Source organism: Ostrea edulis, chromosome 9 (assembly GCF_947568905.1).
Source record: "Ostrea edulis chromosome 9, xbOstEdul1.1, whole genome shotgun sequence".
NCBI classification, from domain to species: domain Eukaryota; kingdom Metazoa; phylum Mollusca; class Bivalvia; order Ostreida; family Ostreidae; genus Ostrea; species Ostrea edulis.
In genome coordinates, this window is record NC_079172.1 from 11576816 (window position 1) to 11637763 (window position 60948).

A 60948-nucleotide genomic window follows, 5' to 3' on the forward strand; every position below is an offset into this window, starting at 1 on the left:
CCAACTTACGATATACAATTTCCAAATGATATTTTTAATGGATTTAACTGGGAACGTTTATTATGTTGCCCCCGGTATTACGTTATTTTATCGTGACAAAATGGAAAACGTAATAACGGGGTTCCACTGTATATGGACAATATCAGAATTATACCAACATATGAACAATAAACTATAATGATTTTTGCAGTTTTAAAGCATCACTTCTTTCTCTGAAAGTTTGATCTAAATATTCACTTCATTTGACAATTACTGGTTTGTCTTCATTAATCATCAACCAAGTAAATTTGTCCTCATTTGTTAAATAGATAAAAATTTTGTTGAGCTTGTATATACCATTAAAAAACATTTCTCTCTTCAACATAGAATGGACAATTAGTGAGGAAATGAAATTCATCTACACAATTAAGGTTACATAATTCACATATTCTTTTGTTTCTTTCTAAAGAAATCTTCTGGCCAGAATTGGTTTTTGTAAATTCATCTTCCTCTTTCAATTCGAAGGTCATGTGCACTAATTCGAAATCTACATAGAGTTTTTCTTAATTCTAGGGATTCTAAAAATATATAACTTTCCATAGTAAAGTTTTCTTTATACGAAAAATATGTTGTGAGTTTTCCTGATTTCTGACCCTCTTCAAGTCTTTTTGTCCAGTAAAGTAAAAATTGTTTCCGTACCTGATTCTTCATTTGTTTTTTGAAAAATGAGAATTTGAGATTTTTTAAAATTGGGTACCAAAATGCCCATTTTTTCCCTAAAATAACAAAATAACTAATGTTTTTGTATCAACAATTTATATTTTATGAATTCAGATTGATATTCTCTGTATAAGCACTGTATAACAGGGATGATTCTGGGCAATTCTCAAATCTATGCCAATATAGTAAAATACTTTGGATTATAGAGCAGAACATAGGTAATCTACCCAATTCAGAGATAATTGCAACATTAGTACTTCCTATATACATGTATGTAAAACTTTGATGGCCCCGTGTTTCTTAAGAAAGATTTTTCCTATATATCTTTATGTAAAATTTTTATCCCCTATTGTGGCCCCATCCGACCCCCGGGGGCCATGATTTTAACAAACTTGAATCTGTAATGTCAGCCAGCTTTCAGGTCAATTTCTGCTAAAATGTAACAAGAGGCCCATGGGCCACATCGCTCACCTGAGTCACCTTGGCCCATATCTGAAGACTTTCCATATATATTTGCATGTAAAACCTTAGTCCCTATTATGGCCCAAACTACCCTTTGCGAACTTGAATCTACACTATGTCAGAAAGCTTTCATGTAAATGTCAACTTCTTTGGCCCAATGGTTCTTGAGAAGAAGATTTTTAAAGCTTTTTCCTATATTTGTATGTAAAACTTTGACCCCCCCCCCCCCACTTGTGGCCCCATCCTACCCCCCAAGGGCCATGATTTGAACAAACTTGAATCTGGATTATGTCAGAAAGTTTTCTTGTAAATATCAGCTTTTCTGACTCAGTGGCTATTGAGAAAAAGATTTTAACTATATATTTGTATGTAAAACTTTGATCCCCCTTGTGGCCCCGGCATCCTACCCCCGGGGGCCATGATTTGAACAAATTGAATCTGCACTATGTCAGAAAGTTTTCATGTAAAAATCAGCTTTTCTGACTCAGTGGTTCTTGAGAAGATTTTTCCTATATACAGTGGAACCCCGTTATTACGTTCCCCCTTTATTACGTTAGTCCGCATATTACGTTGGAATTTCAAAGCAGAAAACCATTTCTTAACAAACCTATATAAAATAGACCTCGTTATTACGTTGTCCTAAAATGCCGGGACTCGGTATTACGTTGTAAAAATTCCGACAAAAACGTAATAAACCCCTAATTATTCAATAGTGATTCTCAAAATAATAAGCCATTCACACCTTGACTGCCTGAGGCAGTCACCACCTAAATTTCCTGGTCTGTTTGGGGATTAGAGACGCTTGACTGATCACGCTTCGATAGATCTAGCGACATCAATACAGGTGAATACCCCGTATAGAAGCCAGTGATAAACAATTAAATAATGTTTATTTAGAAATTGTACTCTATGACATTTACTTCATTTTTCATATTTTGATAATCAAAGAAATAATTTCTCAACCGCCTGCGTGTTCAGCTCAGCATAGTGTGATTACCTTCGATATTAAAACTCTATTCACGGAAAGCTTTGGTACCAAACAAGAAAGACAAGATTTATCGTAGCAATGTTACAACCGCTTGGGTAACTGCTTGGACATAGGTGATTAAAGGTGTTCAATTAAAAAAATTGTTCGTTGTTTGGACATGCAGCTTGGGTGTTCGTAAATCTCGTCCATACATACACCAATCTATCGGCCGATTCGTGCACAGCATTTACCTCGGTGAATATTTAAAATCCCTTGATGCGCACGTGATTTTAGTGCCATCATTTAGCGTTATAAATGAAATCTTCGTGCATCATTATATTTTTTTTATGTGGATTGCGCTTAAATTGTTCTCCGTGCATGTTTATCGTTGGTGAGAAGTGTGTAAGTGTTGGGTATCGTGTGCGTTTTGTGTCTATAGATTTGTTGTTTTTTGGGCGGGATTTTTTTTATTGTGTTGTGTATTGTGTAATTAGAGAACTTAATAAAAACGATGTTTTGTTATTTTTTAAATACGAATGTTGAATACGAACCGGAACGAGTTATTGAGAGAAATTTACATGAACGCATTGTTTTAAAGTTGAACAAAATGGCGGTCCAAACGATTGCAGAAAAAGCAACGTTTATCAAAACATCCTTATGTATCCTACACCGAAATAAAGAAAAGGGATAAGAACATGAAGAATTACGGACATTAAAGATAAGATGTAAATAAAACAAAGTATCATAGTCTTTTAAACAAAGAAACAGTAAAGATATATTCACACACCCCTTCACGGAGTACCAACTTACGATATACAATTTCCAAATGATATTTTTAATGGATTTAACTGGGAACGTTTATTACGTTGCCCCCGGTATTACGTTATTTTATCGTGACAAAATGGAAAACGTAATAACGGGGTTCCACTGTATTTGTATGTAAAACTTTGATCCCCTATTGTGGCCCCATCCAACCCCCGGAGCCCATGATTTGAACAAACTTGAATCTGCATTATGTGAGGAAGCTTTCATGTAAATCTCAGCTTTTCTGGCTTAGTGGTTCTTGAGAAGAAGATTTTTAAAGTTTTTCCCTATATATTTGTATGTAAAACTTTGATCCCCCCTTGTGGCCCCATCCTACCCCCGGGGGCCATGATTTGTACAAACTTGAATCTGCACTATGTCAGAAAGTTTTCATGTAAAAATCAGCTTTTCTGACTCAGTGGTTATTGAGAAAAAGATTTTAACTATATATTTGTATGTAAAACTTTGATCCCCTATTGTGGCCCCATCCAAACCCCGGAGCCCATGATTTGAACAAACTTGAATCTGCATTATGTCAGGAAGCTTTCATGTAAATCTCAGCTTTTCTGGCTTAGTGGTTCTTGAGAAGAAGATTTTTAAAGTTTTTCCCTATATATTTGTATGTAAAACTTTGATCCCCCCTTGTGGCCCCATCCTACCACCGGGGGCCATGATTTGAACAAACTTGAATCTGTAATATGTCAGGAAGCTTTCAGGTAAATTTCAGCTCTTCTGGCCCAGTGGTTCTTGAGAAGGAAGATTTTTAAATGACCCCACCCTATTTTTGCATTTTTGTGATTATCTCCCCTTTGAAAGGGACATGGCCCTTCATTTGAACAAACTTGAAAGCCCTTCACCCAAGGATGCTTTTGGCCATGTTTGGTTGAAATTGGCCCAGTTTGGTTGAAATTGGCCCAGTGGTTCTGGAGAAGAAGTCGAAAATGTGTAAAGTTTAACAGACAGACGGACAGACAGACAGACAGATGACAGACAAAAAGCGAACAGAAAAGCTCACTTGAACCTTCGGTTCAGGTGAGCTAAAAAGTTTACAGACAGACGACTGACAACAGCCGACCAGAAAAGCTCACTTGAGCTTTCAGCTTTCATTTGAAGTAGCTTGACAGGTCTAGTGCTCAAAAAAGTAAATGTCAAACCCTGGCCAAATATGAAAAGAAGTTAGAAATGTTTAACACAAGACTCATGATGAAGGATGTAGACCAATTGCAATGTGGCCTAAAATTCCAAAGTATAATCCATACAACACTAACCTCTTTCCCCAGAGATTTGAGAAATTTGCCTTGATCGTTGTACATCCTAACAAGATGATTACCAGTGTCAGCTACAAAGATTTCTCCATTGCCATTTGTGGTAACACCGATTGGATACTTAAGGTGGTTGTCTTTTGTGCCAACTTTGAACAGCAGCTTTGCAGATACTGGAGAGAAATTTCCTTTTTTGCCTACCATAGAAAAAGAGGTCCAGGAATCAATTACCTAAATCAAACTCATTCAGATATCATTTACTGGAGATCTCTTCTTGTACTTAATAAGTTAACTTTCACTATTGGGCAACTAGTAGTCCATAAGTATCACCCATAATAAACACCGTGACCCAAAACTGGTTACATTTGAAAATGAAAGATACATGTACATTAATTCAAGATTTTGTAGGGAATTCTTTGTTATCAGTTACACTCCTCATTTAGCAATACAACATGGTCATGATGGTGTGTAAACCTTTTGTAGTAATATAAAATATACCACAATGAACTATATGCATAAATTTATTTCAATTTCAGCAGATTACCAAAGACAATCCATTTCCCTTTATCTCCCCTTCCATCAGTGTATAAATGGTACATATATGTATAAACAAACCATTATGGATCTCCCCTTCTTACTAGTGTATGAATGGTATAAACAAATTGTTACGGATCCCCCCTTCCTACCAGTGTATAAATGGTATTTAAACAAATCGTTACGGATCTTCTCTTCCTACCAGTGGATAAATGGTATAAACAAACCTTTATGGATCTCCCCTCCCTACCACTGGATAAATGGTATAAACAAACCTTTATGGATCTCCCCTCCCTACCAGTGTATAAATGGTATAAACAATCCGTTACGGATCTCCCCTTCCTACCAGTGTATAAATGGTATAAACAAACCTTTATGGATCTCCCCTCCCTACCACTGGATAAATGGTATAAACAAACCTTTATGGATCTCCCCTCCCTACCAGTGTATAAATGGTATTTAAACAAACCGTTATGGATCTCCCCTTCCTACCAGTGGATAAATGGTATAAACAATCCGTTACAGATCTCCCCTTCCTACCAGTGGATAAATAGTATAAACAATCCGTTACAGATTTCCCCTTCCTACCAGTGGATAAATGGTATAAACAATCCGTTACGGATCTCTCCTTCCTACCAGTGGATAAATGGCATAAACAAACCGTTACGGATCTCCCCTTCCTACCAGTGTATAAATGGTATTTAAACAAATTGTTACGGATCTCCCCTTCCTACCAGTGGATAAATGGTATAAACAAACCTTTATGGATCTCCCCTCCCTACCAGTGTATAAATGGTATAAACAATCCGTTACGGATCTCCCCTTCCTATCAGTGTATAAATGGTATAAACAATCCGTTATGGATCTCCCCTTCCTACCAGTGTATAAATGGTATAAACAATCCGTTACGGATCTCCCCTTCCTATCAGTGTATAAATGGTATAAACAAACCGTTACGGATCTCCCCTTCCTATCAGTGTAACAAATTGTTACGGATCTCCCCTTCCTACCAGTGTATAAATGGTATAAACAAATCGTTACGGGTCTTCTCTTCCTACCAGTGTATAAATGGTATAAACAAACCTTTATGGATCTCCCTTCCCTACCAGTGTTTAAATGGTATAAACAATCCGTTACGGATCTCCCCTTCCTACCTGTGGATAAATGGTATAAACAAACCTTTATGGATCTCCCCTCCCTACCAGTGTATGTGGTATAAACAATCCGTTACGGATCTCCCCTTTCTACCAGTGTATAAATGGTATTTAAACAAACTGTTACGGATCCCCCCTTCCTACCAGTGTATAAATGGTATTTAAACAAATTGTTACGGATCTTCTCTTCCTACCAGTGGATAAATGGTATAAACAAACCGTTACGGATCTCCCCTTCCTACCAGTGGATAAATGGTATAAACAAACCTTTATGGATCTCCCCTCCCTACCAGTGTATAAATGGTATAAACAATCCGTTACAGATCTCCCCTTCCTACTAGTGTATAAATGGTATAAACAATCCGTTACAGATCTCTCCTTCTTACCAGTGGATAAATGGTATAAACAAACTACTACGGATCTCCCCTTCCTATCAGTGTATAAATGGTATAAACAATCCGTTATGGATCTCCCCTTCCTACCAGTGTATAAATGGTATAAACAATCCGTTACAGATCTCCCCTTCCTACTAGTGTATAAATGGTATAAACAATCCGTTACAGATCTCCCCTTCCTATCAGTGTATAAATGGTATAAACAATCCGTTACGGATCTCCCCTTCCTACCAGTGTATAAATGGTATTTAAACAAATTGTTACGGATCTCCCCTTCCTACCAGTGTATAAATGGTATTTAAACAAATTGTTACGGATCTCCCCTTCCTACCTGTGTATAAATGGTATAAACAAACCTTTATGGATCTCCCCTCCCTACCAGTGTATAAATGGTATAAACAATCCGTTACGGATCTCCCCTTCCTACCAGTGTATAAATGGTATAAACAAATCGTTACGGATCTTCTCTTCCTACCAGTGTATAAATGGTATAAACAAATCGATACGGATTTCCCCTTCCTACCAGTGTATAAATGGTATAAACAAATTGTTATGGATCTTCTCTTCCTACCAGTGTATAAATGGTATAAACAAATCGTTACGGATCTCCCCTTCCTATCAGTGTATAAATGGTATAAACAAACCGTTATGGATCTCCCCTTCCTATCAGTGTATAAATGGTATAAACAAATCGTTACGGATCTCCCCTTCCTACCAGTGTATAAATGGTATAAACAAATCGTTACGGATCTTCTCTTCCTACCAGTGTATAAATGGTATAAACAAACCTTTATGGATCTCCCCTCCCTACCAGTGTTTAAATGGTATAAACAATCCATTACGGATCTCCCCTTCCTACCAGTGTATAAATGGTATTTAAACAAATTGTTACGGATCTCCCCTTCCTACCTGTGTATAAATGGTATTTAAACAAATTGTTACGGATCTCCCCTTCCTACCAGTGGATAAATGGTATAAACAAACCTTTATGGATCTCCCCTCCCTACCAGTGTATAAATGGTATAAACAATCCGTTACGGATCTCCCCTTCCTATCAGTGTATAAATGGTATAAACAAACCGTTACGGATCTCCTCCCTGACATGCTGTGTAATGGCACTATCAACATTGTTTTGGGGACATGGAATTGTAACATTCTGAGGTGAAATTCTCTTTGGAATGTCTTGGGACACTGGCAACACATTTCCATCTAATTCATTTTCTTCATCATTTGAGTAAGAATTAGGTGACGCTCCCTTTGGAGAATCTTGGGTTGATGGCAATGGGATGTCCGACACACAACAGTCTAATTTACTGTCTACATCATTTGAGTAAGAATTAGGTGACGCTCCCTTTGGAGAATCTTGGGTTGATGGCAATGGGATGTCCGACACACAACAGTCTAATTTACTGTCTACATCATTTGAGTGAGAATTAGGCGACGCTCCCTGTGGAGAATCTTGGGTTGGTGGCAATGGGATATCCGACACACAACAGTCTAATTTACTGTCTACATCATTTGAGTGAAATTCTTCACCCCCATTTACTTTGTTACCACTCCCTGAATGTGGCACTTTGTTGCTGTTAAGCTGTGACTTTCCTGTGGAGTCTGGGTCTAAAGAATGGCTATTTGAATTCAGAAAGGACGAATCCGCTGGTAATGATGGCAGTAGTAAAGGTACAGCATCATTGTCAGGAGGTGACTTCTCTGTGGAATTTGGTTCATGTAAAGGGACACCTGAGGTCAGTCTTGCTGTTTGTGGTGGACGTTCTGGAGGTGAATGTGGCTCGTCTGTAACATCACAGTTCACATCCTTCTCAGCAGAGAACCTGTCTGAAATAACACCCTGGATCTTGTCGGCTAGCCTACCTTTAATTTCTTCATCACTTTCCCAACCCTCTGCCTTACTCACCGATGAGCTACACTTTAAAACAGGATTTGGTTTGTTCTGATTGACAGCTACCTGGTTATTACTGTTAAAGTCTGGTGGAGTCATCAATTCTTGTTTGATTTCCACTACAACTGGTGCAATAGATTCAACTGGAGTGATAGGTTCTGATTTTATAGTAATATCTGTTGGTAGACATGCATTGGGGGTACTGGGACTAGAAGAATTTTTTCCATTTTCTGTTGGACTAGACTTGCTTCCTGTGTCATGTTGCTTATCTTCACCATTATGCGACATTTGTGATGAATCCTTCACAGAAGCACTTACTTCACAAGATTCCACTTCTTCATCAACATCTGGTTTTTCAGTTTTGTCTCTTTTCAGTACATCTGGATCAAACAATTGTTTCACAATGGCAGTGTCGGCATTTGTTTCTCCATTAACCATTGTTAATGCATTACAGTCAGTGCCTGTACCACGATTCTCTTCTGTTTTACAAATTTCCGGTGTCCTCGGGGAAAGAGAAATAGGCCTGGGTTTGCGAAGACCATCCATACGGGTTTTCACAAGTGAATTGTCAATACAGTTTTCTGTCTTTTGGGAATTTTCGGTTGTGGGAACATTGAGTGATGATTTTGGATTGTCACAAACTTCCCCTTTTGAATAATTTTGCACAATGTCACCAAGATTATCTTCTTTTTTGATGACGGATCGTTTGCGTGGCTGACTGGTGTCGAGTTTAAATTTTGAGTCTCTAATGACTGGTCTTCTCCTAGGTCCCTCCTCTCTGTGATTGTTATTTACCGAACCACCTGTGGAAGAAACTGTTAAAGATCTTGTTCCTTGCTTGCTGATACCACCTTTCTCTAACTGAGAGATGATAAACCTTTGATTTTTTTGGTTGGTGAATGACCGGTTGTCTTTTGACTTCTGACTGCCATAGCTGTTCTTGCTTTTACTAGCTTTTGATTCACTCACTGTTTCTTTTTCAGATTGTACAATGTCTGTTTGGGTAGACTCTGACTTTACAGAAGGTTTCGCTATCTCTTTACTGCATTTGCATGATTTATCTCCCAAAGTCTTCACTTCCAATTCATTTTCATCAGATAAGTCACATGTGACCAATTGTCCAAGTTTAGGCAAATTCTTCCAATCCAGCTGAGTGGATAGTCTTAAGCAGGCGAGATTTTCATCAACATCTCTAGTCTCCAAGCAACTAGCTGCCTTCATCATCCTATAAATAAAATAGATATTATACTTACATTTTCTCAATAAAACGCTTTATCGCTTTAACATTCATCACTTACTACATAAACATGTGAAATTGACAAGACTTTCGGGACGATGTTTTCAAAAACATGGATTGAGACAAAAATACTCCAATTAAAATCTTATTGTGAAATAAAACAGAATGTTTGCAATGTAGTTTACTGGGGAAAATGTGATGGATTTGTAAATACAACATATGCACTGTATACATGCAGGGGCTGACAAATCCCATTGCCCGACGCCCGGGGCAAGTGGATTTTCTTTATCATATTCTTTTTGTTTTTCTTTTCTTTTCTCTTCGTCTGAGTCAGAATTTTTCCTCTTGATATTTTTGCCTGGAATGGCATCGGCGATGTACTTTATTAGTTCAAGCATTTCACAACAGATTCATCAGTGGAGTAAACTTTTCCAACATGTGTTAACACAAGTGTTATGAAATACGCAGGTTTTTTTTAAAAACTTGAGCAACTTGCGTAACTCAAATTCAAATTGTTCAATCAAGTGTGCCCATGTTGTTAAAGTACTTCTTGATCCGAGTATAGTTAACACTTTATTTACCTCTTATTTATTACCTAATTCATACGCTTCAAAAATGTCTGTAGTTTCACGGGATATTGCTCAATTGTATTATCACCTTCTCGGGGGAATTGAAGATGATTGCAAGTTTGATACATATTTGAGTTAAACATAAACATGTTTTCTGTTTGCAATGACTAAAGGGAACTTAGACCGTCTGAATGCAGGGATAAGAGCAATATCTTGGCCTTAAGGTTGATCAATCCTCATGTGATGTCAATAGGTTTTTGCAAAATCTTTATTTAAATTTTGCGCATGATAGAAATACATCTTTCAGAGGAATTTTATTCACCGAATGATATAAAAAATTTAATAAACTTTTGATACTGAAATTTCTTTTCCAAAGATAATAAATTATTCATAATTTTAACAAGATTGCTACACATAGCCATGTCCACCACCGCTGCAAAAAAAAATGGAAGCACAAAAGTCCCATTACTCCTGTAAAATTTGTCGAATCAAAATGGTGGCTCAATATGATTTACTACATATAGTGACTAACAATCCTACAAAATTTGAATGAAATCCGGTGAGCGGTTTCGGAGGAGTTGCGTCCACAAAGTGTTCCTATAGTGTACTATACACATGTACAAATTCAACAAAGTCCCATAACTCCTATAAAATTTGTCGAATCAAAATGGTAGCAAAATATGATCAACTACACATGGTGACTAACAATCCTACAAAATATGAACAAAATCCATGGAGCGGTTTCGGAGGAGTTGCGTCCACAAAGTGTTCCTAAAAGCATGTACAAATTCAACAAAGTCCCATAACTCCTGTCAAAATTGTCGAATCCAAATTCCGGCATAATATGATCAACTACACATGGTGACTAACAATCCTACAAATTATGAACAAAATCCGTTGAGCGGTTTCAGAGGAGTTGCGTCCACAAAGTGTTCCTATAGTGTAGCATGTACAAAATTCAACAAAGTCCCATAACTCCTGTCAAAATTGTCGAATCAAAATGGCAGCAAAATATGATCAACTACACATTGTGACTAACAATCCTATAAAATATGAACAAAATCTGTAGAGCGGTTTCTGAGGAGTTGCGTCCACAATGTCAAGTGGGACGGACATCGGTATTTCTATGTCCCCCTCCGTGTTGCGGTGGGGGACAAAAATGTTGTCAAGGGCAATAACTCCTATGCTAGGATTTCCTCTACTGTATGTTTCTGACACAATGATTTCCCTAATATCCACAATTAATTTTATGTATTCATGAATTAGCAGTTTTCTTATAAAGTATTGACATTTAAAATTTGTCATTTCAACAAGTCCCTATCAATTTTCATTATTCTGTTTAACGAAAATGTGTGATTTTAAATGTTGATATATACTTCTGTTTTAGTATGTCTGATACCTCTGACATCTTTAAAAAGGTGGCAACATACACATTTTCTTTGGTTATTGATTAAATTAAACCATATTGAGTGGAAGTTAATACAGTTTTCCACTTTCAACCATTAAATATTGATAAGTCGCACAAGGATCGATCCACCTTTAACAGCATTGTCAAAATTTCAGGGAAATTGGTTGCTGTATATGCCATTACCCCATTGCATTGATACCCCTATAACACACACTATTAAATGAGATATTAGATCCAAGACAGTATTTCACACTGGATTTTCTTCACGAACACTGAAAACTCTAAACCAGACAATAAACATCATGTAAATAATTTGATCCTTACTTTAAAGCAGTGACAAGGGTTTTCCCATGTTTATTCTGAGTAGCATCAAACTTTCTGGACATTTGAAGTAGCTTTCTGGACTCCTGTAGAAGAACACTCAGAGTGGACATTTCCTCTTCCAGTTCTTCTTTATACGCTTTAATGACTGCAGCTTTCTCTGAGAATGTGCAAATTTGTAATACATGCATTACAATCATTCAAGCACTAATAGTTAATGTATATATATAATATATATTATATAGATAGTATTTATGATATTTTACACATATACACTATACCAAGTTTGATCAGACCCCACCCTGGAGTCAGAACCTTTACCCTGGGGATCATGAAATTTACAATAATGGTAGAAACCTTCCTTCTCTACATCACTATGCATGGAGTATCCCTTCTACATGTGCAGTTGCATGTATTTGTTTAAAAGGATGTACCTACCTCTAGATTTTTTTCCTACACATCTCCATTTAAAACTTTAATCTCCTATTGTGGCTCCATCCCAGCCACAATAATTAATTTAATAGGTTTCTTCATTAAATCTAACATGAGCATTTTTTAGCATGTTCCAAGTATGAACAAGATTGCTACGCGTAACCATGTTTCCCACTGCCGCAAAAAAAGTTGAAGCACAAAAGTCCCTTAACTTCTGTATCAAAATTTGTAGAATCAAAATTGTGGTGGAATACAATCAACTACATATTGTGACTAACAATCCTACAAAATTTGAACAAAATCCATACAGCGGCCTCTGAGGAGTTGTGTCCACAAAGTGTTCATAAAGTGTAGCATGTACAAATTCAACTAAGTCCCATAACTCCTATAAAAATTGCCAAATCAAAATGGTGGCGCAAAATGATTAATTACTTTTGGTGACTAATAAAATTTGAACAAATTCCACTGAGCTGCTTCTGAGGAAATGTGTCCACAAAGTGTTCATAAAGTGTAGAATGTACAAATTCAACAAAGTCCCATAACTCCTGGGTCCTGTAAAAATTGTCGAATCAAAATGAAGGTGCAATATGATAAACTTCATATGGTGACTAACAATCCTACAAAATTTGAATGAAATCCGGTGAGCGGTTTCGGAGGAGTTGCGTCCACAAAGTGTTCCTATAGTGTACTATACACATGTACAAATTCAACAAAGTCCCATAACTCCTATAAAATTTGTCGAATTAAAATGGTAGCAAAATATGATCAACTACACATGGTGACTAACAATCCTACAAAATATGAACAAAATCCATGGAGCGGTTTCAGAGGAGTTGCGTCCACAAAGTGTTCCTATAGTGTAGCATGTACAAATTCAACAAAGTCCCATAACTCCTGTCAAAATTGTCGAATCAAAATGGCAGCAAAATATGATCAACTACACATTGTGACTAACAATCCTATAAAATATGAACAAAATCTGTAGAGCGGTTTCTGAGGAGTTGCGTCCACAAAGTCAAGTGGGACGGACATCGGTATTTCTATGTCCCCCTCCGCGTTGCGGTGGGGGACAAAAATGTCAAGTGGGACGGACACGGGTGTTTCTATGTTCCCTTCCGCGTTGCGGTGGGGGACAAAAAAGAGAGAGAGAGAAAAGGAAGCATACCACCATATTTCATTCTGGTTTAGTGTTATGAACAAAACCTTATCAAGGGATACCTGTATATGCTATATGTATTGCAGACTGAATTTGGTCATCAAAATCATCCACCCAGCTCCGCAAACTCTTAGTGTATTTGTCCAGGTCAGCAAATGCAGAGTCTTTTCTCATCAACAACAGGGTGCTTACAGCCTTGAATCGGCGTATCAGTCCTGCTATCTTGGGAGACAGGCTCTCACAACTGGTCAATGTTGTCTGGAGAACGTCACGTACATTATCTTCCTCCATAATAGTTACGTTGATCAATTTTCTTCTTTGGACTACACAAAGATCAAAGAATTATACTGTTAATTTGCTTTGTATAAAGATTTTGCTGAATGGAATGACGTTTTATTCTGTTCAATACATGGAGAACCACAATCTAATAACTAAATTCGAGTAACCCACATTTATGCTCAGTACTGCAACCAGTTGGTATTTAGTGATTACCCCAGGGCAGTAATTACTCCATTTCAAGGAAAATGAAATGAATTATCTTGATACCTGCCTTATACATGTAGTAATGTCCATACCAACTTCTTAGGCCCAATCCAAATACACAGTACTATTAAATCTTTCCATTTTACCTTTACTATTATTACATGTAGTATTGTTAAGTACATGTATATATTTTTTCCTGTGTGTATTTCCGACTGTTTTGCATTAGGATACACGGTGGTACTTGCATGTAATACATAAGTATTATCATGTTCAAAATGTCTCATGTATGAACATTGCTCATACCAATAGTGAACATTTTGCTCTTTTTTGTTCTTTTCTTTATCATTTTCATAAACATTGCACATTGAAATGTTAACAATCATGTATGCTGTATGCCCAAGAGGGCCATAATTTGGAAAATAAAATCATATAATTTTAAATAATTCTTTAAAAAATTCACTATCAGTGCATTAATAATTTTTGGTAACCCGATCCCGATTTTACTAGCCACGGTCATCGGGCTAGCGCTTAATTTCGAAGACTGCATGCCACTATGAATTAACTAGCTATCATTCACACGACCTTGTAATCGTAAGCATCACAAAAAGACCCTGTTTTGTGGCATTATTTAGAGGAGATTCAAATTTATCTGTAACCCAGGCCAGCATTAAAAATATTTGAGTTTGCATGCCCAAACCCGACTCATGATAATAGGGTATGGGTAGGTAGGTAGGCAAAAATAATGCAAGCAACAGATGTCCCTCCAACAAAACTAAAGATGTCCTGATATTTTAGATTGAAAAGCACTCATCTTTAGAAACTGAATTTTAATATTGTATAGACAAAAACACAACATAACAATGACTAGAACTTAGAAATACTGAGAACTATGTCTGCAAAGAAAACGTCAATGTTCAAATGCATGTTTCTCTATAATTGTCAGATGCTTCTAACAGAGACAAAAATTGAATATACATATGTTTATAACAGTCAGTTCACTTTCTAATTGGATTTCTTTTCAACATTGGTTTGTTATCATCCAGGCAAGCTTGACACACTGGTAGGACAACCCGAAATTGTTTCTTTAACTCCTTGTCTTGCTGGATACCTTGAGCTGTGCAGTAGCAGCAGATATCTGCTTTACCTATACCAGAAGAATAATATCCAAATTCTATGGGTGACTGGCAATTGAGTTGCAGTTTCACAAAGACTTTCCCTTGTAGAATATGACTTGTAGAATATGACTTGTAGAATATGACCTGTATAAAAAGTAAAACAAAACCAAATTAATATCAATACAGAAAACAAATTTTTGTTATAATTTCACACTTGAATTGTTTAATATTTATTCAAGACGATTTTAATTTGTATCATTATGTGCTTGAATATATGACAGATGCTAAAACATAAGAAGATAGTATTTCTGCAGGCTGTTTGGCATGATGGAAGAAATTGCAATAGAACAATGAAGACTAATTCATACTTCTAAAGACTGACCTCATCTGACACTCAGTGAGAAGAATATATAAAACCAAAAGACACTGTAATCCTAACATTTGATGAATAAATAAATACACATTTTCAAGTAGTACATGTATGATCTTTTTTACCTTCAATTTTCACAAGTACATAAAACATGTGTAAAAGCATGGGAAATTTTAAACAAAACTGTACAAATGATCCTGACTTCGTACAATGACAAACTGGCCATTTATATTAAAGTTAAACATACCATCAGTAGTAATGACAGCCCTACAGCTGTAATCATGAGAATTAAGCAGCAACTTCAGAGTTCTCACTTCTCTGGGAGTCAGTTTTACTTTGGAGTAGATGCATCTGGGTTTGGCACAGTCTGTACAATCAACGGTGACATCCAAACATTCTGTCCCACTAGAACTGAGTTTTTGCAACCCTGCCAATAAAATTTTAATACATGTACATATAAGCCATATTCAATGGGAATTAATCATACCTGGCAGTATGAAGAAGTGATAAGAAGACATCATTAGAATTTATTTGCAATACATTTTCAAGAAATATGTTTTTGTTTTGTTTTTAGCTCTTCCTTATGCCTAAGGGCTATTCCAGCAAAAAATGTATGGGGGGGGGGGGGGGGGGTGAGGGACGGCAGCCGATATTTTTTTGGATGGGTGGGGGTGATTTGGGAAAATATATTTGTATGGGTGGTTGTCTTCCAGGTTAAAAAAAAAGATGGGTGCCTGTGAATTATGATAAAAGTGAAAACGTATCATGTTACGTTTCTTTTATTACAAAAGAAGAAGAAAAGCGGAGCCATCCTACATTAAGTACGGAAAAAAGATTGATAAATGGGCAGATAACTCAATGTTACCATAAAACTTTCCCCTCCAAGGCGTTACCCAACGTATTGTACTTGTCCTAAACGACCACCTGTCTAATGCAACCAACGATCATGAGTTGTAAAACTTTTTCGTGTAATTTCACCTTTATGAAATGACTACATTTTTTTTATTACAACGCGATTCCTACTTTCGATTTCAGTAGAGCATGACTATTCTGGGAATTATCGCCCCTAACACTTTCGTTTTAAAATGCACAGGTAATAGCTAGGCGGTGATCTTGTTTAATCGGCACTCTAAATCAATTATTATACCCAAGCTATCACATGCAGCGTCGTGTGAGGTTAATTACCAAAACCCGAGTTGTTGTTTATTTAACAAAATCAAGGATCAGGGAATCATGAGCGTTGTTTCCGAAGGTGTGAATTTCGACAGACTTTGATATTTGCGGGGTAATTCGGATATGAAATCTCCCACCTGGTATACCATTACATGTAACATAGTGGAAAATTTGCCTGATTGCGATATAAATCAAGTAAATATTATGCTTGGGACTGAAATTTTAAATGGAATATTCGCGACTTTCCTGTACGAGATGATTGTAGGTGGAAAAGTCAAAGGAAATAAGTCACAATCTATATGCATACACTTTGTAATTTAGGGAAATGTCTATGTCTTGCACTTAAACCTAACTCGTTGAAAAGTTCTTCTCCGTTGGTTGCTTGCTTGAATTTGTACACCGCTATACAATGCCATTTTATGTATACATATTGTAATTGATGTAATAAGACACATGTCTTTTAAAGACCGAGGTTTTCAACCGGTCGGTTTCCTCAGGTAAGTTAAGTAAGAGGCGGAGCTAATTTAAGGCAGGTGTGAGGCCACAAGCCCGAGGAAACCCTTGCTTGTATATACCGTCCCAAATACACGGGGTGTTATCAGTGTTACCTGCATTACCTGCACGTTTTTGTAAGATTGAAAAATTCATGGTAGTCATAACGCATGGCCTACAAAAACAGTCAGGACATTCTGATTTTCCGACAGTTCCTTCGATAACTGGTCCAGACGAAGAATTTGTTCTTCCTCTGGATCCTAATTCCAACCATTATATGCAAGAAAGAGCCCTTATAGCGGCTAACTTCTCTTCCGATAAGTTGACGTAATTAAAATAAGATGTTAGATCCGCTCGCGTATTCGCATACATGTGTATGCGAATAAACGAGAGGATTTAACGTCTAATTTTAATAAGATTGAAGTTACATACACGTTTGCCGCCATGTTTCGAGGGGAAATTACGCTTATAAATTTTTAAATGAGTGCGAACAAAATTTTAACGTACAATGCATTTACTCATAATTAATCTGTTTAGCATAAAATCGATGTCCGTGTAAATTATATTCTAACAATACATAATAATTATTATCAATCGTATCCATTCCTAAGCACACCCTATTATATTGATGTAATTGTATGCAAAATTTACTATTATTATTGTATGACTATCTCTACATGAAAATTCCCTCTCCAGTTGGATTACGCGGTAAGCATCAAAAGATTGCAGGGGCGCCTCGATCGCCTGATAAGATAGATAAGGTATACACAAAGACTAGTAACTAAATGTCCATCAATTTCTTGCATCCAATGTGAAGCTCAATTTCACCTGATTGACAAGGGTTCACAGGCCAGGTAAATTTGAAGGCGGTGCTTATTTTCCCGGTCTTTAAAAGCAACAAGAGGCCCAGGGGCCTTATAGGTCACCTGAGTATCATGTAACAACCATCCAATGTTTGAATTAGGTTTGTGTTTAAATATAAGAATTTTACTTTTGGATGGAAGAAACATTGAATAGCTATGTGGTCATGAAGTACATACACGTGTCATTTTTATGTTCAATCAATAATCCTTTTTTAAAAACCTAGGTCTGAGACATCATAAAGAAAAGGGTTATTTACTCCTTAGATAAAACTAATATATGAAGATTTTCAAAGAATTTCTACATTTTCACTATATGACCAATAGAGCCCCACCCTAACACAAGAACCCCTGCCCCAGGGGCCATAAATTTCACAATTTTGGTAGAGGGCTCAACGCTCATTATAATTATGCCCACAGTTTGGCTTCTTGATGTCCAGGAGTAAAGAAGATTTTTTAAAATTACACTCACTTTGATGGTTTTTGCCCCACCCCTCAGGCCCCAGGGGGGCAGGGACCACGAATTTCACAATTTTTGTTCCCCTCCACCCACAGATGCTATATGCCAAAATTGGTTGAAATTGGTTCAGGGGTTTCAGAGAAGAAGCTGAAAATGTTCAAATGTTAACGCACGAAGACCTTTTGACCCCAAAATCGATAGGGAACATCTTCATCCCATGGGTAGTCCATATGTATGATATGGTGACTGTAGGTGGAAAGGATAACGCTTTAGAGCCCGGAAACCATATTGCTACTTCGATGTCCAGTGCGCTAGACCTTTGACCTTTTGACCCCAAAATCGATAGGGAACATCTTCATCCCATGGGTAGTCCATATGTATGATATGGTGACGGTAGGTGGAAAGGATAATGCTTTAGAGCCCGGAAACCATATTGCTACTTCGATGTCCAGTGCGCTTGACCTTTGACCTTTTGACCCCAAAATCAACAGGGAACATCTTCATCCCATGGGTAGTCCATATGTATGATATGGTGACTGTAGGTGGAAAGGATAATGCTTTAGAGCCCGGAAACCATTGCGTCTACAGACGGACGGACAACCCGATTCCAGTATACCCCCCCACAACTTGTTGCGGGGGGTATAAAAATGTTGGTACCCACGGAAAGGTCTTGTCACAAGGAATATTCATGTGAAATATCAAAGCTCTATCACTTACTGTTCAAAAGTTATTAGCAAGGTTAAAGTTTTCAAAAAGTAGGTCAAACTCCAAGGTCAAAGTGTCAAAAATGTTGGTACCCACGGAAAGGTCTTGTCACAAGGAATACTCATGTGAAATATCAAAGCTCTATCACTTACTGTTCAAAAGTTATTAGCAAGGTTAAAGTTTCAGACAGAATGACAGATTTACAGAATGACAGACAGGACAAAAACAATATGCCCCCCGATCTTCGATCTCGGGGGCATAAAAATTGAAATGTAACTGTCCAAAAGTAGGTCACAGTGACCTACTTTTGGTTGACACACTGAAGACTCAAGATGCATCAACTGACAAGTCAAATAGTATTCAAATATAGCCATCAAATTCCAAAAGAAGGCCACAGTGACCTACTTTTTGGTCGACACACTCCAAAGACTCAAGATGCATCAACTGACAAAGTTTGATAATTGAAATCAAATAGTATCTGAAATATTCAGATATAAACGTCAAATTCCAAAAGTAGGTCACAGTGACCTACTTTTTGGTCGACACACTCTGAAGACTCAAGACCCATCAACTGACAAAAGTTTGATGATTGTAAGTCAAATAGTATCCGAAATATTCAAATATAGCCGTCAAAATCCAAAAATAGATCACGGTGACCTACCTTTTAGTCAACACATTCTGAAGACTCAACATGCATCAACTGACAAAGTTTGATAATTGTAAGTCAAATAGTATCTGAAATATTAAAATATAGCCGTCAAATTCCAAAAGTAGGTCACGGTGACCTACTTTTTTGGTCAACAAACTATGAAGACTCCAGATACATCAACTGACAAAGTTTGATGATCCTAGCTTTCATAGTGTCCAAAATATGCATCTAAAATTGAAAATGTGAAATTTGAATGCCTGCAAAATTCAAAAAGTAAGTCACTGTGACCTACTTTTTATAAATAGGTTTCGAGGCCTCTATACGCATCAACTTACAAGGTTTGATGATTCTAAACCTCTCGGTATCTGAAATAACAACCTAAAATGTATTCATAAATGATTAACCATAAAATTCAAAAAGTAGGTCATGGTGACATACTTTTCACATGTCGCACTTTAAGGTCCCATGATTCATCAACTGACACCTTTTGATGATCATAGGCTCAAAAGTGTCCAAGATAAGCATCAAAATCCATTTGATAATAATTACCTGCGAAATTCAAAAAGTAGGTCACCATGACCTACTTTTGAGACAACATGATATTAGGTCCTAAAATGCATCATCTGACAAAATTTTATGATCCTAGTCCTTATACTAAGCAAAATATCAAAGTTTTAACAAAACAAAATTTAAGGTCAACTTTGAAGTGACCTTGAGACCACACCCTTTGCCCCAGGATGATGCCTTGAACATTTTTTTATCTACAACCTATCCTCATCCTTATGCATAAGTTTGGTGATAATTTGCCCAGTGGTTCTTGAGAAGAAGATTTTTAACAACCAATACTTCTGTTTGCATTTTCCTAATTATCTCCCCTTGTTAAAGGGTAACAACCCTAGTTTTAGTACAAATGAAAGCCCTTGGGCCAAGGATACCCTGTGACAAATTTGACAAAAATTGGCCAAGGGGTTCTCGAGATATAGCCCTTTTTCCAAAAAGTTTATGAACACTGCACGCCAGACATATGGCCATATGATTAAAGCTCTTTGAGCCTTCGGCTCAGAAGAGCTAAAAAAATCACATACAGTACCTGTAAAGCGAGTAGCTTCCTCATTCATTTGAATAGGGTTTTTTGTAGTTTAAGTGTCTGGTATTGGACATTATCACATCAAAGTATGTCCTTCCTGTGTCGGAACTTGACGCTTTGTTCACATTGTTATTTTCATCATCCTGCATATCTGAGGAATACCTGTTTACAGTAAAAGTTCCAAACTTTAACTTGTTGTGGAATTCCTGGACAACTTGAATGAGTTCACTCATGTCGGGCTAAAAATTTTGGACCCCACCTCGATCCGTGGCGATTACAATAACTTCATCAGTCTTTCTCATGCTAATCTCGTCTGGATCTGTTACTTCGTCGAAGACGCCATTCCATGTTTTCTTATTGTTGAAGTGATATAATCTGTTTGATAAGATTGGCTTAACTTTGTTGTCAATTTTGATCACAACGGATGAAGACAGCGTGTAAAATCTTCACATGCCATGTGCCGTTTTCTTAATATGACATGATAAATCCCAAAGATATCGAGATAAAGTTAACTGCGTCCTCTGGGCGCTTACTCGGAAGGACTTTTTTCGGGTTCGTTTCAAGCGCAAATTGGATACGGTGACGACCCGGACAGGTAAAAATTCTGGGAAATTTTTTTTTGCCGAAAATCGGCAATAAAAATTTGACTCGCGAGGGTTTTTTTTCGGGTCAGTCACGTTTGGGCAAACATACAATATTTTTATTTTGGCCCCACTGAAATAACTTAGTGTATAAATATTCAATTCAGTAGTTTAACCTACACAACTAAGAAAACTTTCACCGGCAATGGTGATGTGATGAGTGAAATAATAGGCTACTTCTTTACAAAACCATACATAGCCTGGTGGCTATCCCCATCGATTCACCTTTTCATGAATGTTGTCACCATAGCATCACTATCAAGTTGTTGACCTTGTATTAAACATCAACAGAACACCTTCAGCTTCAGCTACCATCAAAGACTGGTATTAACTTATTCTAACATCACACACTGTGACCTGTGAAACAACATATCACTTTAAGGCTGCTTAAGCAACTAAAAGTGATGAATATCCATTCACCTTGGATAAACTTTGCTCAATATAAGTGAGCTAATTTCTAGTAACCAATACAGTTATAGTCCCCTGTTGAATTTCAACTTTTAAAAAGGTCCAGGTCAAATGCAACCTTGGATGATTCTCAGGTTAAATCTACAAATATTTCATATACATGTATATTGTAGGCACATATTTTTACAGCTCGAGCAATAAGACTTAAATACTAAGTAATCTAGGCCTAATGAAATATCTCGGCTAGCATGCTTCAAACACTGTCAAAATGTCAAAGAAAACTTTTATTTCAAATCAGACGATATGTACACATTAGATCTAGCCTAGTTTCTGAGCTGTAAGAAACAGATACCTGTGGTTCACATATTGCAGTCCTTTCAACATCAAGAAACCTACCAGTGATTAAACAAGTATACTTTCTGTAAATATCAACTCCATGAACTTGCACCAGACGAGTCTATTCTAAATATAAGGGGTGATTTTGGATATTAGCGAATTTACTATGCCTTACGTTTAAAAAAGATGTAAGAAATCAAATGGAAACCATGAATGTGACCAGAAATCTATACGAAATTGAATGTGTATAATATTATTGAGGTTACAAGTAACATTTTATGAAAGTTACGATCCCGATTATCCTAAACACACCTACGTAATGGATTACTCCATTCTCCTCTTCATCACAGTTTCCGCGGGAAAAAATGCACTCGTCTGCATTTCCGGTTTAAGATAAGCGCTTGCTAGACTTAGATCTACAACAAACCTTGTAGTTTCCGGAGCTGGGAGAGAAAGAGTGCTGGAAAGTTTACAAAGAGGGAAAATTCAAACGGTTTAACAAAAATGACTGACATCTCAAAGACCATCATAAATCCAAGGTTAGGGCAGATCATATGCAATCGTCGAGGCTGTCGTGGGGATCCGGGTTAGGATATGTCCGTCGTCCTCACTGACCTCATCGCCTCAGTACCCCTTGCTTGTCATAGAAGGCGACTAAATGGGGCGGTCCTTCGGATGAGACCGCAAAAAACCGAGGTCCAGTATCACAGCAGGTGTGGCACGATAAAGATCCCTCCCTGCTCAAAGGCCATAAGTAACATTAAGAATAGTATACTGGATACTGATAATTATCATGAAATGATACTTGTAAATGAATAATCAATCGTTTGAAATCGTGATATATAGAATTCTAACCGATGAGGTCAGCTGCCATATTGTGATGACCGTAAATATATATACTACAGTCATCGGCTTGTGCACTGGTCCCAGGAAAGAAACACTTTCTCTAGATTAGGCCGATATTCAGTATGTTCTCATACATGTACATTAATGTATTCAGGTAGCTACAGGCCTAGCTCTCTTTCAACTTCTGATAAGCCCATGCCATCAAAAGTTAAGGAATACATGATTGTATGAATGAAAATATCTTTGGAATATATATTATATTCAAATCAAAATTTATCATGAACAAAACAATAAAGTATGAAAGGTTTTTAATTTTCAATAAATAATTAACAGGTAGGCCTTCTTCTTTGGGTATTATTGGTTTACAGCAGCTGCATTTATCTGTTCCAGTTGATGATGAATGAGCAAATTCTAAGTATTTTCATTATAGATTGTAAATAATCTTGTACTTCGTGATTATCTTGATTTGAAATAGAAATCAATATAAAAACTCCTGCAAACTATAATTTATGTTTTCCAAATTAACAGCTTTGAGGACCATAGAGACGAGAAGTCCAAATCCGAGGAATATTCTCACCAAAATGTCATCAACCAAATAGACCATATGCATAGTCAATTAGAGAAGCTGAAAGAATCACTCATGAAAAACAGAGGTATTAAACAATCATGATTTCCTCTCAAAAATTTATTGAACTTTATATTATCTTACTATTATTTCTTTCATATGAGATGATTACTGTAAAGCTGAACATTTTCAGTGACATGTAATATATTAAATTGTATGAGCTTTGTTCCAGTGAGGTGTCACATTTTGGAGGTAGACCTTGCAACTCAGTTCAGTCCATACATGAAGGAAGCCATAAGGAACACAGAACACAACTGCCAAAAGTGCATTAAAACTCTAACGGGGAAAAGTCAATAAATTTCAGAGACATTCGAGTATCTTGAGAATTTCCCCAAATTTTGATGGTTTGAACTTTCACTTTATTCATTCATGAAATTCTTATTTACATTCTTGCAAAGATAAACATACATACTTTTACTGAAATAAGTGGGTAACAATGCTGTAGTTGTAATGTTATAGTCAAAGCAGACTGTACTATTAAAACTATACTAAGATTTTATTAAGTTTGTTAACTGACTATATATACTCATGTACTTTAATATGTTGCAGTTTTATATCGTACATATATGTTATATAATATGACATGGCATTTATGCATATATGTGATTTCCTTTAAAACCCATTAATTTCTGATACAAGATCAGTAATAAAACAACATAACACACTAAATGGACTAGCAACGACACGCAGCAGCTTTAATGTTGCAACAATACAACGTACTATAATTACATAACATGTATATACAAGTTGGATTAGTATAAAATTTAAACGCATTAACAGCTCTACGTGTCGTCCTAAACTGATTTTACATCGTTACTCGATTAAAACCGGTTCTATATTGAACCGCATAACTGAACATACTTTTATAGGTATTCGAATTGAAAACTTGAAATATCCAGAGTAATCCATTCATTTTAATTACCAAGTAGAAATTTATTTTTGTCTAATTCATTCCTCAAACAAAAGAAATCACATTGTGTTTTTGTATATGTACTAAGTTACAACAATATCCGATGCCTTTAAGGGTCAAATCAACATTACAGATCCAAGGTCAAATACAAGAATTTTAAAAGCACTAAACTGACCATCAAGACAACCAATTAGATTGTCAGATTTTCTGGACAATCTGCCCGTTCCTCAGGACAAATGTAAACTTTTACAATTACATTGAATCTACAAACGTATTTACATTGCAAATTACATGTTTATTATCTTTGGCTTGCTAATTGATGTTTTCAATAGGACAAACCATATTCATCCATTAGGCTGATCCACATTTAATATGTGCAAAGTAGTAACATTAGTGTGTACAGAACCTTAGAAATTTTATTAGTTTATATCATTTTTGTTAGCAATAGATTATTAGTCTCCTAGTAGTTTGTAAAACCAAAGGAGATACAGTGTATAGGTTTCTTCTCTGAATGTCCATCTGTCCCATTGATTTTCCAGATTTTACTGTTATGTTTGCGTCTTTGCGAGGATTCATTTGAAACAGATCAAGTTCAAATTTCGTAAGGTTTGATTGAAGGGTGTGAAAGATAATCATCGGGATCATGTTTCAATGGAAAGGCTTTAAAAGGGAGACATCAGAGTAAAGGCAGGCAGGCAACAAATCTCTGTCACTGATTGTGTAAATGATCACTTCATTAATATAACATTTCAAGCTCATTCATAGCAAAAGAACATATCAATGGAAATGTGTTGATTAATCACACGAGTATTTTTTCTATATTCAATTTACTGCAATCTGACTGAAATTGCAGGTATTCAAAAGTCAGCCTGTGAACACCTGATAGCAAGATATATTACGAATAGAGATCAGGAGTCCTTTATTAGTAATTTAGAATGTACATGTAGATATGAATGTTGTATCAGTGTGTTGTTTTGTGCTGCAAATGTACAATTGTTTCTCTCCTATATTTTTTGCAAGAACAGTGACCCAGATTAGATGCTTTTTGGACTGCATTGAAACTAGGCAAACTGTACATTGCACGTTGATGGAGTTTCAATTTTATTTTCATGATTATAGTTATCAAACCCCAATTTACTATATGGGATTTAATATGAATTTAGGACATATGCTTCATGTTTATGAATTGAATTTAAAAATTATAGAGTTCTGAGTAAGACTATTTCATCGCTAATCAAACCTACATGTGTCAACTGTGTGAACAAAACATCAAACTAATTCAATACTGGTAAACATGGTACCAATATTTTAAGTCACAGTTCAAGGTCAAACAGCATTAAATATACATCATCTCAAATTACATCCATTAATTAATGGGGGCACCGGTAGGGGACATGGAGTGCTAATACAACACTCAGTATGTTTGTTATGTTACATCTAATGTTCCGATTAGTTGTGTAGTATGTGATATATATGTAACATATGTTTCAGGATCAAAATATGGGTTGCATTGAAAATTTGAGGTTTAAATTACCAACAGCGTCATGGCCTTTCCAGTGCTCCTATGAATTTTTTTATTGGCCTTCTTTTTAGATCTAGCATGAAACAAATTAAATTAAAGCAAATCAACCAGTAAGGGACTTGCTTATTTTACGTAATTAGGTCATCTAGAACAGTCATTCATTCAATTCCTTCACTGGTTGACTTTCTTTACTGTGCTAAATATAATTAAAGGTTATAGACTTTGTATGGCAAAATATGACGACCAAGTTTTTTTATGCACATATAAACTGACAGTTTTAAATGATATGATTATTCATTTCAATCTGTCTTAAACATGCAGTCAAGCATAGAGGTTGGTCTGACTTTCCCAGCATTGATATGACCTGGGGTACAGGATTATATTCTGTCCCTTGTGTCCTTTAGTTTGTTCTGTGCACTGGATAAGTCTGGGAAAATTTTCTCCTAATAATACCTGTTGGTTTGATATTTAATAATATGGTCATAAAAACAACTTGAAGACTGTTAATATTATCAACAATTTATTCTGGGTTTTATATTATTGCAAAAATAAAACAACTCAAAGAACAGATAACACACTTCTCCAGAAATCACATTCTCTCACTGACTGCTAGAGAAATATACAGGCCATTTTCACAACTGGAAAGTAAACTAAAATACATGCATATTTAACAATTATTTGAATATCCTATGAAAGCACTTTGGTATGAACAACAATTAAAAATACTTAATATGACATTTCATAATTTACAATCTGATTAAAATTGGATCCTTTGATTCGCTCATGAATATCGCTACACAAGGTTAGACTAAAAGGTCACTAGATTTTAACCCCATATGTGGTTTCGTCAGATCCTTGTGTAGCGATATACTTGAGCAGATCAAAGATCTAATTTTAATTAGATTACATAATTCCATATTTCAAAAAATAACAACTATTGACTAAAAAGATATCCTAAATTTATATATTTATCAATCATGTAACTATCTATTTTAAACTTTTTTCATAAATTAGGCAGATAACATACACATCAAGTGTAATACGCAAGAGAGATTCCGTTACAACAGATGCACTTCACAGGATTAGCTGACTACCTTGTACATCAGGACAGCAGTATTCTTCACTGTGTCATATACTCTAATTCTACATAATAGTTAAATTACTAATAGGAATGTTGAATTTTATTTACTGCGAAGTACCACATGCATCATGCTGTCCTCCCACGTTCATTAATATATTTTTTAAATTAATTCACAGGCTTTAGACTGTGAACTAGTTCAGCAGTGTTTTTCCTTGCATTCTTATCAAAGATAACAAATATTCAATGTCAAAGACCATGAATGCATAATAAAAAATGATTGTAAATTGAGGAACTAGTTAAAGAAAAGAAAAAAACAAATGCAATACTTTTCCTTTTGCCATTTTGTGTGGCCCCAATACTGTTTGCTTGATGCGAGAAGTGAGTAGAAATGCAACACGAATTTGAAAACTATCTACTTCATTCATGTGGCAAAGACCCACTGCTACTAGATGATATGGTACGATCTCGATTAAGTTTGGGCAGATGCTGGGCTCGGAATTTCTCCAGTAGTTCACTGTTCAGAATTTCTGCTGCTGTGGGTCGTTGTAATGGCTCAAATGATAACAGCCACTCCACAAACTTGTACTGCGAAAATTAATGAAATGTTAAAACTTAATTACTATCAAATATATGTATGCAACAATCAGGAGATTTTCTCCATTTAATTTGTTTGAAATCTTTGATAAGGATTCAGAAATTTTAGGATTTTGAAATATAGAAACCTCTTCATGACTTTTCGTGAATTCATCTGGAAAAATCCTCTTCTTGATTTCCATTAATGTTCTGACCCTCTCCATTTGAGTGGAGAAGGAATACAGCATTTCAAACAGAATCATTCCAAGGGAGAAGATGTCCACTTTTTGTCCATAAGGCTTCCCCGTCATCTACAGAAAGAGAAATTAAATTGGATTTACATTGTCATATACAGTCCTTAATGTTTCCTGGTTCAGATACATTGTCATATACAGTCCTTAATGTTTCCTGGTTCAGATACATTGTCATGTACAGTCCTTAATGTTTCCTGGTTCAGATACAATGTCATGTACAGTCCTTAATGTTTCCTGGTTCAGATACATTGTCATATACAGTCCTTAATGTTTCCTGGTTCAGATACATTGTCATGTACAGTCCTTAATGTTTCCTGGTTCAGATACATTGTCATGTACAGTCCTTAATGTTTCCTGGTTCAGATACATTGTCATATACAGTCCTTAATGTTTCCTGGTTCAGATACATTGTCATGTACAGTCCTTAATGTTTCCTGGTTCAGATACATTGTCATGTACAGTCCCTAATGTTTCCTGGTTCAGGTACATGTACATTGTCGTATACAGTCCTTAATGTTTCCTGGTTCAGATACATTGTCATATACAGTCCTTAATGTTTCCTGGTTCAGAGATAGAACAACTGTACTAACCCCTCCACAAAGAGTATTATCTGTGTTCAGGCACTTGGCAAACACATACATTTAGTTGTATGCTAATCTTGCATTGTTAATTTTGTTTTTCTGTACTCTAAATTTTCTAAATATACATCTGTATAAATCCTTTTCCAAACTGCAGACACAATATAAAGTTGATGACTGGAAGTGTCAGCTGACAAGCTTAACCCTATTGGGCTCTGACACCTACTTACGACTATCACTAGTAAAAGTGTCTGTTGATTGTTATCGTTTCCAAGATATCGCTAGAAAATCGGCCATATTTGATTAATAGTAGTGATGTTTGCAAAAAATCTGATATTTTTCTAATAACTGTATTTCATAAAATTTTATAACAATTCCTGAAAATTTTAAGAAAATTCATGGAACCATGTTAAGAAATTTTCTGAACAAAAAAATAAATAAATAAGGGAAATATAATAAACAGTATGAAAACAGAAGGTCTTTTGATTGAAATGAACAGTACAGTCTTCTAATACGGGACTTTCGAGATACGGATCCACTCTGACTTTTATCGCGCGTCAAACGTAATTGTAGGGCATGTCACTTCCGGATTACAATAACAACTAAGTAAACAAGCATGGAATTCTTCAATTACTATCAAATTACTGTATTAAAATGCTATTTTTTAAAGAAAGGAAGCACTACAACCATTTATAAGAAAATGCATTTGATTAAATTATGTGAGTTGGCGAGGAAAACAAATCTAGTGAATATCTTGAGGATATCGGTAAAACATCACGTCTTCCATCCAAGGATTCGCGTCTAAATGCGCCTTTTTCCTTCCATCTAATTTACACCCAGGTACTAAGCACCAATAGTGAATTGGATTGTCATTGTGGGACTGCGCATAACTCTTTACGGACCGTCTGCTAGCGAAACACCATTTGTAATGATGTCAACTTTGCCCTACAATTGCTTACTATCACGTGACCGCGGTGTATAAACGTCAAATCTAATAGGTCGTTCCGTCACATCCCGAAAGTTCCGTATTGAAATGGAAGACCTTAATTAGGACTTTTTTTACGAGGTTTCTTGAATATATTACTTGTTTGCACAAAACATAGTTAATTGCTACTGAAAAAAAAACCAATTGTATATGTGTATTTATTTTGATTACGCTGATTTTGAAATTCCAGATGCTGCAATTGCAGCAAACTCATAAAAATATATCAATATTGATGCTGAAATGTATTATTATCAACACAATTCATGGTGAACAAAACGGCATTTCAACTGATGACAAAAACGCAGCTGACTTTGATTGGGACATGAACGCTGACCCAATTTTTACCTTAGCAAAGATAAATGTTGTGTGCGCACTCTGACAGTTTAAAAAGCAGTGATAACTTGATGTTTAAATACAATTATCAGACAATTCAAGGTATCCATTATGCAGTTGTTTAACAATAAATTCATCACTGACTGATGTACAAAACATTTGTGGATTTTTTGTTTCACTTGGAATTCACATTTTTCTGTTTAGTAAAAATTTTAAATTCTAGTGATTCTTCAATTTTTTTTTTAATGAACAAGTTCCATATAACTGAAACATCACTATTGATAATATAATGTTTAACAAAATGCCTCCTGTTTACAACAAAGTGGAACCAGATCAAAGTCAATATTAAGGTCAAAGATTTTGGTGTCGATGGAAAGGTCTTGCCACAAGAAATACACATACCAAATTAATATAAAAGTTCTACTTCTTATGGTGTAAAATGTATGACCAAGGTTAAAGTTTTTTGCCAAAGACAGACAGATGAACAGGCCAAAAACTATAATATGCCCCAAATTTTCAATTCCGGGGGTTGCATAAAAACGTTTCTGTGTTCTTCAACAACACACAACATGGTTTAAAATTCAGTGTGTCAAATTTCAATATAAATGCAAGTAGAATCAGTGATTGGTGCAGGTCCCCTGAATGATGTTGTATATAGAACCCACCATGCATTTATTGCAAGATAAACATGAGTCACTGGTCCTTACTTGTTCAGGGCTCATGTACAGAGTAGTTCCCACTTGAGAAGTGTGTTTACGGAATGGATTAGAATCGTAAGAGAATTCCTCCATCTCTTCATCTGTATGATCAGTCACCAGGCCAAAATCACCAATCTTGATCACTCCATCATAGGAAAAGAAAATGTTGGAAGGCTACAAAAGAACAAAATATTTTCTTGCAATTATGCTCTTAGATAATACAAATGTAAATGTATCTTAAATATTTGTAATTAGTCAAACTTGAATATTTCTAATCTTTTTGAAATCATCAATATACTATTACAACTTCTGCTATAAAGTTTACAGAAATGCCTTTTATCTATTTTCTTGAATGTTACTACCTTGAGATCTCTGTGCATCAGTCCACTGTCATGTACATATTCCACTGCACTAACTATCTGACCAAACATATCCCAGATGGCCTCTGAACTCCGTGGCGCACTGGTGCTGGCACAAAGCCAGTCCTTCAGCGTTTCCCGCCGACAGAGCTGCATCTGGATGTACAGATAGGACTTCAGTGTGGCAGCACTGGACTTGTCCAACTTTCTGGCAGAGTGTGATCTTTGTTCTGATAAAGACAGGGTCTTGGGTCTATAATCCCCTGATTCACTTGGAATGTCTACAATATGTTTGTTATGGCTACTCTCAGTCTGAAAGACTATACCACCACTGCTGCTACTCTTACTACTTTTGTCTGCACAACCTGAGTCTTCAAACACTATACTAAAAGAGTCATTTTCATCATCTCCTGAATAATGTGTCAATTCAGAAAATGGTACTATATTGTTGGCGAAGCTACCACTGTCGTCGCTATCATCCAAACGAAATTCCACTTCTATTGAAGATGACTCTTCTTCTATCCTCTGTCCAAATACACGACGGGAACTGTCTGTTTTTTCCAGTGAAAGGTTTGCTTCGGTTACACTAAATTCTTGGCTTCCTCCAGCCCGTTCATTGGAGGTGATGACATAGCGATCGTCGTTAATGCCACCCCCAAATGGGTTATTGCTATCTTTTTTCTGTATGCCATTATCTAATACTATGTGAATGCTATCGGGTCCTTTCGAATCTTTAGGTATGAAATTGGTAGTGGAGTTGCATGGTGTTGGAATACTAGTGCACTCACTGAAAATAAAATTAAAATGCAGTAAACTGTATTATTATGATTCAATATTGGGCTATAGTCAAATTTAGCACATGACTGAAACATGTTGAATGTGGTAAAAATCAAGTGTGTACTGTTTAATACGATGGGGCATAATTAGGCAGTATATACATTAACTTTTTCTTACCATTTAGACCCATTAGCACTACTCTAGCATACTTTTATCAGCAATTGATACAGAATTTGAAAATCACAACTCCTGTCAATAATCAAATTAATCCACAAACACCAGGTGTAACACTGCTTGCACATGTATTTTCTACCAAAAGAATTGATCCTAGAAATCTCCAATTTATATCAAGAGATGAAGCGAATCTTCCAGAAAGGTGTCATAACTGACTTTGACCTTTCCAATGAATAGATTATTCTGAAGACTTTCCCTTTAAAAAATGCTGAGAATTTGTAATTTGACCTCTATTCCCCTGAGTTATATAGTTTGAAATTTACAGTAGTATCTGAGCTTCAATGCTGGCAATAATGATGACCTAAATGTGGTGTATATAAATTTGTGATCCCTACCTGTCAAACGCTTCCTGATCTCTATTTTCCTGCCATCCAACTGGCGGAGTTTCCTCCCATGCTTGGAAATACCGAACAATTCCAGGATGATCAAGTTTGGCTAGTGCTCGGACTTCTCTCTTCATTTTATTTCTAGACTGCTCACTGTAAAAAAAAAAATGGAGATTTTAAGAGTCTTTTATAACTTTAATAGTATTTCATTTACTTATTACATATTTTTACTATATTTGCATTAGCATCAATTTCATGACATTTATTCGAATTATTTAGAAAGTTTTCAGGTAAACATGCAGTGACTTAATTGGCAAAACAGAGCAGTGAAAATGTGTTCCATAACTACGATTTATGTGGATATATTTCCTATATGAGTTATTTCCCTTATATCACAATTTTTGCTCACTTTGTTGGCAGTGTAATCCTCTTGATGGCATAACAACACTCATCCACTTTATTTCTGGCCTCAAACACGATGCCAAACCCACCTTTACCAAGCACCTGTAACTGGTCAAAATCGGCCTTGTACCTGATGGGTAAAATAATTCCTAGCATTAGGAAAAAAACAGTATAACTAATTACTTGATGATATATGTGGCAAAAAAGTGTGAGCAGAACTATGAGAATATTTTTTTATTTTACCTTGACTCGTAAAGGTCACCTCTTTTTTCCACGTTGTCCAATTTTTCACTTGATAGAGTCCTGAGGCTCTCTGCACTCATTTCTTTTTCAACATTCTGCAAAAATACTTCTTTGTATTAAAATATTCCTCCCACATTAATAATTTTGTTAGTCAGCTTTCCATGTGTAAATGCAGACACACACATGTACAAAATGTAATAACATGCACATACCATATGTTTCTTTTTGTATATTCTTCTGATCTTTAAGATGGTCAAATTCAGACAAACAGATGTCAGGATACTGATGGCTAATACTTCTTTCCTGAAATCCAAACAGATGTATTAAGGTGTGAGATCAAATGTTCCATGTCAGACAAATTACTAAATTCACAAAGTTTTCATCAAGACCACCACCCCCCCTCCCTGAAAACTAAATAAGATGAATGCTGATCCAAATGGACTTTCAAGTTTAAGTGCTAATGCTAATAACATACTCGTATGTCTTTTCTACTGTTTATTCACAAACAAACTCACTGCAAAATAAATATCATGTGACGTCGGATGACAGAGACTCATAGGAGTTTTTACCCCCACCCCCTTCTCCCTCAACTAATTGAATTTAGATTTTGATTTGACATTAAACTTTTGGAGATACACTGCACTCCCAATCTAACACAGCATCATGGTCTCTCTTGAAATTCTAAATGTAAGGGGAAGTATACACACCAGTAGTACCACAAAGACATGTAAATCACGTTGGGCATACTCTCCGCAGTCTCGTTTAACGCATCACAGAAATTTGCAGGAAGTATAATGTCTGGGTACAAGTAATAACCATTATCTGAAATGTCAAAAAAAAAATTACTTATGTAATGTGCTTATGTATATAATTCCATTGTTATTTACTACAAATGTTTTGATTGAACAAAAATAAAACTAAATGAGAATTTACACCATTAATAAATCCAAAAACGTTATGTAACGCCTGAAAACAAATATTAAACATAGTGCTGGGAAACTATTTAAATTTTTGAAATTGATAATACAGGAAACAAATTGGAATTAAAGAATCAAACATTCTTTTTGATGAATTTATTGATAATAAATGATGTGTAAACTCCGGACATTTTCATCTTATTTAGTTTGTGAGTAAAATGTCAAAAATTTACACATTGATAAATTCTTCAAAAAAAATGTTTAATCCTATATTAATAACATCTTCATATTACACACTTAACTTCAGTACCATCCACTAAATGCATTTCCTTAATGAGCTAAAAAGGTTTAAGTAGATAATTACCAAATGGATAGTTTTCATGCCATACAGTAAGCCCTGTTTCGTCGTCTCTCGCTTCTCCATTGGCTATCAATGGCAGACTGCTGGGATCTCTACGATTTCCACGGAATGTAGGGGTCCTTGAAGGCGCTAAAATTTAAATATAAATTTTGTATTTACACAGATCAGGAAAACATTGATAATTTTCTTATTAATATTAAGGTAACGTTTTATCTTATAAAAGTATAGATAGTGTACTTATTTCCATTTAGTAGATTTAAAACTAATAAATTATCAAATAAAATAAATAGGTCATTGCACTTTTTCAGATGTGAGACATACATAAATAGAATCATATATAAACGTCAAGAAAACTGCAATTTTCCATTTACAGTGTAATCAAAATTTCGCAGAAACTGGTCATAATGATATAATAGTATTGATAGCAATTTCATGAAACTGTTTCTTTACATAAAAGTACAAAATGTCTGTGAAAAATAAAGAAAATCTATTGCATAATGGACTTGATAAAGAAATCAATAAAAACAGAGTTATTGCCCTTGAATTCAATATTTTGAAACATTGAATTTATTCAAATATAAAATTTTGTTTTGAAATATTTTATAATTAACAAGATATTTTACAATAACTATCGGAAAAGACCCCAATAACATTTATGTTCCTATCAAGCATAAAATTGATTAAACCATTGATTTTGCAAAATTTGATGACATCACAGGACGGTGCAATTACTTTAAAGACATTATTTGGGATATATGACCCCCCCCCCTTTCTAAACACTTACCAGTGTTAATAAGTGGTTTCCAAGCAACCCTAGGAACACGAAGGACATTGCCACGGGAATGGTGAGCTGCATTCATGACATTCTCCTGCATGTGCATGGAGGGCTGTACATAGAGCTGACTCTGATGCATACCTGTAAACAAAAGCAATGGATAAAAACTAATTCACATAAATGATAATAACTCATTTAATTAAAGTGCCAGGCCTGGATTTCTCAAAAAGAACTGAACTGAAGTCGAAACTTGGATTTAAGTCTGAGATTTTACTCAAATTTTGACTGCTCATATAGAAGAAAACTCAAACTTAAGTTTGAGATTTTTTCGAGAAATCCAAGCCAAATCTGATCATAAATACTGAAAGTAAACAACAAAACCCTAGCAGCATTTTTAATATTCTCAGAATTATCACAGGTACCCTGCATCATTACCCCCTGCAATATCAATATACCGATTTGAGTGGTTTATTTTTTTTTTCTTGGTTGAGAATTGGTCCATTGGTTGTAAAGCTTCCATGAGATGAAGAACCTACCAACATAGAGTAGAGGTTGGCTTGCTGCTGCCTCTTTTGTGTTTTCAAATCCGGACAACGCTGGAATGTGTTTATTGTCAAACACACTGATTGACTTCAGAACTCCGTTCCTTAATATCCAGGCTTTGGCCACTGGACTGTCAAACTGAAATTTTAAATATTTTTGTCTTACACAGTTTCCCCCATGTTATTAAATCATCAATAGACATAAAACTGTACTGGTCAAATACCCAAAAAACCTAAATCATAGTACCCCATCTCATTTTTTTTGACTTTCAAAGACCAAAGTGGATTCAAAGACTTCCCATGATGAAAATTTGTCAAGAATTTCTCTACTTTTATTCCAAAATAAACTTACAACTCATCGTGTGGCCACTTCCAGACCGTGACTTTAAAACACACGAATTTACAGTACATATGAATGCTTGCATATCAGTTTGACAAAATAATGTATAAGTGATATTTTTAGTGAGACACAAATTTAGCAATTTTTCCTTATGGGTAAATATATTTAGCGAGAGTTAATTTTAGCGAATTTATAATTCCAAGGAAGATAGCTATTACCAATGATATGGAATAAATTGTTAGCCATATCCAATTTTAGCGACCTCATCACTCTTGCTGATAATGCCAAAATTAAATCCTCGCTAAAAATTCTGCTTATACGGTATTGTACCCTTGTGGTTCTTGAGAAAAAGATTTTCAAAGAATTGGCATATCAATTTCTGTAGGTTTCAGCTCTGATAAGCTAAAAATTGAATAAGCATCCTCTTCAAATGTTCATTAAATCAAAAGAACTCCAGTATTGTTTTCTTTCAATTGGCACCGTTCTAGTGCATGTGATAAATCAAGTAAAATAGTGTCACCTTGTGCTTCCAGTCCACAACATCAGGATTCTCTGGATTAAGGGCAACCACCATTCCCTCTGGTACTATGATTTTAATAGAGTCTTCTGTGTCTAAAGCTTCCGGTGTTTCATCATCTACAAAAATAGATATTGGTGATTGGAGTCTATACTAGAATGACACCTACCTTCTATAATGCCATTTAATATTGTCTGAATGTTGTTTGTATTGACATTTACAAATTACCTTTCACTAGCACTTGCACACACAGGGGCTAAGCCCGTTTTGGGCCCAAACTCTGTGATACCATAAATATAGAAAAGGGTCTACATGTAACTCTGATCCAGATAATAAAACTACTCACTCGCTTCAAATTCCTAAAAAATCAGAAACTAGGTGTAATATGCGTAATTTGTCAGTCTCCTTGAATAGATTAATGTTTTGAAGTAAGTAGCGTATAATTGATGTGAAAATTTAATTGACAGGTTTGAAATCTTCCACACTAGTTTGAATTTCGCTGCTGTCATAGGCGAGAAACCACTCGGTGACCTGGACCGGTAAATGTCCTAGTAAAAATAAACATGTGAAATCGAGGACGTATATCTTGTTATTCTAAGAACCTGTGGCTTGAAATTTGGCATGCAAGCAGTCAAAACATTAATCTATTCAAGGAGACCAGCAAATTACGCATATCACACCAAATTTCTGATTTTTTAGGCATTTGAAGTGAGTGAGTAGTTTTATTATCTGGATCAGAGTTAGACCCCTTTCTATATTTATGGTATCACAGAGTTCGGGCCCAAAACAGGCTTAGCCCCTTTGTTTGTACAGTGATAAACAAATTATAGTACTGTGTCCACTTACACATCGTAAGATACCTACGTTGATTACGCTTCATTCCATTCTCCATTACCTGTGGATTCATTCATACCAATTCCCTCATTCTCATAAATAATGATTGGAGTTTACTGTCTAATCAAATTAATCCTTATAGGAATAAAACGCTTCTGATTTTAAAGGCAGTAATACTTTAACCTCACTGTTGCAGCAATATTGTCTTTACAAAAGTGTGTACAAAGGGATTTACTGCTTGGACAAAATTGCCTTTGGTCTTCCTTGAGCAACCAATAAAATTGCCTCATTAATTATTCATTATTGAATCAGTATGAATGGACACACCGTGATGGAGAGCGGAACGGAGCGTAATCAGCCATGGATATCCAATAATACCACTTACTAGGACATGCTTTAATTCCAATATCCTCCTTCTCTTCCAGTGGTGTTGCATCATGCAATTTCTGGTCTCCGGGAAGCATTTCTATCTGATGGTTTCCAACACTGAAGTTCCATCTATATAAGAAAGTTGAAATTAAAACCAGCACTGTACAGTAAAGGGCATCATTGAGAAAGCATATTCAATTACGATTTATCTTTCAGCAAATGATAAAGGTCAATAATTTGTCTTACTTTTCAATCCCGTTCCTGGGGTCCACTGACCGGACAGTCTGCATACTCTTGGTCACTACTAACATGTCTTGATCATTTAGGTCGCCACTCTCCAAAACTTTACATCCCTCAGCAGTACAGAAATACCGCAGCTAAAATAAAACCTTAGTTTTATTCTTTTTCTTCACACTACAAAGGCCTTTATTGACATATTAACACAGGAAAACCAAGTTTCAAATCAAAATCACTTTACGTACCATACATGTGTACAAAACTAAGACATTTCTCAGTTAATGTTGCAACTACTCTAATTCATATCATTTACTATGTTTAAATCTTTCTTAACAAATTGCTAATCATCTCCCCCCTTCTAAGAGAGATCCTGAAATGAACAAACTTGGGAGATTTTTCACCCAAAGATGTTTTGTGCCAAGCTTGATAGAAACTGGCACAATGTATCTGCATAAACAAGATGAAAATGTGAAAAGTTTACATGCCATCAACTAATGACTGATAAATTTTGATCAGAAAAGCTCCATGAGCCTTCAGTTCAGGTGAGCTAAAAAGGACATACAGTATGTGTAAATACAAGTCAATAAACATCAAGATTGTATACCCATTAAGGATACTTCATGTCATGACCTCAAAAATAAAAACAATAAAACTTACTTAAAGACCTTGGAAAAAAACCAAAACTCTCTGTTAAATTTTCCTTAAAATCGAACATATTGTACCTTTCCTGTAACTGGATCCATTCCAAAGGAACTGATGTCCTTTCCACCCACCATCATGGTTCTGTCGGACACTTTGAACGAGGAGCTGAGAAGGGCGTCAGCCGTCATTGGGATGGCTTCAATGCTTTCTCCATCATACTGGTACAGAGTACCATCCAACGACGGGATCAGTCTTTTTCTTACACCATTCTGACTTATCTAAACAAAACAATGTAAATATTCATACATGTAATAAGGGAAAAACACATGTGGTAAGGACTAATATCTGCCCAAAGTAATGCTGTAAAAAAAAATCTAATATTTCCAGGCACTGCATTTCCACTATCTAACCTTTTTGGATTTATTAGCAAGATACAATTGTCATATTCACCTTTATATACAAAATTATTCAAAGCAACATTACAAATTTACACAGATATACTGGTACAATTCTCATATATCAAATGTGTAAACCCCAACTATACTCCTGAGAATTCTAGATGTAGATGTGATTAGAACTTCATTATAGATTCCTATCTTAAAGTCTAGCCTAGTTGGAGCTGGAAATAGCCATTGCTGCATCCAGTCTTTTTCCAAAATCTAGTTAACATAAGAGAATTCTTATCAATAAGACCAGAAAAGGTGATTGATCAGACAAACATTCCAAAATGATGATCAAATGACAAACCAATCATCTCAAGTGTTTTCTAAATCTAACACACGTGCATTTACTATTGTCACTTACTATCATTCTAATGGTAACTACCTCTGTTATATTGACACATTGCATGTGCCATTCATCTTTTATCCACATTACTAATCATGTAATTTATACAAAAGCTTCCACGTGTCAAGTTTATTCAACATGTCAAAACAAATAAAATTACAACTACATATACATTACATGCATTATTCTCTAGCTTAATAAAACATACATCAAGGTTGCTAATACTGGAGGATAAGAGGGGTCGAGGGTCATTTGAAACAGTCCAGTGAAGTCTGCCATTGTCTAAGACATCCAGGGCAGACAGCCGTCCATCTAAAGTGCTGACCAGGATTAGGAATCTGTCAAAACAAAAATATCTTAGTTACTTAAAACATGGTAATGTTTAATAAAATATATCTATGTAGTAATTTTTCATGCTTTTTTTTTTTTTATTATTTATTCTATTTTAGAAATTAGAAACACTCTTAGAAGTACAATTGTATATTGAATGTGTTGGCTTAGTAGAGATCTGGAACTCTCCATCATTGTCATTTCTAATTATAGAACATGCACAATCTGTTGCAGACAACTTAAAGCATACATCACACCAAAGAAAATCCCCAGCAGTGTTCTACAACTACACACAATAACTTTGTAAATAAACAATAGAAGTCACTGACTTTTGTTTGGAAGGCCTGCTGCAGGTCCCGCCATCGGCATTGGTGACAAATCTTTTAGCTTCATCACCATGTTCATGGCTGTGATCGCTGTTGTACAAAGAATCGCTAGTTGCATTGCTGCATTTTATGGAGTAGAGGAGCGCTCCAAGCGAAGTAACAAAAAACCAGGCGACAGCTCTCCATCTGCGATTTCTCCTACCCATGGAGACCATCAGTCCACATCTGAGTCATCAAAGTTTAAACTGACGTAATCTTCTTTCTATTTTATTAAGGAATGTTTATAAACTTCTCTTTGACGGATATGATGTCAAAATGCTACGTGTCTTTCGATTCATATCTTCCGGTCAGGTGATAGGGGATTCCTGAAGTCTATAAATATATATGTAAAAATATAAATGAAGTTATCCCCCTTTGCAAAACTGAAAGTAGGTTATAGATTTTTATTTTTTTTTGGCGGAAGGCAGTAAATTTTGTTGAATAATGATTTTTCGTATACTGGACGGTGGTGCTGGGTCGGAGCTACACGATTTAGGATACCACGTACATGTAAGCGATCGGTCAAAAATATATAAAGCAGCATGGATTTTATCGAGAAAACTCTGAGATGGGCTCGCGAGGGGAACGTTGAATGTTTATTGTTACTGCATATAATAGATTAATATGAACTGAAAAATATGCAATACCATTAGAATGCATATACAAGAATGGCATGCATATAACTTCTAAAACTTCTATGAATATGATTTGGCCGTGGCATTTAAGTAGTAAATTTGACGTTATGATTTCAACTGGCTCCATAGCTCAGTTGGTTAGAGCGCCTGTCTAGTAAACAGGAGGTCGAGGGTTCGACTCCCCCTGGAGCCTTTTTTTTTTTTTTCCCTCTCCATTTTTTTCCTTCCAAATTTCACAACTTTCTTACCCTATATGGTTAATGTTAACAAAGTGGACATCTTTGTGTGTTTTTTTTGTTTTTGTTTTTTTTAAATTTATTTTTTGGGTCATGAAGACAATGTTAACTTATGTAAATTGCCGCAATGTTTTAAAATCTAGTGCAGCGAGGACTATTATTTCTATACATATTATGATATATATGTACAATGTATCTGAAAAACTGCTAGTTAGATAGAATATATAGTTTGTTTTTATAAAATTCCATTTTCCTTCCAATTATAAAAGAATTAAAACATATTTAATATCATATCTACCCACGGACATGCCTATGACTGTATTGAACTATTATCAACGGTATCTATCAACAGTGTGTCCAAATTCTAGGTGTCAGGTTTTAAAGCTCCATATTTAACAAAGCTCATTTCAAAACAGGTAGCGCTTATAAGAAAGAAAGAAAAAACCATGTACATGTATGTGATTATACATAAAATGTGTAAGTGATCAAACAACGCTGAATTAGTTAGCATGCATTTATAAGTTATAAGCTTGAACAGATTGATGGAAGGAAATGTCAGTCGTATCTAAGATATTTTGAATACTGTACATCGTGCTTTTAACAAGGAGACATGGGTACATAGTCTATTTTAAAGCATATCGTAAAATGGCTATAGTTCGCTTCTGGGAACTCGGTATCATTAATGTAGTCTAATAAAGAGAGCCATACCAAGAAGGGGGTTTTGATTTGTGTAAAAGTTTGATTCAAAATGAAGGGAAAGAGGGACTTCTTATACATACTAGTACTTTATAAGAGGATAGGAAAATTGCTTAATTCGCCGGATCATACAGTTTGATGTTTCTTCCAGGAGGATCCATTATGGTCTGCTAGATTGCTGGACACAAATCCTGGAGCCATAAAACAGTTACACAAGAGGTGATACACAGCAAATTATCAGACATATAATTAAACATTCTTACCAAGATCAATGTCATTCATTAAAGAATATAGTTATATACTATACATACTCATTTAGAATGATTTATAGTTATTTAGAGGCGGGAGCAGATACCATTATAACAGTGACGTATCAGGCGACAGTGGCAGGATTTGAGAAGTTTCTCGGTGTTTCTACAGAGAGAGCCACAGAACTCATCAAATCTGGAGTAAGCCTGGCAAGAGAAGCATGTCATGAGGTGCCCCCAAATCTTAAAAAAGGCAAGAGACTAACTAAAAGTCTTCAAGACTACAATTTTTTAAATTAAATACTGGCCATGTAAACCTGTCTAAGCACAAGAAACAGGTGTAGGTTTGTGGAGTCCATGTACAGTAAAACACGGTTATACCGAACCTCCAAGTCAAGCAAAAAAGTTCATTATAACCAAACTTCATTATACAGTACATAAAACACGGTTATAGTGAACCTCCAGGGCCAGTGAAAAAAGTTGATTATAACCAAACTTCATTGTATACAGTAAAACAGGTTTATACCTAACCTCCAGGGCCAGCAAAAATCAGTTCATTATAATCAAACTTTATTATGCCTAGTTCGCACTACGGTGCGATCTGTAACGAAGGCCATGACTGACCATTCGTAGTTGATCGTGGAAGTTTTCTGGAATTTCAGCTTTTGATACCAGAGGATGTGAATTAATACGTTTTTCTACGAATTGTTGCGCTTTGGTAAGGAAAGGTCACGATAGATAAATTTCAGGTGTCACGATCTGAACACCGTTCAGACACGATCACATACTAGTACATGTAGGCTTACGTTCTGGAAAGATTGTCCCGATCAAATTCACGAATGGGCCTCGAGTTTATACGATCATCACGATCCGAGTTCCCGATTTGGGACGATCATGTACGTGCAGATACGCTGGGCCACTTTGACAGTCAAAAAATTTGCTACGATCAACACGACTGACGCCAAGATTAGGTAAGATTTGATACGATCACCACATTTAAGACCACGATTTGTGATAGTGTGAATATAGCATTATACAGTCAAACACGGTTATACCGAACCTCAAGGCCAGCCAAACCAAATTTCATTATACAGTAAAACACGGTTATACTGGACCTCCAGGGTCAGCAAAAACAGTTCATTATAACCAAACTTCATTATACAGTAAAACCCGGTTATAGCAAACCCCCACGGTCAGCAAAAACGTTCATTATAACCAAACTTTATTATACAGTAAAACACGCTTAACCTCCAGGGCCAGCAATAAAAACTCAGTTTATTTTAACTAAATTTCATTATACAGTAAAACACGGTTATACCGAACTGTCAGGGCCAGAAAAACAGTTCATTCAATCTGATTGAAATACAGATCTCTCAAATAGCACAGAGAGCGCTGTGCGCTATTTCATGTATTTGAGAGATCTGTATTTTAATCGATTGCAGTTCATTATAACCAAACTTCGTTATATCCAATAAAATTTTCGTTATTTTCCTCTTGTAGGAGAAGAAATATTACGTTTCAACAAGCATTATTTAATCATAAGCGTGTTCGTTATAAATGTTTTACTGTACATATAAGAGTAACAATACCATATATATTCTGGGTTTTTTCTTTTTTCTTTTGCTCACATGGGGGCTGAAGAAAACTTTTCTGATCAAAAGTTGTACATTTTTGTTCTTGTAGTTTTTGCTGTAGACTTTTCACATTTTCTTCATTCAATGGTCCTGGGGTCTGAGTGCGTCCATATTTCGAATTTGGAATACATGTTTATATGTTGAATGAATATTTCCTCAACTAGACAGCAGATGTGGCACGATAGAGATCTCTCTCTCTCTCTCTGCTCAAAGGCCATAAGCGCAGAGCATAGGCCTAAATTTTGCAGCCCTTCACCGGCAATGGTGACGTCTCCAAATGAGTGAAAAATTCTCGAGCGGGACGTTATACAACCAACCTATATCAACAGTGAACTAAACAATGATGCCCGGGACTAAAATCTGCATATAACATAGATTTAGAGATTATTATGGGATCTTTCCAAATAGCAATATTAATGGTTACAGTTTGTGAAAATGATATGCATGTACCCTGAGGCAGGCAAGTGTAAATGTATATAGCGGTCCAATAGCAGGACTTGGTTTATTGTTTGATCCACTATTTAAGTGTTCCAGCAAGATCTCTGTATGAACAGGGTGGGTCAGGTGACTTCCAAAGAGGTTACTAGTCTTAGAATCAGACCGCATCTAACAGCCAATTTAGAAAAAAATAAAACTGAAATCATATCCTTCTGGAATAAACTATGAGTGCAAAATTATCGAACTTCTCTAATGGGATATAAGACAGAAGCCATGATGATAGTGCCCGTCAGGAAATAGTGTTACTGATGGATGATACTGCCCGTCAGGAAATAGTGTTACTCATGGATGATAGTGCCCGTTCGGATTTAGTGTTACTGATGGGTGATACTGCCCGTCCAGATTTAGTGTTACTGATGGGTGATACTGCCCGCCCAGATTTAGTGTTACTGATGGATGATAGTGCCCGTCTAGATTTAGTGTTACTGGTGGATGATGGCCGTTTCCGTCAAATCGAGACATTCAACCCTGCATGTCGACCATGATTAAAAGTAATACCTTTTAATATATACCTGTTAAACACGGAGACCGTACAGAACATCACAGCCAGACACATTGGCAGTATACTCGTTCACACACCCACTAAACCTTCTTAGTATTTTCAAATGCAACGAAAATCTGCATGTATTTTAATCAGTAAAATCGAATGTTGAACCCAAGGTCATAATCCTTCTCCATCCTAGTACGTACACCAATATGCACTAACTGTGCAGTCTGAAATTAATAATAAGTACACAGTCACGTGTAAACTGCTTTGAGATGTACTATGCACGTGTCAACTTGTACCAATCGAAATATATAGTTCGGCGTTTTCCGTCAAATCGAGAAGTGACGGAAAAGGTCGAGCGATGTTCCGATTGCTTCTATGCAGTATGCAATCCCATCTAAACTATATATTGAAGTTTCACAGGGACTTAGTTTTAGGATAGTATTGTGTGTCTGAATATAATTATTTAGTATATTGTGTGTTCTATTTATAAGTCTGTCTTAATATAATAACGAGAAGCAAAACAGAACTTGTTTATATCAGCTGTTCTTAAATTAACATACTTTTAATACATTATGAACGATGTAACAAAAAGTGTGTTAATTCAAGAACAGCTAGCGCTGTTACCAGGGTGTTTGTGTTTTGATTTTCTATATAATATTTAGACATACACACAATACACTTAATCTTTGATTATATTTATTATATTCAGACACACTTTTACTGATCAACAAATACATGTATACTATTAACAAACAAAAGTTGGCAAATTGTAAATATTTTCTGAATTCTCGCCGATTTTGCCAAGTTTGGGTCATGTGTCGACTTTTGAAACTTCGTTATGTTTTTACTTTGAAGCGGAACATCTGAAAATACTGTTTCTTGAATGTCTTTGTGATAGGATTTGGAAGGTTTGAACTTGATATCTTTCATTCTTAATTAAGATGACATACATCATTTAAATCAGTGTGGCATTTTTATCGGGGGGGGGGGGGGACGCGAGATCATACGAGATTTGGGCGAAGTTCATGTCTTATTCCAAAGTTTTATTGCATTACGATTGATTGAATATTGTTTAATGTCCCTCTCGAGAATATTTCACTCATATGGAGACGTCACCATTGCTGGTGAAGGGGTGCAAAATTTGGACCTATACTCGACGCTTATGGGAGGGATCTTTATTTTGCCACACCTGCTGTGACGCGGTACCTCGGTTTTTGCGGTCTCATCCGAAGGACCACCCCAATTAGTCGCCTCTTACGACCAGCGAGGGGTACTGAGGACCTATTCTAACCCGGATCCCCACGGGATATTGCATTACGAAGATATAGTATGCCACAGATTTGTATTTGGAAAATATTCTCGATTTGGGAGAAACATTCATGTACAGTAATGTTTTATGTAGGAACAGAGAGACGCGTGGCTGGGTTGGTTGTTCATGAACAGTAATGTTTTATGTAGGAACAGAGAGACGCGTGGCTGGGTTGGTTGTTCATGTACAGTAATGTTTTATGTAGGAACAGAGAGACGCGTGGCTGGGTTGGTTGTTCATGTACATGTACAGTAATGTTTTATGTAGGAACAGAGAGACGCGTGGCTGGGTTGGTTGTTCATGTACATGTACAGTAATGTTTTATGTAGGAACAGAGAGACGCGTGGCTGGGTCGGTTGGACCATACGGCGTGTTCTTGCACGATGGATCCGAATACAGCGGGTATTACGTTGAAAGTATGACACAAAAGGTATATATATATATAGGAAAGATATTATCCCCTAACTATGAAGAACTTTAACGTTTAGAAATCTGGGGCCCGTTTTACAAAACAACTTACGACAAAGTCGCAAGTCTTGAATTGTATTACATAATTATTAGTTTGAAAGAAGGAATTAAAACGTTTCTGAAACTTAATTTTCAACATTATTTCTTCACTATTTTACATTGGAGTGAATTATCTCACAATAAGCGGGATAATTCCAATATGTAAAGATGGTCGTAAGTTCTTTTGTAAAATGCACCCCTGGTCTTATATTCAGTGTGGTGTGTTTCCTTAGGAACTGATAGATTGGCACAGACCTCAGGTCACTGCATTGTTGGACGGCGGGGTGGATATGTTAGCCGTGGAGACTATACCAGCCCTGAAGGAGGCGGAGGCGATTTTGGAACTTCTTAAAGAGTTTCCGACGGCGAAAGCTTACTTCACTTTCTCATGCAAGGTTAAATATATTCGATGCATGTTAGAATGTTTCGAGTTGAAGCCATAGAAAACTTAAAACATGCACACGATATATGTACATAGAAAATGACAAAAGGGCATAGAAACAAAATATTACTTCCCTAGCTTACGTAAGAACCGTTCCTAACATACAAATATGTCTCTTAAAATAAAAACAAGACTGAAGAACCACAATTACGACAAAGTGTAATTTATCAAAACAGTAAGCATTAAATCTGCGAGGTTGTAGAACGAAGCGTCGTAATTCCCGAAGGTTTGTAAACGCGTTATTTTCATAAGGAATTATTAAAAAGTGCCAAGAATAGGAATAAACTTACCATGTTTGCTAAAGAGAAATATGTTATTGACGTTAATGGTGTCAGAAGAAGGACAGGCCTTTGTGGAAATTAATCTGGTTGTTTATTGTTTGTTTAACTTTTAGTCATTCGCGAGTAAAATACGATTTAAAACTCGGAAACATCTGGCTATTGGAAGAAACTGTTCGAGAATTCAGTAACCGTGTTACTATTAATCCAGTAACTGTACTTGATTGACACTTAAAAAAAATCATATAAAGGTATGGCATCAATTGAAGTATAATGTGGTACCTAAAACAACAAAATTACGTTTTCCAACTGTATATTTAGCACTGACAGTTGATAATAGACTTGATAAAAGACATAAGCTAATTGTTCTTCCAAAACCATGTAATTTTACATCTCTAGTCGATCTACTGCGTAAGAGGCAGATATTTGAGACATTTTGGTATTTGTAAAGGATGGAAAGTACCTCTGCCATGGAGAGAAATTCTCTGAAGCCATTCAGATTGTGATGTCATCAGATCAGGTGATAGCTGCCGGTATCAATTGTACTCATCCTAGTTATATCTCGGAACTCCTCGACAGTCTCCGTCCCTTGCAGATTTCAAAGCCAATAATTGTGAAACCCAATAGCGGAGAAGGGTGGAAATCCGGAGTAGGGTGAGAAATTAGTTGTCCTGTTATCTCAGTATTCTATCAGTTTAAGACTTTGGTCCCTAAGATTCTTGACCCATATTGGAATGTCACATGACGGCTTTTCGTAATTTTCATTCAGCTTTTTTTTTATTTATTATTTTTTTTTTATATATATACATGTGAAGCATAGAAAGTGATTCAGACAGAGAATGGATTTTTTTGTTTAAGCATATGATACTATCAGTTCACAGCTAGTATCTCTTTTATAAATACCAGATATGTACATAGTGTACGACTATTCCCTTCCCTGAAGCCCGTAATGTGTTAAACATTCTCAGATTATGATATACTGGTACCCCACCACTAGTATCATACTAAATATATTACTTTTATGCCTCGTGTATGTGTATCGACGATGATGGTAATTTATAGTTTTGTTACTTTGACAGTTGGTGTGGACGAGGGGAGCAGTCACCTCTGGAGGCTCACCTAACCGCCTGGGTTGATAAAGGAGCCACGTGGATCGGTGGTTGTTGCAGAATCAAACCACATGACATTAAAACATTAAAAGAATATGTTGAGCACATTGTAAAATAGAGAGAGTCTTCTATGGATGTATGTTAGAAGTTAATGGTCACGCGTAAATTTGGCCAGTTTGCATTACACATGTGTATTGTTTGTATTTGTTTCTACGTTTATCAACTTCAGCAATTTTATTAAATATTCAGTTCTCGTTACAGTCCAGTTTGTCAATGTTTGGTGGGTTTTTTTAAGTTTTCAATCTGTTTGACATACATTGGACAAAATGAGATGCCATTTATATCATCTGTTTGTTCATTCACGATTGTGTATTGATATTTGACGTCACCTTTTTTAAAAGATAAGCATGGTGGCATGATTTTTATTGTTACCTATATTTCAACAAAAGGAGGGTTTAAAACGACCTTCTTGATTAATACCTTTATATTTTGGTCATTTCCAAGGTTATATTTCCTATAAAATGAGATTTACAATTTGAATAGAAGCTGGGCGAATCGCGCATTTAATTTACATAATGTGGATTCATTAAGAACACATATTTCACTTGAACCCCTTCTCCGACAGGTCTTTTATTGTACAACACATTAACGTGGGTGATGAGATCACCTCCCAGTCTGCAAATACGTTTTGCATAACCTTTCGATTTTTATTTTAAAGTATAAAATTTTATTATCGTTATCATATGGGTCAAACAAACAAACAAAAAGAGAACAGATTATAGGATCAATGAACATATACACACTCACACATACACATGCATATGCTTACATAAAGCACATTCTTTATAAAAATAGGTAACGTTTGGGTTCGTGAAACATGGAGTTGGTGAAATAATGTTCTATGTATAAAATAGATGCATACGTAATCCTACAGAAACGTGGCCATCACCATTAAAATACCAACAGATATGTCCAACTGTTATGGGCCACTATTAAGATTTGGCATAAGCAGTGTCCTCATGGTCAGTGTAAACTTAGTATTTACATAAACCAAAACCACAGCTTGTCCAGGCCTGTACCAAGTGACCATAATTTGATATGAGAAAATGGGAGTTCATTTGTTGTATATGCATAAAGGGTGTTGCATTCCTGTTCCCATGGGAGCATATGTTATTGCATCATCTCGCACGAGCATTAAGTTCCTCGGGAAATCAAAGTGCATTCAATATTGGTAAGGAAATGTTAAAGGTGCATGACATTGCATCATCTCGTTTACATGTAATATATAAAGCACATGGGTTCCTTTTTGGAATTTAATGTACATCTGCTCATTAATGGGGAAGGAACTCTAGATACATGGTATTGCATCACCATGTTTACATTCACCAGAATTCAGTGTGCATTAGTATCGATGAAGGGTTTGGTGCAGCGGATTTTGTTATTAGTTGGAATGTTATGTGAGCACATGTTCTCATGAACGGTAGGTAGGGCTTTTTTTCCCTTGAAATAGACCGGAATTGTTAACACACGGCTTTGTCAACTTTTAAGGCGCATCTTTTAATACATGTATATCAATTATGAAATGATAACTGCATTTTCTGGTTGGTGTATTTTTCACCAGCATTCTGTAAACAGGAATGTGTTTGTACATTAATAATGCCTGATTATTCATCTCCCACACCAAGGGCACCCAAGCAGGATATCTCCTTTCTTTAAAATACCACTCCCCGGTAAATAAACTACGAACTTGCAATACCATCACGATAATGTGATACAGTATAAACTGATTTAATTCCTTTTGAAAGTGCAATATAGCCCGCATTATCAGCAATCCAAAGGCTTGAAGCCAGTCCATTTCATAATGCTGTATATATCCCCCTCCAAGAAATCGGACAAAATATCTTCACTCTTGGCCACATAAAATTTTCCTGAGGGGTCGCTGACCAAACGAACTATTCGCTCTTGCGACGTAGTTTTGAACCCCATACGTAAAATTTGCAATTTCATGAAAAGGAAGAGAAAAGCAGAATAAATTCAAGGACAATTTATTTCCTTTGACATAATCAGAAGAAACTGGCTGGTTTCATCGGTTCTTCACCTTTCAATGCTGAACAGGCGAGACTGGACTACCACCAGTCTAGAAACATTCAATGCAGACAAATTCCCAATCCATGAAGACGCGTTTTTTAAAAAAGAAATATCGGTTAATTAATTCAAAATAATTTGAACTGTCAGATCTATGAATTTAATTCAAATTTTGTTTGGTTAATTTGACAAAATAACAAGGACCTCCACTGCGTTCAGTATTTGTCAAGTTTATCTGGTTTACATCTTGCAGAGTGCGTTCGATGGCATCAGGAGGGTGAGTTTGATTGACAATGCAAAGATAGCAGAGTGTCCTTTTCACCTAGAGGGGTACACGTTGACAATGCGCTTTTCTGCCTCACTTCACGACATCTTGTTTTCTAAATGTAATTCAAAATCATGAGCGATCCTGAAAGGTCAATGTCACGATTAATGCAGCGGGTTATATAGCATTGTGTTGTATGTGTGTAATCGGTGGCTTATTAAACTCCACTTCAAGTGACCGCGATAGCTGACATAAAACTTTAACTAAAGTACAAAGTATTTGAAAGCAATTGTAGAATTAAGATATTTTATAATAGAGTTTTGCTTTTTTATTGGCAATGCGATCATCTATTCATGAAGTTTTTTAATATCAAATGCGCTAGATGAGTCTTAAAATCGCCACACTGACTTAAAAGTCCAGCAAAATTGAATTTGACCATACTAATGACAATTCTTTCGAATTAGGAATTAAAATTTTGACAATTAATTTTGAAACTTATTAAGATCAGTGCCATTGGTGTGTTTATTACGGATCAAAGGGTAATCGGATTTCTATAACTACCGGTAGAACGGGCGTGTTTGTTTAAGGGCACGGCCTTGACCCAGAATCTGACCACTCTGATCACGCTACGCTAAGCTTCTTTTTTTCCAAGGTGATGTTCAAACTTTCACTGATCCTGTTCTCCTGAGTCACGTGGGGAGAACACATCCACTATGTCGTCTGCTGCACCTTCATGATTTTTCCTTTTTTTCAGTGCATATAAAAAAATAAATGCTGTAATTTTTCATTTTTATTGAAACATAACAATGTTATAAACCCAGTTTAATTTGCATTACATTTTCCAATGAAGAGTTTATGGGGAGAGTTTGCATAGCAAACAGTGAAAACATTTGTGAAATATAGAATGAAAATTGCCCTTTGACTTGGATACAGATTTCACGTTTACAAACGCACGACAATTATGCCGTTTGTCCGTCAATGAACGGTATTTACTATTTATCCAGAATTTCTCCATTACATGAGGAAATATTGCACCTTTTGATAATGAGACATGCAAGCCATTTATAGTAACGTCAGAGCAAATGATACAAAATCTGAATTTTGCGTCAAAGTCACGTGACAGTTATAAATTCACCAGTTGTGGACGGGTAAACTGAAAGACGTCAACCAAACGCACCCTGTGTTTGTCGGATTTCTCATTATGTTCATTGTTTGAATAGCAATTACTTTTGTATCACTGTAATTGCAACATTGTTTCTACAGAATGAGGGGTAGGTTGGCACGCCAGTTCTTGCCAGCTGAGCACAGTATAGAGGTCGACAATACGTTGGCAGGAAGTTGTCGTTGAAGTTCCGGTGATCAGCTATGTCTCTGATGAGAGCGAGGCAGATGTACATCTGACGGATTCGGACGTTCCTGTTGATACCACGCCGTCTTCTGGATTTCACAACTGCTACAAAAAAGAAAAGAAATTTAATTTTTTCTGCACTATACAAAACCTGACCCGACATTTATTATGAAGACTTTAATCTTTGAGAGACGCGTCTTAAGAAATTGACCAGTAACACGGATTGCTATTAAAGATATTTATTGGCTTCATTAAATTGAATATTTGCGTTTCTGAGGAAATATTTTCAAACTTTTGTACCTTTTTTAATTCCTTCAGGTGCATGTCTCTTGGACAAAGCATGCTCCGTCGGTGCTGAGTCAGACAGCACCACCATCAAAGAAATGCACAACAGGGTGCAAAGGAAAACTTGTGATAGATCCATTTTAGTCTGAAAAAACAACAACAGAATACGTCAATTCTCTAATGAGTATTAAAATACATTGCTCTGGGTAATGAAGAAATTGCAGAGTCGGCTTTTGACCAGTGGGCCGGGCGTGATAATGATATATAATTATAGCAGTTAGCCAAAAGTCATGGATTGGAATAAAGGCATTGAAACTTCACAATACATGTATTTGCCTAAAGGTTAACCACGGCGGACAACGTGCCTGTGGTTAACCGAGAACAATGAATGAAACCAGCTGACATGACGAATTTTTGGTTTCTTAAAGTTATGTAACATTTGAAGGCTTAAAAAATAATTATCTTTTCTTATTATCGCAACTATTTAAAGGAAATAATACGTTACTGAATATGCAGTATTAAAAACTGAGTTTCAATATTGCACAGACCAAACGTACCAACTTGATACTCCAATGCAAAAGTTAGAAAACGGTAACAAAACCTGTACGACTTGCCTTTAAGAATACCATGCAACAAAAGTAAATTACTAAATAGTATATAATTTTTTGTCTAAAAGAAAGAAGGTAGACTTACAATTTGAAACTGAACACGTTGCCTTGTGGCGTCCTTGCCTAAAACTTCTTGATCCTGGATCAGCTGGTGTCGGTGCGATCGAGTGTTCTTCGGACCGCGTTTGCCTTATATACCCCTATGCCGGTTATAAGAGGCCCACCGACAGGAGCGCGGTGGAGTTGGTTATTTGCATCAAAGACATTTTAACTATCAGTTTGTTTCTTATGGTTAAATTTTTCTGTCTTTAGAATCAATTTACAAAGTTGAATTATTATATTTTTGTAGCACTTTTGCAGATTAGTTCGAAATTAATGTATCTTCAGGTGTGCCACCTGTAGGAACTCATGCAAAACAGGTCGCCTGTTTCTAGTAAAATCAGCTGATCGTACCGGTGCGAACTAATTCTAGCTACAATGCTTAAATTCGTGTTGTTGCAAGTACAATGAATAAAAAAAGAACATAAATATGTTTATCTAAAATCGCACCACGTATAGTTTTCAAGGTTGTTTCTCTCTCTCTTTAATTCAGCTTGTATCTGAAGCCTCATTACAAGTGACATATTTTTTGGATGACTCAGTTGGGGAATTCTCTGGAAATTGTCGACTTTTTTTTTTAAAGGTTTTAAATATGAATCTTTGTCATAATCCAAAACTGATTTTAAAGATTCAAGTTCACTGCTATGCGTCATTCCATATAATAGCAGGGATTATAACTTTTACGAAGTGCTGATTTCGCATTACAGTAATTTTTTCAAGGTAATATACACCTTAAAGCAGACCTATGTGCAACTCCAGATCTTTATAGCGAGTGCAACAAATATTTGATACATTAGGGGTAATGCAAATTTGAAATTGATTTATTGAATACATGTACTTTGTTTTTCTCTGACACTTTATATATATTTTCTGTGGCAACCACAGTGAAACGTGATCAAAAGGACCACATTCACATACGAGAAAGAGAGAAACACCTCTGCCTGTTCACTACCGAGTTATTTTCGCGCTAATAAGATCTAATCCGTAAACATACTTAGCTATAGATACGGTTAGGTTTTTAAATTATTATTTTAGTGGTTTATTGCTTCACTTGCGTGACTTTGTTTCAACGAAATTGTCAGTAACTCCAGGTTTGGAATATTTGTACCGACTCTTGGAACATCTTGACAATGAAACGGGCAAGTATTTTTCATTAAAAAAAAATGTTAAATCTCCTATGCCTTTCTGTATCATGGGGTAAATCACTTTTGTGTAGCTAAGGAGTGGCTTGCTTTAACTAGAATTGCAGTTTTTCATACAGAATTATTTTTGTTTTCTAGTCATAATTGTCCATGGGTTTTTTTTAATTAAAGAAGTTAAAAGAATGGAAATGTTTTTACGAGTTTTATATACATTTGTGCAGAGAATTAATAAATCTTGCTTTGCTGAATTTTTAAAAAAAAAAGTCGTTTAAGTGTACACACACACATTCACAAACACACATATATACATGTATATATATTATACGTGTACATGCAGTTAATACCTCATTGGAAGGGTTAAATTTGCATTGATAATGAATAATTAAATACTTGAGACATGCAGTCATGCAGATGCAAAGGACACTAAGAGTCATATAACTGTTTGTGTCTTATATAAAGTACATGTAGAAAAAACATAAGTTAAAAGATTGATGAAGTGATTATGAATGAGCGGAGGAAATGTTGTTGCACTTAATTCTATAGTATGTGAACACACACATGGACTCCTTAAAATTACTACGTGCTCTCCGTCAAACATTGATCAATAGCGAGTGCAACCGTACCAAATAAAAGGGCAGCCGACCTACTGTACATGGTTCGCATTTTGAGGTGCTAATTAGAAAGAAATGGCATAAACAGGAGTTTAGGACCGTCGACATAACTCGAGGGGCATCCCACTAACCGACAGTTTTCAAAATGAGAGGACGTACTGGCATGTTTGTGTCTTAGGATGCATTACGCCCCACTTCTTTATTTTGTGCTAATGAACATATATATGTATGCATTATTTATACATTTATACCCTTGGAAATATTGTTTATATAATTACAAACTCAAAGTTATGTACCTCATGTTCCTTGTGAATGGTTTGAGGGAATAAATGAAATGCCCCACCCAGTGTTTGGTAAATTTTACTTCTTAAAGGGCCATTAGCTGTGAAAGGGATGTAAATCATTTTAAAATCTCTCATTGGCATAGAAATATATATATTAATGACTAAGAAAACATTTATTTTGTACAAAAACAAGAGGTACCTTATAAAACTACATTTAATCACCAAAATCAAATATTCATATGCCTGTTTCGAGATTGAAATAATTAAATACTAGTGTTATTACTGAAATATATATAATATAGAGCAATTTACATTGAATTCAAATGTTGGTAACAGGTAATGCCCATTTGAAGTATCAACCTTAAAAAGCAAACTTTATTTAAAAAAAAATTCGTACATACATACAACATGTGATTAAACAATATACAAATATGCGTCGATCATTAGGGAGGCCCCTCTTTCCTTATAAGAAAGAATCTGGCTTTTCCTATCTTCTGATACAGTAAATAATTTATCTTTGTTTTTCAAAATGTCACCAGTTGTAGACCTTCTTGATATAAAAATGCAGAATTAATCTCTAGCGAATTTATTATACATAATTATCTTAAAATTTGCCTATTCATCGCAGTAAATTTTAGAAAGGAATTCCATACTCAATCGTTATTATTTCTGTGACAAATGAAACCTCAACAATTAGCGCTTCTTGCCAACAATGCCCAATGTTTCATCTAACATGAACTGTCGGATGTCTTGTAGTGAGCTTGGCACTGGCAGGGACCTCGACTCGCATGAACATGATGACAGGTGATCAAACTTCGAGTAGCGATTGTACAGTGTATGCCATACTGAGCTGTGTTACCTACCTCTGCGTGGCGACGTCACCGTCCAAGTTCGTTCTCATAAACTACCACCGCTTTTATCTGGTCACGCGCACCTGTTATTGAGAAGCACTAATTAACCATGATCAGTATTATTACTTTGACATCTATTGTGTTACATGTACTAACACGGGGCGGTGTGCATACATGTACATACGATTGGTGTGAATTTGACAGAACAGCAACAGCTGCATTGGCGGATCTAGACCTTACTGGGGGTGAGGCCCGAAGGGAAGGGCATGGTGGTGATGGGTGGGGGGTGGGTCCCGGGGGGGGGGGGCGGCGGCTCCCCCGGAATTAAAAAAAAAAGATTGATTCAAAATGGTGCATTTTAATGCATTTTCGATTGAAATTCTTGTTCCTTCTTCCTTCCATTTATAATCACCACATCCTGTATAGAATTTAAACAAAAAGAATAAACTTTACTTATTGATTCAAAATAATTGATTTTAATGCATTTCAGACTGAAATTCTGGTTCCTTCTTGCTTTGATGCATATTTATCACTTCCTTTATAAAACTTAAATGAATATTATTTGAAGTTTCAAGAATTAGAAAATAAATTTTATTATTTTTCCTTATGAACATTTCAAAACAAACTATATATTGCAGTAGGAGATTTAAAAAAAACCCACCAACTTAACATTCATCCAATTTCATGCATTCAATAAATAAGCAGCATGCATTCATTTCTCAAACATGCCTGATCATCCAAACAAAATACAAACACACTGTAGGTATACTACCAAAACAAATGTGTCACCTGTTTAATGCTATTTTTTCCCAAACATTCAATAAAAGATAAAACAAACATTTATCAGACATGTTATGATGTACACATACATGTAATACTCAAAAAGGTTAACATTGAAATGAAACACAGTGTACAACTACATGAATATACAAAAAACAAAAACAAAAACAACAAAAAAACACCTCATTGATTTATATATATTGTATCTCAGTAATCACTTGGCCGACAGAAATGTTCCGAATGGAATTTTAGACGGGTGGACCAATTGCCGTTCGGGTGTGGTAACCCCCCCCCCCCCCCCCAAGAGAGAGAGAGAGAGAGAGAGAGAGAGAGAACCCCTAAACACCCCCTAAATCCGCCACTGAGCTGATACAATATTAGTTCTGTTTTCTCAGACAAAGGCGGGGACAAGAAATGAATATTCTCGGGGTGTTTTTTTTATGGCAGCTAGAATAAAACAGAAGGCTGGTAATGAGTTTAATGAAAAAAATAGAAGAAGAAAAAATAAATTAAAGAAATTCAATGCGATATCTTCATGAAGATAGTTTCTTTATTATTCATTAAAGTGAACGAACAGGGAAATTACACGAAAGGAAAATGATTATACATGTATATCTATTTATTTACAAAAACCTATGAATAGAAAAAATAAATAAATATAGAAATATATGTATCTGTTTCAGACTCAAGTATACCTTACAATGTTTTTTTTGATATAATGACTGTAAATAAGATTTACAAAGCAATATGCATGATAACTTTTAACTTAAAACTTGAAGGCCCCTATATAATGGCTATAAATAAATTTACAAAACAATGTGCATGATGGAGTATAACTTAAAACTTGTATATAATGGCTATAAATAAAATTTAAAAAACAAAATGCATGATAACTTTGTTCTATATAAATGTTGTCGGAGATACTGTTAGAGCGTATATGAGCGGATCCAAAAAATTTCACCCAGGAAATGGGTTCCACCTCATGCATCGTTTGAGGTCCAATTGAAAGTATGGGCTAACATGTGGTATATATTTTACAAACTGAAGTGCATGCAAATTGAATAGGTAAATACGATTCTTTTCTACCTAGTCCAGGGGTGGTGGGTTTGGACCCTCCATCATCCCACATAGAACATATTTTTTTTCCAAGCAAGGACCCTCGAAGCATGAGAATATATCACGTACTTGACGTATTTCCTTCTCTCCCAGTGGAGAATAGGACCCTGAACAATTACTCCCCCTTCTGTCCTTCATCCTGCCACCTTGCTTGTCTCTGTCCAGGTCTTCAATCCAATTTCATTTCTTTTTCTCTCTACTGTTCTTCTCCATGTTTCTCTAGGTCTGCCTCTCTTGCGCTTTCCTCCAGGAGTCCATGTGAGTGGCATTCTAGCGTGCTTGGTCTTGTCCAGTCGTGCTCTATTGATTTCCACCTCTTTTCCTTACAATACTATACCACTGGGTTCCATTCCTGCTCTTTCCCTCACTGTCTCGTTTCGTACCCATTGAGGCCAGTATATCCACAGGATCCTCCTTGGGCTCTTTTGTATGAAGGTATCTAGGACTTGCTCGTCACCCTTTGTCATTTCCCATGTTTCACTGCTGTATAGTAAAACTGAGACCATATTGGAATTGAACAATCTTATCCTCGTTTTCTTTCCGATCTGGGAAATCAACGAAAATACATGCACATGTTTATATATATCAGAAAAGAAAAAGACATAGATTAAACACATTGTTACGTACTGTAATTAATTGTATATATTGTTCAAAATAAATTTCCCAATTAGATTTAAAATGGCTCTTCCGAACGCAATATGTATATGAATTTTTGTTCATCAGTAAGTGTAGTAAAATTCTGTACCTCTGATGATGTTGACACTATTACTATAACTAAGCGGTTTGAATTTTCATTTTGAAATGATAAGGTAAATGTATCTACACTGTACATTGTATACAAAAGGTGGCTGGCAGAGCTTCTACCAATGGAATAAAAGTATGTGATGTAAAAGAAAACGGGGAAAATAGTGTACTGAAAATTGCACAATAGGATAAAAAAAAATCTTTAAAAATTACTATTTAATGGCAAGACAGCCAATATCCTAAAATTATCCAATAATCTCCATGTGCCGAGTGTAGTAATGACGAATTTTGAATTAACACAGTAACTAAAAAATTCTGCATTCTCGAAAAAAAAAAAAGCGTGATCCTCCTCCCTTTTGTTGTTGTTGTACATAATGACATTTAACCCTTAGGTAGCAGGATAAATCAAAGTACTGAAAGTACTGAAAAGCGCTAAGCTGACTTCATGAATTCTGTATGTAATGTTAATGAGCAGGAACAACATTAAAAAAAAAAAAGGTTTATGCATTATTCTTTATTTTCGCATAACTAAGTAGTACATTTTATGTAAGAAAATAACAAATATGGATTGGAAGCAATGTCCTGAAACCTTTCAACACGTTGAAATATAAATTTTATATGATGTTGTTAAAACAATGGTCACTATGATAATTTTGATCCCACACTAAACTAAAACCCTGTCCTTGGATCATGAAATTTACAATTTTGGTAAAGGACACCTGTTCTTATTAAATATCTATAATCAGAATTTAGTATCAATAGCATTACCACCGTTGCGGTGGTCCAGAGGTAAAGTGTTCGCTCTGTATGCGGGGGTCGGGGTTCGAATCCCGGCCGCGACAGACCTAGTTCGTTAAACAGGTAGTGACAGTTCCATCACCAAACTCTCGGCATCAGGTGTGAATGTCACGGGTCCTCGGAGATGGCCTTTAAAACGGATGTCCCGTGTCACAGTAGGTATGGCGCGTTAAAGAACCCTCACTGCTCAATGGCCGTAAGCGCCGAGCATAGGCCTAAATTTGAAGCCCTTCACCGGTCTTAGTGACGTCGCCATATGAATTAAAAATTATTGAGAAGAGCGTTAAACAAGATACAATCAATCAATAGCATTTAAGGCTATGTTATTCAAATACTAGTATTTGACAAATGAACACTTTATATCCTGTTTAGCTCCCACCCATCTTCCCAAGGAAAGGGTTTCTGATCCGCTCTGCTCCGGTCCCTGGATCATTAAATGCTCTACATGACTATGCATTTTTTTCTCTTACAGATGTGATGTTATAGAGAAGAACATTTTTGGTAGAAAATGTGAAAACAGTTGTAATGGTAGTTTTCGGTATAAAGTGTTCAATTGTTATTACGCAACTAACTTACTGTTACGTTTTGTTTTTCATATTTTCATATTAGAACTCCTACACAAGCTTCGAATCTTATGGTTTTTTGCTAAGGTTATTAGCATTTTCATATAAAGAACTGTTTTATAAAATTAAAACAATAGCAATGTGTATTATGTCTCATTCAGACAAACGGATGAGTCTCCTTTGCAATATGAATATGAGCTTTTACACAAGAAGTGTAATACACACAAGTTGATGAGTACAGCGTTTAATGTACCTGTGTACAAACTCTTGGGTTTTTTGGGGGTTTTTTTGTTTTTTGTTGTTTTTTTTTTTTTAGATTTACGTATAACAAACAATCACTACAATTGCTAAATGTAAATCCATGCTTATATGTTAGTCTAATTCATCATCATATTTGAATTAGTATATCCTCTTGCACTAACTTTCATGTTAAAAATGAGCTATCTCCACTCTTGTTGATGACGCAGTATTCAGTTTCAAAGTAATATTGCACATGTATGATGAACATCTTTTCTAAATAACTTCCTAAATTTTGTTTTCAGTTATACATGTATTTATCGGACTTATTTGGATTCAGATTCTCTCCAACCTGATTTTGAATTGAAAATAACTTCATTATTGATTACAAAAAATAATTCCACTTTCATGGTTTGATTGATATTTACAGATAATTATGCACTGGATTCTGTAGTACAAGTCATTTTAATGATTTCTGGTAAGGTAAAGAAATGGATGTAAAGCGTTTCATAATCCTGCATTATTGGTGTGTTTTGACAAGTGGCATTTGTTAGTGTTTGTGGTTATGTGTAATTTTCTTTTTTGTCCAGTTTGTTTGTTCCTTTCTATTATAAGTGACTTACATATATGTATCAAACTATTGATTTGTTTCATATCAGTTGTATTCTAAAAATATTTCATACACTATTTAACTGGAACACAACAGTAAGTTAGTTGCGTAATAACAATTGAACACTTTATACCGAAAACTACCATTACAACTGTTTTCACATTTTCTACCAAAAATGTTCTTCTCTATAACATCACATCTGTAAGAGAAAAAAATGCATAGTCATGTAGAGCATTTAATGATCCAGGGACCGGAGCAGAGCGGATCAGAAACCCTTTCCTTGGGAAGATGGGTGGGAGCTAAACAGGGTATAAAGTGTTCATTTGTCAAATACTAGTATTTGAATAACATAGCCTTAAATGCTATTGATTGATTGTATCTTGTTTAACGCTCTTCTCAATAATTTTTAATTCATATGGCGACGTCACTAAGACCGGTGAAGGGCTTCAAATTTAGGCCTATGCTCGGCGCTTACGGCCATTGAGCAGTGAGGGTTCTTTAACGCGCCATACCTACTGTGACACGGGACATCCGTTTTAAAGGCCATCTCCGAGGACCCGTGACATTCACACCTGATGCCAAGAGTTTGGTGATGGACCTGTC

General features: G+C 35.8%; 4 protein-coding genes, 1 long non-coding RNA gene and 1 other non-coding gene across 7 annotated transcripts in view; 2 read left to right on the forward strand and 4 right to left on the reverse strand.

The window, feature by feature from the left end:
* LOC125658220 (uncharacterized) overlaps positions 1 to 22187 on the reverse strand; it is a 37162-nt gene extending 14975 nt beyond the window's left edge. Inside the window, exons 1-5 of the mRNA XM_048889385.2 lie at positions 22137 to 22187; positions 13360 to 13620; positions 11713 to 11869; positions 7358 to 9399; positions 4201 to 4391 (exon numbers count right to left, since the gene is read on the reverse strand). Coding sequence (XP_048745342.2) covers positions 4201 to 4391; positions 7358 to 9399; positions 11713 to 11869; positions 13360 to 13588 — 2619 coding nt within the window. The 5' untranslated portion in view covers positions 13589 to 13620; positions 22137 to 22187. The remainder of the gene's footprint in view (positions 1 to 4200; positions 4392 to 7357; positions 9400 to 11712; positions 11870 to 13359; positions 13621 to 22136) is intronic.
* On the reverse strand, positions 14593 to 22193 carry LOC125660199 (uncharacterized). The gene is made up of 4 exons (XM_056148523.1): positions 22093 to 22193; positions 20695 to 21066; positions 15513 to 15692; positions 14593 to 15039 (listed from the first exon to the last, which is right to left on the reverse strand). Exons 2-4 carry the CDS (start codon positions 20720 to 20722, stop codon positions 14921 to 14923), a joined length of 327 nt encoding a protein of 108 aa, XP_056004498.1. The 5' UTR covers positions 20723 to 21066; positions 22093 to 22193; the 3' UTR covers positions 14593 to 14920.
* A 4289-nt stretch (positions 22194 to 26482) lies between these two features.
* Positions 26483 to 40149, reverse strand: LOC125658434 (eukaryotic translation initiation factor 2-alpha kinase 3-like). Its single transcript, XM_048889700.2, has 18 exons — positions 39802 to 40149; positions 39351 to 39480; positions 38437 to 38634; positions 37724 to 37854; positions 37494 to 37606; positions 36278 to 36393; positions 35412 to 35556; positions 34885 to 35016; positions 34104 to 34229; positions 33530 to 33644; positions 33035 to 33125; positions 32823 to 32917; positions 32587 to 32709; positions 32187 to 32330; positions 30844 to 31627; positions 30491 to 30655; positions 27783 to 27944; positions 26483 to 27645 (listed from the first exon to the last, which is right to left on the reverse strand). Exons 1-18 carry the CDS (start codon positions 40011 to 40013, stop codon positions 27478 to 27480), a joined length of 3150 nt encoding a protein of 1049 aa, XP_048745657.2. The 5' UTR covers positions 40014 to 40149; the 3' UTR covers positions 26483 to 27477.
* Positions 40150 to 40190: 41 nt separating this feature from the next.
* On the forward strand, positions 40191 to 52675 carry LOC125658435 (uncharacterized). Of its 2 annotated transcripts, XM_048889701.2 has the most exons (7): positions 40191 to 40347; positions 41556 to 41623; positions 41736 to 41905; positions 45913 to 46013; positions 46324 to 46485; positions 47262 to 47464; positions 47890 to 52675. In XM_048889701.2, the coding sequence occupies exons 1-7, from the start codon at positions 40282 to 40284 to the stop codon at positions 48035 to 48037; spliced, it is 918 nt and encodes a 305-aa protein (XP_048745658.2). In that variant the 5' UTR covers positions 40191 to 40281; the 3' UTR covers positions 48038 to 52675. The 2 variants fall into 2 exon arrangements, with proteins under 2 accessions (XP_048745658.2, XP_048745659.2); XM_048889702.2 differs by lacking the exon at positions 46324 to 46485 and having other exon boundaries at positions 40206 to 40347.
* Trnat-agu (transfer RNA threonine (anticodon AGU)) lies at positions 40592 to 40665 on the forward strand. Its single transcript has one exon. It is a non-coding gene; the product is annotated as a tRNA-Thr (tRNA).
* On the reverse strand, positions 51045 to 53023 carry LOC125659227 (uncharacterized). The gene is made up of 3 exons (XR_007363998.2): positions 52596 to 53023; positions 51918 to 52047; positions 51045 to 51722 (listed from the first exon to the last, which is right to left on the reverse strand). It is a non-coding gene; the product is annotated as an uncharacterized LOC125659227 (long non-coding RNA).
* Positions 53024 to 60948: the final 7925 nt, after the last annotated feature.

Coding starts and splice junctions, on each gene's coding strand:
- LOC125658434 (XM_048889700.2), bottom strand. CDS start 40,013: ATGGTCTCCATGGGTAGGAGAAATCGCAGATGGAGAGCTGTCGCCTGG. Junction 37,855..38,436: donor TGGATCCAGTTACAGGAAAG/GTACAATATGTT, acceptor GTTTTATTTTAG/CTGCGGTATTTCTGTACTGC. Junction 31,628..32,186: donor GATCAGGAAGCGTTTGACAG/GTAGGGATCACA, acceptor TTTTATTTTCAG/TGAGTGCACTAGTATTCCAA.
- LOC125658435 (XM_048889701.2), top strand. CDS start 40,282: ATGATTTTTCGTATACTGGACGGTGGTGCTGGGTCGGAGCTACACGAT. Junction 41,624..41,735: donor ATAAAACAGTTACACAAGAG/GTGATACACAGC, acceptor AATGATTTATAG/TTATTTAGAGGCGGGAGCAG. Junction 41,906..45,912: donor GCCCCCAAATCTTAAAAAAG/GCAAGAGACTAA, acceptor TGTTTTATGTAG/GAACAGAGAGACGCGTGGCT.
- LOC125660199 (XM_056148523.1), bottom strand. CDS start 20,722: ATGAATGAGGAAGCTACTCGCTTTACAG. Junction 15,693..20,694: donor GGAAGCTACTCGCTTTACAG/GTACTGTATGTG, acceptor TTTTATTGGCAG/GGTTGCAAAAACTCAGTTCT. Junction 15,040..15,512: donor GGCTGTCATTACTACTGATG/GTATGTTTAACT, acceptor CTTTTTATACAG/GTCATATTCTACAAGTCATA.